General features: G+C 44.3%; 3 protein-coding genes across 6 annotated transcripts; all 3 read left to right on the top strand.

Moving 5' to 3' along the window:
- The first annotated feature begins 18954 nt into the window (after nucleotides 1–18954).
- On the top strand, nucleotides 18955–31607 carry LOC123481215 (GTPase activating protein 1-like). 3 transcript variants are annotated; one of them, XM_045226853.1, is made up of 3 exons: nucleotides 18955–19030; nucleotides 30812–31012; nucleotides 31302–31607. In XM_045226853.1, the coding sequence occupies exons 2-3, from the start codon at nucleotides 30854–30856 to the stop codon at nucleotides 31560–31562; spliced, it is 420 nt and encodes a 139-aa protein (XP_045082788.1). In that variant the 5' UTR covers nucleotides 18955–19030; nucleotides 30812–30853; the 3' UTR covers nucleotides 31563–31607. The 3 variants fall into 3 exon arrangements, with proteins under 3 accessions (XP_045082788.1, XP_045082789.1, XP_045082790.1); XM_045226854.1 differs by having other exon boundaries at nucleotides 18987–19332; XM_045226855.1 differs by lacking the exon at nucleotides 18955–19030 and adding an exon at nucleotides 30514–30575.
- A 5037-nt stretch (nucleotides 31608–36644) lies between these two features.
- Nucleotides 36645–43288, top strand: LOC121530731 (cytosolic phospholipase A2-like). 2 transcript variants are annotated; one of them, XM_041835930.1, is made up of 3 exons: nucleotides 36645–36682; nucleotides 42592–42793; nucleotides 42989–43288. In XM_041835930.1, the coding sequence occupies exons 2-3, from the start codon at nucleotides 42635–42637 to the stop codon at nucleotides 43247–43249; spliced, it is 420 nt and encodes a 139-aa protein (XP_041691864.1). In that variant the 5' UTR covers nucleotides 36645–36682; nucleotides 42592–42634; the 3' UTR covers nucleotides 43250–43288. The 2 variants fall into 2 exon arrangements, with proteins under 2 accessions (XP_041691864.1, XP_041691865.1); XM_041835931.1 differs by lacking the exon at nucleotides 36645–36682 and adding an exon at nucleotides 41671–42149.
- Nucleotides 43289–64269: 20981 nt separating this feature from the next.
- On the top strand, nucleotides 64270–68020 carry LOC121587286 (cytosolic phospholipase A2). The gene is made up of 4 exons (XM_041904199.1): nucleotides 64270–64356; nucleotides 66816–66978; nucleotides 67452–67571; nucleotides 67772–68020. Exons 2-4 carry the CDS (start codon nucleotides 66826–66828, stop codon nucleotides 67925–67927), a joined length of 429 nt encoding a protein of 142 aa, XP_041760133.1. The 5' UTR covers nucleotides 64270–64356; nucleotides 66816–66825; the 3' UTR covers nucleotides 67928–68020.
- The last annotated feature ends 3874 nt before the right edge of the window (nucleotides 68021–71894 follow it).

Genomic DNA, 71894 nt, shown 5'->3' with positions numbered 1-71894 from the left:
TTTCCATCCAGTATCTCCTCCCATGTCCATGAATCCTTTATAGGCGTCCATGAATCCTGTGTATGTGGGTCCTGTTGCCGCTTGACACGCCGCTTGGTCCTAGATTGGTGGGTTTTTCTGTCACGATCGTCCAATGAGGGAGACCAAAGCGCAGCGCGTTGAGCGAACATGACTTTAATAGTAAAGCACAAAATACAAAACAAAACACGATCGAGAAGTCCAACAGTAACACTGACTGAACACGGAACAAAAACCCACAAACACAAGGTGAAAACACACAGTTTAAATATGGCTCCCAATCAGAGATAACGAGCCGACAGCTGACACTCGTTACCTCCGATTGGGAGTCATATGACTAACAAGAACAACCAAAACCAAACACACCCAAATACCCAACATAACCAAACCAAACCCAACAAAACGAATACACCCTGGCTCAAATACAAAGTCCCGGAGCCAGAGTGTGACAAGGACGTCATGGTAAACAGTGTCGAATGCAGCACTTAAATCCTCTAAGATCATTTGGCTCTAAGATCATTTACCTAAGGCTGTCTCTGAGCTGTGGTGGGCACGAAAACCAGATTGGAATTTTTAAATAATTTGGTTGGCACTTAAAACATCATTTAGCTGTTTGAAACCCAATTTATCCAGAATTTTGCTTAAGAATGGAAGGTTGGAGATTGGCCGAACATTGCTAAGAGCTGAAGAATCTAGATGACTTTTCTTCAGAAGTGGTTTCACCATAGCAGTTTTTAGTGCAGTGGGGAAAGTTCCTGTGAACAGGGAGTGATTAACAATAGCTTGCACTTCTTCAGATATGCAATTAAAAACTGTTTTGAAGAAGGTGGTGGGGATAGGATCGAGAAGGCAGGTAGAAGGCTTAAGTTGTGATATCACTTTCCTGAGCATGTCTGTGTCAACCAGGGGGAATACATCCCACTGTGCCTTTGCGTGGTAGGCTAGGGCACATATCATCTAACTTCTCATCGGGTCTTGTTTGACTGATACACAGCCGTATCTCTGAAATATGCCACAAACTCATCACATTTAGATGTGGAGGAAAGTTCACATAGGTTTGAGGGGGTAGGATTTATCAGGCCATCAAATTGCCATCGATAGAATGCAATATTGTTCATTGTCCGTAGCTTATGCCTGCCCATACCATACCCCACCGCCACCATGGGGCACTCTGTTCACAACGTTGACATTAGCAAACCGCTCACCCACACAACGCCACACACTCTGTCTGACATCTGCCCGGTACAGTTGAAACCGGGATTAATTTGTGAAGAGCACACTTCTCCAGCCATCAAAGGTGCATCTGCCCACTGAAGTCGGTTACGACACCAAACTGCAGTCAGGTCAAGACCCTGGTGGGAATGACGAGCACGCAGATGAGCTTCCCTGAGATGGTTTCTGACAGTTTGTGCAGAAATTTTTCGCTTGTGCAAACCCACAGTTTCATGGTCTTAGATGATCCCGCAGGTGAAGAAGTCGGATGTGGAGGTCGTGGGCTGGTGTGGTTACACGTGGTCTGCGAGGCCGGTTGGATATACTGTCAAATTCTCTAAAATGACGTTGGAAGAGGCTTATGGTAGAGAAGTTAACAATTACATTATCTGGCAACAGCTCTGGTGGACATTCCTGCAGTCAGCATGCCAATTGCACTCTCCCTCATCATTTTTGACATCGGTGGCATTGTGTTGTGTGACAAAACTCAACATTTTAGAGTGGCCTTTTATTGTCCCCAGCACACGGTGCACCTGTGTAATGATAATGCTGTTTAATCAGCTTCTTGATATGGCACACCTGTCAGGTGGATGGATTATCTTGGCAAAGGAGAAATGCTCACTAACAGGGATGTAAACAAATTTGTGCACCAAATTTGAGAGAAATAAGCTTTTTAATATTTTTATTTTTTATTTTTTATCAATTAGTATATTTGAGTTTAACCATAATATTTGTTCAGTCTTTTCTGGTGGATTAAACTGAAATTGCAACCAGCTTTCTATTGCTTGTTTTAAAAATAGGGATATTTTGGAGAAAGTGAAAAGTGAAAGATTGAAATGTGAATTAAGGGAAAAAGGCCATTCTTGAACATGGGGTGAGCCATTCTTACTAATCTGCTAGATAACCCGTTTGGATTTAAGTATAGCTTTTGTATGACTAAAGCCTTTAGTGAGAGGTCCAATGCTTTAATATTTAATTATTTCTGCCCTCCAAATTCATATTAATTATATAAATAGGCCTGTTTAATTTAGTCTGGCTTGCTGTTCCAAATAAAGTGGAATAGTTTTTGCTCATATAATTTAAAGAACAAGTCGTTAGGCCATAAGTAAATAGGTAAACTGGGATTTGACTAAATAATTAATCAGGGTGATTTTTCCACAAATAGACAGGTGATGTCTTAGTAAAGTAAAGTACAGATACCCCAGAAAACTACTTAAGTAGTACTTTAATGTATTTTTCCTTAAGTACTTTATACCACTGCTAACTTTCTATTAAAATGTACTGAAGTGAGATAATTTCTTTATTTCGGGATTTGAATACTGAGTATGTCCACTTCCCCGTCCGATCATTTTATTGGTAAACTACACGGTAATGTAAAAGTTGTATTTTTTAAAACTGTTTTACAGCTGGGGTCACTATAAATAACATTAACCCATTGTATAAGAGATTCTCCAAAATTAAAATAGTCCAGGCATTTATATATTCATTCCTATTGTACTTTATCAAAGGCCTTTTCAAAGTCAGCTATGAATCCCAGGCTTGGTTTTCCAGATTTTTCATAGTGTTCTATTGTTTCCAGTACTTATATTATCTCCAATGTATCGTCCATGTAAGAAACATGTCTGATTAGGATTAATAATATCCAACAATACCTTTTTAATTCTGTGCGCTATGTGTTTTTCTAGGATATTGGCATCACGACACTGACGTGTAAGGGGTCTCCAGTTTTTTAAGTGGACTGGATCTTTATATTTACCACCTGTTGGTCCTGTTTCATGTCACGCCCTGGCTCTGGGGACACTTACGTTGAGCCAGGGTGTGTAGTTCTATGTTTGTATTTCTATGTTGGCCTGAGTGACTCCCAATCAGAGGCAACGAGTGTCAGCTGGTGCTGGTAGTCTCTGATTGGGAGCCATATTTAAACTGTGTCTTTCCCTTTTGTGGTTGTGGGTTTTTGTTCGTATTTGGTTTGTGTAAAACCGTAGACATCACGTTATCGTCTGTTGTTTTGATCGTGTGATCATTCGTTTAATAAATATGTTCACCCTCAACGCTGCGCTTTGGTCTCCTCCTTAGACGCCCGTGACATTTAATTAATAGTGAAATCAGACCTTCTTGCTGAGTATCTGATAGTCTATAATTTTTATAGGAGTGGTTAAAACATGCTAATAACGAAACCTTTGAGTACATGTGGCGTGTTGTGCCAGTAACCGAAAGGTCGCTGGTTCTAATCCCCGAGCTGACTAGGTGAAAAATCGGTCAATGTGCCCTTGAGCAAGGCACTTAACCCTAAATGCTCTGGATAAGAGCGTCTGCTAAATGACTAAAATGTAAATATAAAAAACAATTATATACCTCAACTGGTATGCCATCCAGCCCTGGAGTTTTCCCGGACTTGAAGGCTTTAATTTTATCTAGAAGTTCCTCCTGTGTAATTAGGCCTTCACATGAGTCTGCTAATTCTAAACTATTAATAGAACAAAAAAAATCCTTACAATTAACTTCAGTTAGTGGAGATGGAGGAGGCTGAAATGAAAACATGTGCTTAAAGTACTTTGCTTCCTCTTTCAAAATATAGTTTGGTGAATCATGGATGACTCTGTCGTTTGTAACAAGTTTCTGTAAATACAATTTTTGGTAGCATTTCTATGTTGAATTTGATTTATAATAATTTGGTGCATTTTCCCCTCATATTCCATCCAGTTCACTTTATTTTTTATAATATATTACACTTGATATTTCTTGAATAAGTTCCTCCATTTCGTTTTTCCTCTAACTTATTCTGTGCCTCTGTTACAGTTTTTATTGCTATCTATCTGTACTGTTAGTTCCTCTATTTCCTTTTTTAAGATGAACTATTTTGACCTAAATAGTTTTGGTTTTAAAGATGAGTATTGAATTGCATGCCCTCTAAAGGCACATTTAAAAGTGTCCCATACAATAAGGGGATCTGCTCTACCTATGTTATGTAGGAAAAAGTCAGTTATGAATTATTCTGTCTTGGTTAAAAACAAGTTGTCATCTAGTAGGCTTTGATTCAATTTTCAATATCCTCGCCCTCGTGGAAATTATGTAAGGGTTATGTGTAAACCAATTATTTGATGTTCCCACCGCATTCTAACCTTTATCAACAATCTTTTAACATATGGTGCCAGCGAAAATGACATAAGAAAGTAGTCAAAACGACTGTCTTGATTGAGCCTCCACCATGTATATCTCACTAGATCAGGATATTTAAGCCTCCATATATCCACTAGTTCCAATATATCCATAATATTCTGCCCTAGAATTGCGTTCCCATGCAAAACTACACAGATAGCTAACAACTGAGTCTTCAATAAAACTTCCAAGGCGTGACTTTTCTTGAACGAATGTATTGAAAACGTTTATGCTAGCTATCTGTCTAGTTTTGCATGGGAACGCAATTCCAGGGCAGAATAGTGAAAAAACTAATATTTTCCGAGACTGAAGCGTGACAAGAAATAGCTGCACAGAAAGAACTGTACTGTAGCGTTGTTTTAGCTGCTTGTCTGCGTGCAAAATGACCACTCTACTCGACTTCCGGTTTTTGTGCAGTCTTTCTAAGTACCAGAAAGCCCCACTAGGGGGCGATAAACACCATGGAACACAATGAAAATAAATCTTAACCACTATAATAAAATAATCGGTTACCTTCTAACAGGATAACAGCACCTGGTATAATGAAATTGTGCCACTATGAAAAAATAAACATATTTTGTTTCTAAGATGCTTCAGAAAGGGGCTGCAGGTAACTTAGTGGTTAAGAGCGATGTGCCACTAACCGAAAGGTTGCTGGTTCTGATCCCTGAGCTGACTAAGTGAAAAATCTGTCGATATGCCCTTGGGCAAGGCCCTTAACCCTAATTGCTCCTGTAAGTCACTCTGGATAAGAGTGTCTGCTAAATAACCAAAAAAAAAGAAAGAAGATCAACAATCTCTGAGATTGGTCTCAGAAACACCTTAGCAGTCCCTTGTTGACAACTTTTAGTTCTACTTTCCTGACCTTTTCATCAGTACTGGGAAAGGTTTTGACCTGGTCGTTTGTGTCAGTAACATTGAGGGTGTGAGAATGGCTGGCATGTCAGGATCGGCTGGCTTCTCAGGATCAGCTGACACTGACACTAGGGATCTCGCATTGATTATTGGCATGACTTCAGACATAAGATTTGATTTGATTTGATTTGAAGAGTGCTCGAGACGAGTGGAGCCCGTCTGAAACAGCACAGCATCGAGTACATCCCTTGCGACGAGTTATGACATTTTATGGTCCAAACACATCAAGTCCAACGCTGGTGAATGGTGGCTCAGATGTGGGTCTGTCTGCAGGTAAGTCAGCCATCTTTTGGTCAAATGACCCTCTAACCTTGCGGCAGGTGACACACTTGTGGATGATACCAGAGATCAGATTGTCACAAGCCGGGCTAGAAACTCCGGTCTCAGATGTGGAGAGCTGGGGGTACTACCCCTTAGCCACAGAGGAGGTGTTGTAGGACCCAAATGAAACACCCAAGGCAATACTCCAGGCAAGTAGATTTAATGTTCCAAAACAGGAGGCAAAACAAAACAACTCCACGAGGGGAGAAAAACAAACTAAAGATAACTTTGAACAACTTACTAGGACTGACACGGTGGGACAAAGCAGGAGACACATAGTCAGGACGCAATAACCAAGTGAGAAACAAGGGGAAAACACACAGCTAAAATACACAAGGGGAAACAAGGCACAGGTGACCTGGATCAAGCTAATTAGGACACATGAGGAAGAACTAAGGCAGAGGGGGAACACAGATGACCTCTAGAGGCCCGGAGACAAACAGGAGGCAGGAAGCTGACACACACGAGGAAGAACTAAGGCAGAGGGGAACACAGATGACCTCTAGAGGCCTGGAGACAAACAGGAGGCAGGAAGCTGACAGGACCCCCTCCTCTAGGAACGACTCCTGACGTTCCTTCCAGAACACCCTGGCCCCAGGGTGCGAAAATCTCGGATCAAACCTGGGTCCAGGATGTCCCTGGCTGGAACCCAGGAGCGCTCCTCCGGCCCGTAGCCCTCCCAGTCCACCAGATACTGCAGAGAGTTCTGGACCCTCCGGGAGTCCAGTATCCGGCGGACTGTGTAGGCTGGCTGGCCGTCAATGATCCTGGGAGGTGGCGGGGGTCTGCGTGGGGGGGCAAAGGGAGAAGACAAGACAGGTTTAAGGAGTGAAACATGGAAAGTGGGGTTAACTCTAAGGGAGCGAGGGAGAACCAAACGATACGACACAGGGTTAACCTTTCTAGCAATGCGGAAAGGCCCGATGTATCTCTGGGAAAGCTTCCTGGATTCGACCCGGAGGGGCAGGTTCTTAGTGGCCAACCAAACTCTCTGACCAGCTCGGAAACTAGGGGCCGTCCGGCGGTGGCGATTAGCCTGACTTTGGTATCTCTGGGAGGTCCGAAGGAGAGGCACGCCTGGCCTTCTTCCAGGTCCGCCTACAGCGTTGGACAAAGCGCTGGGCCGAGGGAACACCAACTTGCGCCTCCTCCTCTGGAAACAATGGAGGGTTGTAACCGAACTGGCATTCGAAGGGGGACAATCCGGTGGCTGAGGACTGGAGGGTGTTGTGGGCATATTCAGCCCAAATGATATAGGTGGCCCAAGACGTGGGATTACTGGCCGCCATACACCGCTGGGTGGTCTCCAGATCCTGATTGATCCGTTCCGTTTGGCCATTAGACTCTGGATGGAACCCCGACGATAGGCTGGCTGTGGCCCCAACAAGCCTGCAGAAGGCCCCCCAAAACCGGGACGAGAATTGGGGACCTCGGTCAGAGACCACGCCCAGGGGAATACCAAATATCCGGAAGACATGGTTCATGAGGAGCTCAGCAGTCTCCTTAGCCGAGGGCAGCTTGGGCAGGGGAATAAACCGGGCAGCCTTAGAGAACCGGTCTACCACCACTAGGATGACGGTGTTGCCCTGGGATAGAGGAAGTCCCGTAACAAAGTCCAGAGAAAGGTGTGACCATGGCCTTCGAGGAACAGGTAAGGGATGGAGCAGTCCCTAGGGTCGCTGGCGTGTCGACTTTCCCCTGGTTGCACACAGGGCAGGCCTCAACATAGACCTGCACGTCCTTCTTGATGGACGGCCACCAAAACCGCCGTCGGAGGAACTCCAGTGTGCGAGCACTGCCTGGATGGCATGTCAAGGGCGACTCATGACCCCACTGCAAGACGCGGCCCCGAACAGAGAGAGGAACGTACAGGCGACCGGCAGGACCACCGCCTGGATCGGGCTCCTGGACAAGAGCTTCTCGTACCCCTCTTTCTAGTTCCCACTGAAGAGGTGCGACGATCCTAGACCTCGGAATAATCGATGCCAAGGGCTTCTCTTGTAACTCGGGAGAATAGACTCGAGACAGAGCATCCGGCTTGACGTTCTTGGTGCCAGGTCGGTAAGTCAGGAGGAACTGGAATCGATTAAAGAAAAGGGACCATCGTGCTTGCCGAGGGTTCATCCGCTTAGCCTGTTGGAGATATTCCAGGTTCTTGTGGTCTGTGAGAACCTGGAAAGGGTGCTGAGTCCCCTCAAGCCAATGGCGCCACTCTTCCAATGCCAGTTTTACCGCAAGCAACTCTAGATCCCCCACGTGGTAGTTGCGCTCGGCCTCAGACAGGCGGCGAGACATGAAGGCACAAGGGTGTAATCTCCCATCCGCACCCCTCTGTGACAGGACGGCTCCCACCCCCACCTCTGAGGCGTCCACCTCCACCACGAAAGGTCTCTCTGGGTCAGGGGTCACCAGAATCGGAGCAGACGTGAAGCGGCGCTTGAGATCCTCGAAGGCCCCTGCTGCTTCCGGACCCCAGTGAATCTTGGTCCCTCCTCCCTTGGTAAGCGTCGTCAAGGGGGCTACCACCGAGCTGAAATTCTTAATGAACTTCCGATAGAAGTTAGAAAAGCCAATGAACCGTTGAACCTCCTTGACCGTGGCAGGTGTGGGCCAATCGTGGACCGCCTTGACCTTCTTGGGATCCATCTCTAGGTGCCCGGGAGTGACAATAAACCCGAGAAACTGAGTCTGAGAAACATGAAATTCACACTTCTCAGGCTTAACGTAGAGGTGATTGTCAAGGAGCCTCTGGAGAACCCTGCTAACATGCCCCTCATGCTCCTTCAGTGACCTCGAGAAGATGAGGATATCGTCCAGGTACACGAAGACGAACAGATTAAGCATATCCCGGAGAACATCATTAATCAGGGCTTGGAATACTGCGGGGCATTGGTGAGCCCGAACGGCATCACCCGATATTCATAGTGCCCCGTGGGCGTGTTGAACGCCGTCTTCCATTCGTCTCCTTGCCGGATCCGCACGAGATGGTAAGCATTGCGGAGATCCAGCTTAGTAAAAATGGAAGCCCCTTGAAGCAGCTCAAAAGCAGTGGCCATGAGAGGAAGGGGGTATCGATTCCGAACCGTGATCTTGTTGAGTCCCCGGTAATCAATACAAGGCCTAAGACCCCCGTCTTTCTTTTCAACAAAAAGAAGCCCGCCCCAGCCGGGGAAGTAGAGGCATAGATGAGGCCAGCTGCCAAGGACTCCTTAATGTAGGTGTCCATAGCTGCGTGCTCGGGGAGGACAAGGAAAAGATCCGACCTCTAGGAGGGCAGCACCCAGGGAGTAGATCAATGGCACAGTCATACGTGCGATGAGGCGGTAAGGAAGTAGCCCGGGCCTTGCTGAACACTGCCTTGAACCGATGGTAAACACTGGGGACTCGGGAGACGTCAACAGACTCTTGAAACTGGGTACTAGGGGCTGAGGGACTCTGTAGCATGCAGGTGAGTTGGCAGGCGGGACCCCAGCTTAGAATGGTGCCCGTAGGCCAGTCGATCTGGGGATTATGTCTGCATAGCCAAGGGTGACCCAGGATAATAGGATACTCGGGAGAGTCAATGAGATAGAAGGTCTCCTCCTGCTGGTGTTGAGAGATGGTAAGTCGCAGGGACTGAGTCGCCTCGGTAACCTTTCCTGGTTCCAGAGGTCTGCCATCTAAGGCTGTAACTGCCTGGGGTTGAGGAAGTAGTTGGGTAGGGATCTTAAGTTCCTTAGCCAAGGTTACATCCAGGAAATCACCTGCGGCACCGGAATCGATCATAGCCTGGACCCGATGCTGGTGGCCCCCCAGGACAGAGTGGCTGGAATAGCCAGGACAGCGTTAGTAGGAGGCGCTCTAACTCTCCCCATCACAGCCCTCCTGTAGCTGGGCGGGGACAGGCGTTTCCCGAAAGCTCGGGGCAAGCGGAGCGGAAGTGGCCGGCAACCCCGCAGTAGAGGCACCGACGTTCCCTCATGCGACGTTCCCTTTCGTTGGGAGAAAGCCTGGAACGGCCTAACTGCATGCTCTCCGGGGAATCCTGGAGCAGTTCAGGAGCCGGGGAAGCTCTGAATGACGGAGTCCAAACAGGAGAAACAGAGCTGCTCAGAGGAACTTGGGAATGAGACACCTGACGGCGAGCCGTTCTCCGCTCTCTTAGACGATTGTCCAGGCGGATGGCCAAGGCTATGAGGGACTCGAGATCACCAGCTGGTTCTCGGGTGGCTAACTCATCTTGAAGGGGCTCAGATAACCCTCCCTGAAAGCAGACCCTCAGCGCTTCATCATTCCATCCGCTCCTTGCTGCTATGGTCCGGAAATCAATGGCAAAATCTGCCGTGCTTCGGGGCCCCTGACGGAGAGACAGTAGGCGCTTGGAAGCCTCCCGCCCACTGACAGGATGATCGAACACCCGCTTGAACTCTTCTACAAATGCAGCGTGGGGAGTCACAACAGGCCTCCTGGGACTGCCACACCGCAGAAGCCCAGGCGAGCGCCTTGTCTGAAAGAAGGGTAATGATGTAGGCAATCTTGGAACGGTCTGTGGGAAAACTTGAGGGTTGGAGCTCGAAGGTGAGGGAGCATTGGGTGAGGAAACCCTGGCAAGAGCTTGGATCCCCAGAAAAGGGCTTGGGAGGTGGTAGTCGGGGCTCCGCCAACCGAGACGACCTGTCGTCACTGGGGGGTGACCTGGGGGAAGGGAGAGGACCAGGGAGGCGTTCAAAGAGCTGGCGGAGGGAACTCATCATTTCGGCCAGGAGTTGAGAATGACTAGCCATCAGCTCCTCTTGTCGGCTGAGAACGGCTTCATGGCGCTGGAAAGAAGCCTCATGTCGAGTGATCACCGCCAACAGGTCCGGGGAACTGAGTGTTTCTGGGTCCATGATTGACTTGGTTATTCTGTCACAAGCCGGGCTAGAAACTCCGGTCTCAGATGTGGAGAGCTGGGGGTACTACCCCTTAGCCACAGAGGAGGTGTTGTAGGACCCAAATGAAACACCCAAGGCAATACTCCAGGCAAGTAGATTTAATGTTCCAAAACAGGAGGCAAAACAAAACAACTCCACGAGGGGAGAAAAACAAACTAAAGATAACTTTGAACAACTTACTAGGACTGACACGGTGGGACAAAGCAGGAGACACATAGTCAGGACGCAATAACCAAGTGAGAAACAAGGGGAAAACACACAGCTAAAATACACAAGGGGAAACAAGGCACAGGTGACCTGGATCAAGCTAATTAGGACACATGAGGAAGAACTAAGGCAGAGGGGAACACAGATGACCTCTAGAGGCCCGGAGACAAACAGGAGGCAGGAAGCTGACACACACGAGGAAGAACTAAGGCAGAGGGGAACACAGATGACCTCTAGAGGCCTGGAGACAAACAGGAGGCAGGAAGCTGACACAGATGTTTGCTCCCAATAATCCAGAAGCCTGCTGCTCGAATAGCTCCATCTGAAAAATGATAATGTCTTCGCAGCAGAGTTGCGACCTGATGCGTCCGTGGGATGATGAGAGGATGTTTTTCGTCTTGTGACAGGTCGGCAGAGGATAATCTGCCTCCCACCCTCAGCAACCCATCCTCATCAATCACTGGGTTCAGCTTTTTGACTGTACTTTGTTTTGGGAACTCTTTTCCTTTCTCAAGACATTTGAATTCCTCTTTGAAGGCTTCATGTTGCACACAGTGAATTATTTATGTTTTGGCTTGTGACAACTCACTTGTACTGCATTGTTTATTACACTGATGCCAGCCTCTGCAGTTGGTGTTGTCCTCACCTTCATGGAAGGATCTGGCAACATGAATGAGTCGGGCTGTGGCTCGATTGAGAGCATTCCAGTTCGAGAACCTCTCAAAGTGATGAGAGCCGAGTTGAGCTCCAGAAACATTGGTGGCGAAGGCAGTGACGTCTGGCCGAATCTCTGCGTCTGCGTCAGGCTCTACAAGGTCAAAATGGATGGTCTCAGACTCTACTTGAGTTTGCCTGGGCCGGGAAAGGTGGACCTGAGAACCAACTGGTGTGCTTTAAGAGTGCGGCTAGTATGGGCCTGGTTGCATGGTCTGCTGGATTGCTGTCAGTGTTTACGTAACACCACTGGTCTGGATGGGTAGACCTCCAGATACGAGTTCCCCTATTGGCAACATACACATAAAATATTTTGGTGACATTGTGGATGTAACCGAGAACTATTTTACTGTCTGTGTAGAACTTGGCCGCATTTACATCAATGTCCATTTTGTCTCTGATCAGTTCATACATCTCAACAGCTAGCAAAGCCGCACACAGTTCTAGGCGTGGGATAGTGTGGGCCGGTCGAGGGGCCAATTTAGATTTCCCCATGACAAATCCAACATGGCATTGACCTTTCCGAGTCAATAACTCTCAGATAGGCTACCGCTCCTATGGCTACTGTAGAGGCATCCGAGAAGATGTGCAGCTCTCTTCTTTGAGTGGTAGACAAGGAGACTGGAATGTAGGGTCGCTGAATATACAGATGTTCCAACTACTATCAAAGATTCCTTCCACATTTTCCATTCCTCTTCTTTTTCTGCGGGAAGGGTGGCATCCCACTCACTCTGATCAGAAGAGCGTTCTCTGATTAAGGCTTTACCTTGCATTGTTATTGGAGCCACGAACCCAAGGGGGTCATAAAGACTATTCACTGTGGACAGGATGCCTCTCTGCGTAAAAGGCTTCTCATTGTGGGACACCTGGAATGTGAAGCTGTCTGTTTGCAGGTTCCAGGAAAGTCCCAGTCTCCGCTAACATTGCATGTGTTTTTCTCAGAATGTTAATAGCTTCTTCTGGAGTAGCTACTGATATCAGCCCATCATAGACATAAAAGCTCCTCACTACAAACTGCTTGGGTTCTGACCCGTATTCCTTCTCACCCTGTAAAGCTGCTCGTCTCATGCAGTAGATGGCTACGGCTGGTGAGGGGCTGTTCCCAAATACATGGACTTTCATCCTGTACTCAGTTATGTTTCTATCTGGGTTGTTGTCTTCATACCAGATAAACCTTAAGTAATCTCTGTGATCCTCACGTACACCAAAACAGTAAAACATTTATTGCACATCTGTTGTTAGTGCAATGCAATCCTTGCGGAAGCGCATTAGGACACCCAAGAGTGTGTTGTTTAACTCTGGACCCCTGAGCAGGACACGCCTTGACACTCAGCGCTGGAGTCAAACACCACTCTTATTTTTTCAGGCTTTTGTGGGATGGTAAACACAAAATATTGGCAGATACCAGCGTTCTTTCTCTCCCTCTAGTGGCGGAGAAGGTTCAGCTCGGTCGTTATCCAGCATCTTTTGCATGAAGTCAATAAAATGTTTCACGTCAGGCTTTCTGTCTAAAGTCCTACGAAGTGATGTGAGACACTTCATGGCCTGCTCCCTGTTATTAGCAAGGCAACGTCTAGTGGGCCGAATGGGTAGTGGAGCCACCCGGTTGTTTCCATCATCCTGGGAAACCTGTTTGTCCATAATGAACAAGAAGGCTTTGTCCTCCACAGATGGTGCTGGTTTATCGTCGTCTTGTGTTTTGTAGAACACGGAACATCCCAGGCTGTCTGGGTCCACAGTTGTGCGTCTGGGTCCACAATTGTGCGTCTGGGTCCACAGCTGGAATTCTGTCCGCCACTGGTTGCAGATGGGGATGATGATGATGATGATGCGCAATGTCTGGGGAGGGAATCTCCATCCTATTGTCTGGCATCATGTCACACTCTATCAGAGTAGAGAGAGTGAGCTGCATGTGTCCGTCTATAGACTCCACCATGAAGTTGACGGCTCTCCTGCCCGAAGTCTCTGCTACCCCAGAACAGGTCTTCATGGTGTATGGAGCAGAGTTGTCATTGATGTTGAAGAGATTGAAAAACTCTGTCTTGGCCAGAGATTTGTTGCTCTGTTCATCAAGAACTACATACCTTTTGACAGCTTTCTCTCTTTTCCCAGCTGGATAAGCTTTGACTAGGCATATTTTTAAACACGATTTTGGATTGGCTGCCTCACCACAGATCTCGGTACACTTTGAGGTGACTGATAGAAAGGCATCTACGCCATGCTCTTTCTCTGCTGTAGCGGTGTCTGTAGTTGAAGGGGCTGGACCTGGATGCAGAGCAGCAAGATGTCTGTCGCTGTCACACTAAGATCACTTGATTGACACCTTACAGTCTTTAGCTCTGTGCTGAGTTGACCCACAACATCGGAAACAAATGCCATTCTCTTTGAGATATGATTTGCGCTCATCTAGAGTTTTGTATCTAAACCCACAACACTTTTTAAGAGGATGAGGCTTGTTATGTATTGGACAGTGATGGTCAGGGCTTTCAACCTTTGTCTTACTGGGTTTGGTTTGGTGGTCTGAGGGCTCAGATGACACATCTGTTTTGTGTACAGTCACAGGTGTCTTGCTGCTGTACCTGACAGGTTTCTCATTTTTCGCAGACACCTGGGTAGTTGAGGTGTAGAGGGTGAAACTGGGGTCGTTTCTAATTTTCGCCTGGTTCCTGATGAATCTCGAGAAAAACGAGAATGGTGGGAATGCTACCCGATAGTCCTCCTTGTATTTGGATCCCTGTGCTATCCATTTCTCTTGTAAACTGAATGAAGTTTCTCTACTATAGGGTTTACCCCCCTGAGATGTGTCCAGATAAGCGAGGCCTGGAAGGTACCCTTCTACTTTAGCACACTCCAGTTCGAGAAGAATGTCACCCAGTTCTCTTAGTTTGTGATTGCCTTAGTTAGACAGTTTTGGAAAATCATCAATTTTCTTCAACAGTACATTCTCGATCACTTCGGGTGTACCATAGCACTCTTCTAGTCGTTGCCAGACCATGTTAAGCCCTGCTGTTGCATTGAGAATATAGACAGATCTAATTCTCTTTGCTTGCTCAGACGACTCTGCCCCTAGCCACTTGGTAATTAGATCTAACTCTTCCCTGGCTGTTAGATTCAAGTCTCTGGTCGCATTGAGAAAATATACTTTCCATGCCCAATAATTGTCAGGGCGATCATCAAACTTCAGGAGTCCGGAACTCACCATCTCACAGCACAGGAGGTACATGGTGAGTTCTGGTGCCACAGGGAAGCTTTGTGTCGGTGACTTGAAGTGGGCTTGTTTTCCATTTCCACCATGCTGCTGTTCATTTCTTTTGAACGGAGAGTCTCTGCTCATGCTCCGTTGTTTGCTACTTTCTGGATTGTGGCGTGTAGCGTGGGTCAACATTAAGCTCTTGTGTCTCTACTTCAAATGGCAGTTCAGCAAAGTAGGGCCTAGCATGTTGTTGCACATACTCACAAGTACGTTGGACTGGACTTAAGGGCTGTGTCCCTGTGTCGAGTTCTTTGCGGAGCTCTCCGCGTTCTGACTCTACAGCTTCTTCAAAGGCTGCAGCTTCAGCCAATGCAGCAGCTCTCTGACCTTGGAGGACATATAAACTTGCATCGAGGTCAGCTTTTTGCTTCAACAAGCTGGCCTCCAGTTCCGCCTTTTGTTTCATCACAGAAGCTTCCTTTTCGGCATAGGAGACTTGAGCACACGCTGCGTCCACCTTGGCACGTGCTTTGATGGCTGCAGAACTTGCCGTTGAGGATCTGCAAGACTGTTTTGATGACATTTTTTACATTTTAGTCATTTAGCAGACGCTCTTATCCAGAGCGACTTACAGGAGCAATTAGGGTTAAGTGCCTTGCTTAAGGGCACATCGACAGATTTTTCACCTAGTCGGCTCGGGGATTAGAACCAGCGACCTTTCGGTTACTGGCACAACGCTCTTACCCACTAAGCTACCTTGATCTTGTGGACTGAGACTTGGTCTCAATGTGCTGAAGAGGCTCCTCCATTTCACTTTACTCGCTCCTCTTCCTGTCGAACACTTGCCTCTGGTTGCTGCATCGTAGACTGCTGGTCATCCCTAGGATCAGAGGCTTTGTTGGCTAATGAATGAAGAATCATAACCACCACGTGCAATTATTATTCTGCTTGAACCCGCCGTGATGATGTTTTTTCACTATTCTGCCCTGGAATTGCGTTCCCATGCAAAACTAGACAGATAGCTAACATAAACGTTTTCAACACATTCGTTCAAGAAAAGTCACGCCTTGGAAGTTTTATTGAAGACTCAGTTGTTAGCTATCTGTCTAGTTTTGCATGGGAACGCAATTCTAGGGCAGAATAGATCATATTAGTAATTTTCTTAAGTGCATGAGGGTGATAGTTTGTAGTGTGATTTCCTTTACGGTCCATTGAGGTACTTAAAACCGTATTATAATCTCCCACCATAATAATTGAGTCATGTATTACCTGTAAGCGCGATAAATTATTATACATATCTTCAAAGAAGCGTGGATCATCATTATTTGGACCATATAGATTAATGAGCCAAATTTGTTTATGGTCCAATAGCATATTTAAAAGGATCCACCTTCCTTGCGGATCTGTTTGAACAGTTTGCACATTCAGATCAAAATGATTGTTAATTAATATCATCACCCCTTTTGAGTTTCTTTTGAGTTTTGTGGTGTCCGAATGATGCTGCAATGCTGTGTTGACAAGAAATCCGCTGACACTGTACTCTGATTATAATGGTTTATTATATCAAATATTTCACCATCAATTTACAGACTTCTACAGAATCTGGAGTGCAACAAACCCAATCTCAAATATGATCACTCTCCTCGTCCCTTTGTTAAAACATGGTATATATCCTATGTAACATAAGATGGCATGTTTTGAATAGACCAATCCCTGGCCTCCACATATCCCAATCCCCACTGTCTTATGGGGCCCCTATAGTAATACTTTCCAGATGTTTCAGCAAAGCAGATCAAAGTCCATTTAACCAACAATATGAAAATCTCAGCCAAAGCTATAAATGTTCAGATACTACAGTTTCCATGGGAGAAATATGTTTCGCCCACCCAGTCCTTCATCCATACAACTTAGTCTAAAAGGGTAAAATGAGTTTCCTGTAAACAATAGATATTATATTCCTTCTCTTTTAGCAGGTAAATACTGATCTTTTTTTCTTAGTGTCTTCTAAGCCATTACAATTATAACTGGCTCTACTTATTTCACCATTTACCATAATGAGATACAAGTTTTGATTATATTTACCATAATATATGTTTGTAATCTTACCATTAAGAAGTACCATTATAATTGAGTGTCCATATAGCTGTACCATGATATTTGCACTGTTAAGCATACTTTATCTGCGACTAAGTAAAGCTCTAATTGTCCTGCAATATTTCAACCGCTAAAACCGCCCCCCCATCCCAAGTTGGGTTGTCATCCCAGTGACTGGCTGGCCATCCCTGTACACATGGATCCTAGGGCCTTTAAGAGATAGGGGCCCATCCTTTAAAAAGAGCACATGGATCCTAGGGCCTTTAAGAGATAGGGGCCCATCCTTTAAAAAGAGCACATGGATCCTAGGGCCTTTAAGAGATAGGGGCCCATCCTTTAAAAAGAGCACATGGATCCTAGGGCCTTTAAGAGATAGGGGCCCATCCTTTAAAAATACCACATGGATCCTAGGGCCTTTAAGAGATAGGGGCCCATCCTTTAAAAAGAGCACATGGATCCTAGGGCCTTTAAGAGATAGGGGCCCATCCTTTAAAAATACCATATGGTGCCAACTACAGTACAGAACCAGATCTGCAGCCAACATCATTTTCGAAAGACTTCGCCTTTGTTCTACTGCATCTAGTTATTTAAGAATACATATACAGTATATATTTAAACATTTTGCATATCTTAATGTAGTCCCATAATTGACGAATAATATGAGTAATAATATAAGCACTTCTACGAAAGATTGTTACCATAACAACGGCTGGTAGTAGGAATTCTGCATCTTTGTCAACAGATGTGGGATGCATACACTCACTCACCTCACCTCACCCCTCCCAAACAAACACCTCTGTCCCCCTTCCACCCATAGATCTTTATATTTTTAATTTTTTATTACAATCCCTAACATTAATAGTGTTGGATGTTCCATTTTATTTAGAATAGCCATGGAGTGGTCTTGGTGTCTCGGGAAACAGTTGGTTATCAATGTATCAATGTATAGCTTGTCGACTACGAGAGCTACACGTCTCCCTTTTAGTTCATTGTCTTTGAAAAGTGGATAGAGTACTTTGCATCGTTCTGCGATTTCCTTTGGGAACTGATCGTTCATACCTATTTTAATGTCAGCTAATCTTTTGCCCAGGCTTATAACTATTATTTTTTTCTTTAAATGATGCAAATTTGGCAACGATGTATGCATTCAAGTTTAATTTGGTCGACAGTGTCGCCTGGGATCTGTAGCGCTTTAACCATGAATTCTTTCACCATACTCTCTGGATCTTCACCTTCATCCTCTTTCATTCTGGTAAGGACCAGATTTTCCCGCGTTGATCTAGTAGGGATATCAAGTAGGGATTCTCTTAACAACGTTCTCTCTTTTAAATTCATTAACGTCAGCTTCGATAACATTGACTGTACCCTTCAGCTTTTTAGTTTATTTTCCCGGTGTCGCAGCTTTCTCACCACCCATTTCAAGGCTTCCCTTCATCTCTTGTCCATCTTTACAGACTAACTCAAGCCTAATTGATCATTTGTAGATTTTAGCAGTTCGGTTTCCACGCTTACCTTACAGGATGGTGAAAATAGGTCATCCGTGTCAGTCGAAGAGTCTCTTAGTTTTCTTTTAGAGTTTGGTTCTCCATTCTTTCCCTGTTTACTCTCCGCCATGTTTTTGTTTTGACTGCGATTTTGTTTTGAATTTGGATGTTGTTGCCCACGGGTGAGCAGATCAGCGTATAAGTACTATTATTTAGTCAGTTTTTGGGACATTAATTTATTTGCTTTTCACAAGCCATTCTGTACCGCCATCTTCAGTCTGCCCTTAATCTCCTAGGCTTAGTTTCCTCACTGTCACTGTGTTCTCTCCCACAATTTCCACATATTTTGGTCCTCAACTGTTCCTGTGCTAGTACAATGTCTATGGCTTTTTCCAAAGTCAAATCTGATGAGCCATGACTCAATAGCTTTTCACGCACTTTAGGTGAGTTCATAGCAAAAACAATTTGATCTCTAACCATCTCATCACTATTTGGATAGTTACAGTCTTTAACAAGCAACTTTAACTCGGTAACAAAATGCTTGAAGGACTCGCTAACACCTTGTAGCTTTTCTTGAAATTTGTATCTAGCAAAAATCGGGTTTGCCTTGGGCATGACATATTCCTCATACATTTTCATACCTTTGCCTCTGCATTTGTAAGTGTCCACGTATTAAATACATCTCGTCCTTTTTCCCGATCCACAACAGGAGATAGCTGCACTTCCGTTCTCATTCTTAGCACGTAGCAGTCCAGAGAACATTAGCTCGACATGCTGTTGGAACATTCTCCAAGCGTCAGGTAAGTTTGATGAACGCCCGATGACTCTATTTTATTATTTTGATTCTTTCTACCTGATACCATGTTAAATTTCCACTTAACTGTCACTCGTAGTGTCTAATTAAAGGAAAGGGATAGACAACCAATATTGAATTGACTTGTTTATTTTCGCCATCTCGATCCAAAAGTAACGTACGTGCGCTTGACGTAAACTTACGTGACCTTTATGCCAATGATGTAGCATGTGATAGGCTAGACGTAATCACACTGAACATAATATATCCTAGCAGGATATTACATCTCCCTTCTTTCGAATATAACAGGTATGTATGCATTGAATTCAACCGTATTCTTATGACTGTACTTCTATATTATGTTCAGTGTGATTACGTCTAGCCTATCACATGCTACATCATTGGCATAAAGGTCATGTAAGTTTACATCAAGCGCACGACGTTACTTTTATACTTTTATGCCAATGATGCAGCATGTGATAGGCTAGATGTAATCACAATGAACATAATATATCCTAGCAGGATATTACAGGGCTCTGAAGTATTTTGTCTCCAAGTTGCCGGGAAGTCACGTGTCCGTCCTACTTATATCAGTACCCTGGTAACAACCTAAGCATTACGGAACTTATATTCGAACAAATAAGCCACACGTAGCAAATAAGCCATTAAACTATTTGTTAACAAAATTCGACACTCTCTTATTGACCTCCATACAAAAAACTCCTTGCTTGGTGAGCGATAAAAACAAAACAATGCACCTGCTGGAGAAGACAGATTTTGGGCCCAGTTATCTCTCTCGCTTCGCATCTTCCACTCTGGCTCCAGCCAATAGAGCCACGCAGTGGAGGTGTCATAATACCCATGACACCTAACGGTCAAACAGGGAAATGGATCCAATTGTTTTTCCATCATTCATTTTTCCCATAGGGGATTTTGGAAACACTTAAAATAGACTCATACTGTGGTACTCTATACTTGCGCTCTCCATCACTATGACGCACTGGCTAGTACTGCAAACCATGCTCTATGAGCTCGATGAGCTGAGCAAACTGGCTCCAACTAGCAGCCTAGACAAAGCTTATTTGAATGGCCATTACGGTAGCTCTATATATGGGGATGAGGTAGTTGGGTGGGCTAATTACAGATGGGCTGTGTACAGGTGCAGTGATCGGTAAGCTGCTCTGACAACTGATGCTTAAAGATAGTGAGGGAGATAAGTGTCTCCAGCTTCAGAGATTTTTGCAGTTCGTTCCAATCATTTGCGGCAGAGAACTGGAAGGAATGGCGACCAAAGGAAGTGTTGGCTTTGGGGATGACCAGTGAGATATACCTGCTGGAACGCATACTACGGGTGGGTGTTGCTATGGTGACCAATGAGCTAAGATAAGGCAGGGATTTGCCTAGAAGGGATTTATAGATGACCTGGAGCCAGTGGGTTTGGCGACGAATATGTAGTGAGGGCCAGCCAACGAGAGTGTACAGGTCACAATGGTGGGTAGTATATGGGGCTTTGGTGACAAAATGGATGGCACTGTGATAGACTACATCCAATTTGCTGAGTAGAGTGTTGGAAGCTATTTTGTATATGACATCGCCGAAGTCAAGGATCGGTAGGATAGTCAGTTTTACGAGGGCATGTTTAGCAGCATGAGTGAAGGAGGCTTTGTTGCGAAATAGGAAGCCGATTCTAGATTTAACTTTGGATTGGAGATTCTTAATGTGAGTTTGGAAGGAGAGTTTACAGTCTAACCAGACACCTAGGTATTTGTAGTTGTCCACATATTCTAAGTCAGAGCCGCCGAGAGTAGTGATTCTAGTCGGGCAGGCGGGTGCAAGCGGCATTCGATTGAAGAGCATGCATTTAGTTTTAATAGTGTTTAAGAGCAGTTGGAGGCCACGGAAGGAGTGTTGTATGGCATTGAAGCTCGTTTGGAGGTTTGTTAACACAGTGTCCAATGAAGGGCCAGATGTATACAAAATGGTGTCGTCTGCGTAGAGGTGGATCTGAGAGTCACCAGCAGCAAGAGCGACATCATTGATATACACAGAGAATAGAGTCGGGCCGAGAATTGAACCCTGTGGCACCCCCATAGAGACTGCCAGAGGTCCAGACAACAGGCCCTCCGATTTGACACATTGAACTCTTTCTGAGAAGTAGTTGGTGAACCAGGCGAGGCAGTCATTTGAGAAACCATGGGCAAGTTGCAGCGGAGGGTGCAGAGCTGGTGGCCGGGGTAGGTGTAGCCAGGTGGAAAGCATGGCCAGCCGTAGCAAAATGCTTGTTGAAATATTCGATTATCGTAGATTTATCGGTAGTGACAGTGTTTCCTAGCCTCAGTGCAGTGGGCAGCTGGGAGGAGGTGCTCTTATTCTCCATGGACTTTACAGTGTCCCAAAACGTTTTGGAGTTAGTGCTACAGGATGCAAATTTCAGTTTGAAAAAGTTAGCCCTTGCTTTCCTAACTGATTGTGTATATTGGTTCCTGACTTCCATGAAAAGTTGCATATCGCGGGGGCTATTCGATGCTAATGCCGTACCCCACAGGATGTTTTTGTGCTGATCAAGGGCAGTCAAGTCTGGGGTGAACCAGAGGTTATATCTGTCCTTAGTTCGGATTTTTTCGAATGGGGCATGCTTATTTAAGATGGAGAGGAAAGCACTTTTAAAGAACAACCAGGCATCCTCTACTGACGGAATGAGGTCAATATCCATCCAGGATACCCGGGCCAGGTCAATTAGAAAGGCCTGCTCGCTGAAGTGTTTTCGGGAGCGTTTGACAGTGATGAGGGGTGGTCGTTTGACGGCGGACCCATTACGGACGCCGGCAATGAGGCAGTGATCGCTGAGATCCTGGTTGAAGACAGCGGAGGTGTATTTAGAGGGTAAATTAGGGTTCCCATGTTAACGGATTTAGGGTTGTACCTGGTAGGTTCCTTGATAATTTGTGTGACATTGAGGGCATCTAGTTTAGATTGTAGGACAGCCGGGGTGTTAAGCATATCCCAGTTTAGGTCACCAAGCAATTTGAACTCTGAGGATAGATGGGAGGCAATCAATTCACATATGGTGTCCAGGGCACAGCTGGGGGCTGAGCGGGGTCTGTAGCAAGCGGCAACAGTGAGAGACTTATTTCTGGAAAGGTGGATTTTTAGAAGTAGAAGCTCAAACTGTTTGGGCACAGACCTGGAAGTATGATAGAGCTCTGCAGGCTATCTTTACAGTAGATTGCAACTCTGCCCCCTTTGGCAGTTCTATCTGGAAATGGAAAATGTTGTAGTTGGGAATGGACATTTCAGAATATTTGGTGGCTTTCCTAAGCCAGGATTCAGACACTGCTAGAACATCAGGGTTGGCTGAGTGTGCTAACGCAGTGAATAACTCAAACTTAGGGAGGAGGCTTCTGATGTTAACATGCAAGAAACCAAGGCTTTTGCGATTACCGAAGTCAACAAATGAGGGAGCAGGAGTGATACTGGGGGCTACAGGGCCTGGGTTAACCTCTACATCACCAGAGGAACAGAGGAGTAGTAGAATAAGGATACGGCTAAAGGCTTTAAGAACTGGTCTTCTAGTGCGTTGGGTACAGAGAAAAAAAGGGGCAGATTTCCAGGCGTTGCAGAATAGATTCAGGGCATTATGTACAGACAAGGATATGGAAGGATATGAGTACAGTGGAGGTAAACCTAAGCGTTGGGTAAAGATGAAAGAGATAGCATCACTGGAGGCACCGATAGAGCTGGTCTCTGTGTGTGTGGGGGGTGTGACAAAGGATCTATCTGAGACAGGTTGAGCAGGACTGGGGGCTCTACATTGAAAAAGTACAGTTAGAACTAACCAAAAGAGCAATAGGCAAGGCATATTGACATGGGAGATAGGTATAAAGCAGTCACAGGTGTTATTCGAGAGCGCTAAGACAACAGCTGGTAATGGCGACGAAAGCTTGAGCTGAGGCTAAACAGATAAACAGGAAGGGGTACTGTATAAAGGAACAGTCCAGCAGGCATCAGCTGTGTAGCTGAGTGATCATAAGGTCCAGTGAACAGCAATAAGTATGTCCGGGAGCAGTTCAGTGGCTGCTACGCTACAGGCGAGATGGAGGCACGGCTGTTGATTGCGTGTGCTAGCGGGCCGGGGCTAGCAGATGCATCTGAGCAGGTCATCGTAACGGGAAGCCTGTTGAAACCACATCAGACGATTACGTCGGCAGACCAGTCGTGATGGATCGGCAGGGCTCCGTGTCAACACTAGGAGGTCCCGTCCGGTTGACAGAGTAGTAGATAGCCGGGAGATGGGCCTTGTTCGAGGCTAGCTCAAGGCTAACTGGGGTTAGCTTCAGGACAGTGGTGATTAGCCAACAATGACAACAGCCATTCGGTTGCAGCTAGCTAGTTGCGATGATCCGGTGTTAAGGTCCAGTGATTCAGTGATTCCGGCAGAAAATCTATTGACAATTTGTGGCCAAAGACAGGCCTCCACACTAAACATGGTAATAGAGTATGATTGAAAAGCTGTAAGCCTCATTGTCAAATTGTAGGCTAGCTGTAATTTCTAAAACATGAGTATGGTCATTTAGTATTTCAATGAAGAACTAGAGAGAGCCAGACTGAGACCATTGTGCAGGGAAACAAGATTTGTATTTATTGATGTCATACTAAAGTGAGGACCAGAGCAGTCCAGACACAGTGACAGCAGGCCAGACACAGTGAGTGACAGAGGTTAACTCATTCACTACTGCAGTTCATAAGGTAAACAGACACAGTACCTACCCTGTAACTACAGTGGGACAACCAGATCTGGGTCATATAACTGAGTCAACAATCAAATACACAAGGCGGCATACTGAGAGATAGACGTCAGTGTAGACACTGTGTACGATAAACTAACTTTAGGGGTGAGGTGGAGTTTTGTACTGCTCAATGTTCTAGAATCTAGTCTGTTATGATGAGCCTGAGGTTGAGGTGAGGGGGAGGAGGGTTTTTCAGCTCTGTCTGGGGAGAATGAGAAAGCCATGTCAGAGGAGAGGGGTTAGATGGGGGCCGGATGTTGTTGTTGTTGAGTAGGTATCTACTCTAGTTGAGGGTGTAGGAATCAATGATGTGTACAAAACCCTAGATGATGTCCATGGGGCGCAGTTTTGAAGCCACTGCAGAGGCTCTAGGGTGTAGGAGTAGTACAGGGTCACTATAGAGGCTCTAGGGTGTAGGAGTAGTACAGGGTCTACTGTAGAGGCTCTAGGGTGTAGGAGTAGTACAGGGTCTACTGTAGGGGCTCTAGGGTGTAGGAGTAGTACAGGGTCTACTGTAGGGGCTCTAGGGTGTAGGAGTAGTACAGGGTCTACTGTAGAGGCTCTAGGGTGTAGGAGTAGTACAGGGTCTACTGTAGAGGCTCTAGGGTGTAGGAGTAGTACAGGGTCTACTGTAGAGGCTCTAGGGGTGTAGGAGTAGTACAGGGTCTACTGTAGAGGCTCTAGGGTGTAGGAGTAGTACAGGGTCTACTGTAGAGGCATTGGGGTGTAGGAGTAGTACAGGGTCTACTGTAGGGGCTCTAGGGTGTAGGAGTAGTACAGGGTCTACTGTAGAGGCTCTAGGGTGTAGGAGTAGTACAGGGTCTACTGTAGAGGCTCTAGGGTGTAGGAGTAGGACAGGGTCTAGTGTAGAGGCTCTAGGGTGTAGGAGTAGTACAGGGTCTACTGTAGGGGCTCTAGGGTGTAGGAGTAGTACAGGGTCTACTGTAGGGGCTCTAGGGTGTAGGAGTAGTACAGGGTCTACTGTAGAGGCATTGGGGTGTAGGAGTAGTACAGGGTCTACTGTAGAGGCTCTAGGGTGTAGGAGTAGTACGGGGTCTACTTTAGAGGCTCTAGGGTGTAGGAGTAGTACAGGGTCTACTGTAGGGGCTCTAGGGTGTAGGAGTAGTACAGGGTCTACTGTAGGGGCTCTAGGGTGTAGGAGTAGTGCAGGGTCTACTGTAGAGGCTCTAGGGTGTAGGAGTAGTACAGGGTCTACTGTAGAGGCTCTAGGGTGTAGGAGTAGTACAGGGTCTACTGTAGGGGCTCTAAGGTGTAGGAGTAGTACAGGGTCTACTGTTGGGGCTCTAGGGTGTAGGAGTAGTACAGGGTCTACTTTAGAGGCTCTAGGGTGTAGGAGTAGTACAGGGTCTACTGTAGGGGCTCTAGGGTGTAGGAGTAGTACAGGGTCTACTGTAGAGGCTCTAGGGTGTAGGAGTAGTACAGGGTCTACTGTAGAGGCTCTAGGGTGTAGGAGTAGTACAGGGTCTACTGTAGAGGCATTGGGTGTGTAGGAGTAGTACAGGGTCTACTGTAGAGGCTCTAGGGTGTAGGAGTAGTACAGGGTCTACTGTAGGGGCTCTAGGGTGTAGGAGTAGTACAGGGTCTACTGTAGGGGCTCTAGGGTGTAGGAGTAGTACAGGGTCTACTGTAGAGGCTCTAGGGTGTAGGAGTAGTACAGGGTCTACTGTAGGGGCTCTAGGGTGTAGGAGTAGTACAGGGTCTACTGTAGAGGATCTAGGGTGTAGGAGTAGTGCAGGGTCCCACCCTTCTTGAGGAAACATTGATGCTGGAAGGTTCCCATCTTGATGGAGTGCTCGCAGGTCCCCAGCAGGTCGTCCAAGAGCACGTTGCTGTTGTACACCTCCATCCTCAAGGTGTTGTTCTCACGGGCGTTGAGGAAGCTGAACTCCTCTTCCCACCTGGGGTCAGTGTTGTCTTTCTTCACCTCTGTCCTCCCAAGAAAGCCGAATGCCCTGAACACCTGGATAATAATGAGAATGATTATGATCATAGAGTTAGTTAGAGGAAACATCATGGATATAACCCGTTTACCAATGAGGGTACACCAGTGTATGCTATCTATTGGAAATCAGTGGGTATTCCTATGAGTTGGGAGCAATCAACCAAGGAGAGCATTGTCTTTTTCTTCAAACTGGGTTAACTATTCATTGCAAATGTTTTTAAGCTTCATCACCTCCATCTGGTGGCCACAGTAAATGACTGACACAAGATTTGGTTGAGGACTTCAGCCCTGCAGGTGGCAGTAAATCACCAATATAAGCTTTGTGAAAATGGACTACTGAAAAATGGAGATGGCCTTAATGGTGCTGCCCGTTCTCAGATACAAAGATGAGTCCTCTAACTAACTGTATGAATTATGATAATAATGATGATAATTAGTCTAATAATCCTAATATATGTTTAGATTTATATGAAGGGGGTGTGTTCTAGCCTCCATTCATCCACCACCCACGTCTACAAGTAGCACCCAGTTAGCTTACTGCACATAAGCTATGATGGTTGATAGGTGACTTAGGTGAGGAGATATTTACCTCGACGTAGGCATCAGCGGTCCCCAGCAGGCTGCTGTCCAGGTTGCTGGCACGGAGGTTGAAGACCTTGAGAACCTTACGTTGCTCTGCTGCATAGATCTGGACCACAGTCAGAACACACACCACCATCAGGCAGCACAGAAGAGAGGAGGAGGACATGGCTCTCAGTCAGATAGGGCTTGATCCGTGGAGGGAAGACAACTAGGAGAGAGAGAGGGGGAAAGTCTTCACATTGATTTTTTTTTTTTTTTATTATGTGGAAACAACTTTGATTCAACCAGTTTTAGCCCAGTGGGTACTTTACATAATGTCAATTTTAAAATATAATACATTATAAAGTAAACTCTCGTTACATGACACGTAAAAGGTCATAATACCTGTGTTCTGTATAGTCTGGAGACGAGCGTCTGTCTGTCTATCTGTCTCAGGGGAACCAACCACTGCTGGTTTTTCCTATGCCCTCTCACTGTTTATAAAGACCTCACCTGTGCATCCACAAAACACTCTCAACATACTCCCACAACACAGAGGCTGTGTCCCTAATTACACCCTATAACCCTACATAGTGCACTACTTTTGACCAGAGCCCTATATGCCCTGATGAAAAGTATTGCACTACCTAGTCCAGGGTGCCATTTGGGACACAGGTAAAGAGGCAATGGAGACAGGTGCTCTGTTCTCAGTGATGCTTCAACCAATGAGAAAACAGTCTGGGTGGCCGAACAACAGCAACACCTACAAATATTATTAACCTCAAATGCTGATGAAATGAAGGCCAGGCTTTTGAATAAATACTTTGAGGGCTAGTTTCCTGGACACAAGTTAAACTTGGTCCTGGACTAAAAAGAAAAACACTTTCAACAGGGATTCTCCATTAAGTGTGCTTTTTGTTCGGGACTAGGCTTAATCTGGGTCTGGGAAATCGGCCTTCAAAGTTCAATAAGGGAAATCCATTAAAATTCTAATTCATCATCACTGACAAATATTAAGACAAAAACTAAACACTACGTGATAAAATAAATATCCAGTCTGAGACCATAGTGCTGAGATGCAGGTTTCTTTATTAAAGCCATACCTAAGTGAGGATCGTCATATCAGATGAGTGCCAATATTCAGTTTGGACACGATCACAAGGAGCATTTGGCATATGCTCAGTTATAGGGGTTAGTTCATTAATTAATGCACTTAATTCTGATAGTCAGACACTGTGATAGGGGTGGGTACTTAATATGTGCGTCTCTTATGTTTAGAGGGTGTTTGGAATGAGAGTGGGGTCAGAGGTCAAAGGTCAGAATAGTGTAAAGTTTGAGGTCCTGCTGGTCAAGGGCATCACCAGAGTTTCATAACATTCGGTCCTAAGCCCTGAAGACCAGGGGCTGACTGGAGGGTTAAAAACAAATCACATTTAATAAAGCATTGCGTGCATATCATCGTATTTGCGGGTCCAAGTAAAAATTGCTTTTTCTAATATGATTTCATGAAATGCTACGTCATTTTATATGACTGGAGACATTACAATAATATTTTTTAATACAACACAAATTACCAAAATGGCTACTCTTACGTTGACATACTGAGATCAATAAAACGAACGACCCTGTCTTAAATGCAACCAATAGCACAGGCGAATGAAAAGTATGGATACACAGATTGTGTGAGGAGGAAATTATAGGCCATCAACTTTCCAGTTAAACTCACTCATCCAGACAGTTTTCTTTCCCACAACTGTATTTTTTAATATTGTGAAAGTCCTTTTAGCTGCTGCCTGCTGTTCATTGACAGCCACATTGACAGCCACATTGACAGCCACATTGACAGCTACATTGACAGCTACATTGACAGCTACATTGACAGCCACATTGACAGCTATATTGACAGCCACATTGACAGCTACATTGACAGCCACATTGACAGCTACATTGACAGCTACATTGACAGCCACATTGACAGCCACATTGACAGCCACATTGACAGCTACATTGACAGCCACATTGACAGCTACATTGACAGCCACATTGACAGCCACATTGACAGCTACATTGACAGCCACATTGACAGCCACATTGACAGCCACATTGACAGCCACAACTCAACAATCGTCTGTTTGATATTTGCCCCGTGTGCTGCCCAATTGCGGGATTCCCGACTGTAGGCCTGTATGTGCTTGTGATGTGACGAAACACAATAACCATTTTCCCCCTGTGGCTAAATTACGCTCTCTGGTGTAGAATTTTCAACGATTTCATTTATTTCTCTAGAGACAGGAGTAATGAGGCCTATATAATTTGACAAATGTATTTGAATTTATCTGCAGCACTTACAGTAGCCTACCCCTTATTGTGGCTATGTTTTCTTCCATGCGGCGTGATCTCCCCAAGGCCAAATCATCAACACTTCTTGTTATTAAATCAATGGATTGTGGTCAGTACCCCATATTAGGTTAATTGCGTAGGAAGGCCTACTGTTACAATAATAGTCTATTTAAACTAATCTATCAGCAAGTAGCCTACAATTACAAGAGAGTAAAGTCAGTAAGTCAATGAACAAGTATTTGACATTAAACCACATGTGGTCCATTCCCAGTGGTATGCAGCACCAATACGAACACAGGCTGTATCCCAAATAGCACCCTATTCCCTATTTAGTGCACTACTATGGGCCCTGGTCAAAAGTAATGTACTATAAAGAGAATAGGATGCCATTTGGGATTCCTGCCAAGAGAAAACAAAACAAGCTAAAAGCCAATCTGATGTTTAAACCTACATAAACAGAAAATACACTCATAAACAGTCAACATCAGGCAATCAAGTAAGAAATGGCTGACCAGAAGACAAAATCATCTTACCCCACGACACAAGATAAAGAAACCAGAAACGAAAAGAAAGGGCTGTCTTCCAACAGCTGCTTAACTGGCCAGTCTTACCTCAACCAATCAATGATCAACTCAGTAATATCAGTGTCGTGTACATCAGATATGTGTATCCCAGGGCTACATTATTTTTCTCCACATAACATCACAGGCAAGCTGGTCAGAGTTCCGCACAACTCCTCCCTAACTAACAATGACTACAGAGCCATATGGTATATAGACATACAGATAAAGTATCTCTATACTGTACATGACTTTGGGACTAATGATCGGTTCATAAACATGATTAAGCTTAGAACATATTGTCGTTTGATAATTAAGTGATAATGCCAGAGAAGCCGGTGTTTGGAGGATATATTGGCACGGGTGTTGTTTGGCCCGAGACTTTGTCTCCAAACACCGGCTTTGAGGGCATTATCACTTAATTATCTAACGACAATATGGTCTAAGCTTAATAATGATGTCAGCTGATTCATGTCCAGACTCCCGACACGTTCATTACTATGGTACAGCTGGAGATCGAATTTGAATATTGAAACAATGTTGCAAATGTTGGAGAGGCAGCAAGGTTTATACAAATCTCTGATGTTGAAAACTAAATGTTAGTCTAAAAGAAATGTGAGATAATGTCTAGATGCTTTTATAGTGGAGATCAAGTTTATAAATTGCCTGGCTGGGCTGATGAGACAGTGGATTGCGCAGTCAGATGGAACAGAGTAAATAGACATTTTAACGTCCTAGATTTAGCCGGTGGTAACTTCTGGAATAGACACCGGCTGGAATGCGCTTTTAACCAATCAGCATTCATTTATTTATTGGGCTGTGTCTGAAAACGTTACTAGCTGTCAAATCCTTGCTTCCTCCGTCCTTGTTTCCTCAGTTCTACTCAAAGCGTATTGGAGGAGAGGAGAGGATCCAAGGTCCCTCCCATGATCCTCTTCCTCCAATGAGCTTTGAGATGAATTGAGAAAACAAGGAAGCAATGATTTGACAGCTAGCAACGTTTTCCTCACTCATTTGGCTGTGAAACTAGCCCTCAAAATGTTAATTCAAAAGCCTGGCCTTCATTTCATCAGAATCAGAGGAAAATAATACCTGTAGGTGTTGCTGTTGTTTGGCAACGCAGACTGTTATCTCATTGGTTGAGGCATCACTGAGAACAAGCCACCTGTGGAGTGCCATTGCATTTCTGTGTGGGGAGGAATGGAGGCGATGCCTTTTTGTGTGGGGGGGGGGGGTCTTTATAAAAAGTGAGAGGGCATATGAAAAACCGTCAGTGGTTGGTTCCTCTGAGACAGACAGACAGACAGATAGACGCTCGTCTCCAGACTCTACAGAACACAGGTATTATGACCTTCCAGGAGTCATGTAACAAGGGTTCACTTTATAATGTTTTATATTTGAAAATGGACTTGTCTTTTTCATTTGTTTGTCTTTCTCTCCTCTGTGTTAGTGTTTTCATTCTTCCTGCTCTGTGACCTGCTCTTAGGGAAACAACTGACATATTTATATTATCTCCTTTATCTCTATCTCTCCACATCCCCTCTCTCTCTCTCTCTCTCTCTCTCTCTCTCTCCTAGTTGTCTTCCCTCCACGGATCAAGCCCTATCTAACTGAGAGCCATGTCCTCCTCCTCTCTTCTGTGCTGCCTGCTGGTGGTGTGTGTTCTGACTGTGGTCCAGATCTATGCAGCAGAGGAACGTAAGGTCCTCAAGGTGTTCAACCTCCGTGCCAGCGACCTGAACAGCGGCTTGTTCCAGACTCCTGATGCCTACGTCAAGGTAAATCTCTCCTCACCTGAGTCACCTGTCCACCATGATAGATGATGTGTGGTGATCTGTCAGGTGCCAAATGTCTGGGTGATACACATTGGTGGTGGATGAGATCCTCCTCTCCCCTTTACAATATGAATATATATATATATAATAATAATAATAATAATATGCCATTTAGCAGACTATATATATATATATATATATATATATATATATATTTATCATGACGGTGATGTTTATGATGATGATTAACATTATCATTATCATCATTATCATCATCAATATTATAATTCAGGTGTTTATGGGCTCCGGCTACGGTGGGAAGACAGAGGTAAAGAACGACAACACTGACCCCTGGTGGAAGGAGGACTTCAACTTCTTCAGCGCCCGTGAGAACGACCCCCTGAGGCTGGAGGTGTACGACTCAGACGTGATCTTCGACGACCTGCTGGGGACCTGTGAGCGCTCCATCAAGAACGGAACTTGGCAGCATAGCTGCTCCATCAAGAGGGGAGGGATCCTGTCCTACTCCTACACCCTAGAGCCTCTACAGTAGACCCTGTACTACTCCTACACCCTAGAGCCTCTAAAGTAGACCCTGTACTACTCCTACACCCTAGAGCCTCTAAAGTAGACCCTGTACTACTCCTACACCCTAGAACCTCTAAAGTAGACCCTGTACTACTCCTACACCCTAGAGCCCCTACAGTAGACCCTGTACTACTCCTACACCCTAGAGCACCTACAGTAGACCCTGTACTACTCCTACACCCTAGAGCCTCTACAGTAGACCCTGTACTACTCCTACACCCTAGAGCCCCTACAGTAGACCCTGTACTACTCCTACACCCTAGAGCCTCTACAGTAGACCCTGTACTACTCCTACACCCTAGAGCCCCTACAGTAGACCCTGTACTACTCCTACACCCTAGAGCCTCTACAGTAGACCCTGTACTACTCCTACACCCTAGAGCCTCTACAGTAGACCCTGTACTACTCCTACACCCTAGAGCCTCTACAGTAGACCCTGTACTACTCCTACACCCTAGAGCCTCTACAGTAGACCCTGTACTACTCCCTACACCCTAGAGCCCCTACAGTAGACCCTGTACTACTCCTACACCCTAGAGCCTCTAAAGTAGACCCTGTACTACTCCTACACCCTAGAGCCTCTACAGTAGACCCTGTACTACTCCTACACCCTAGAGCCTCTACAGTAGACCCTGTACTACTCCTACACCCTAGAGCCTCTACAGTAGACCCTGTACTACTCCTACACCCTAGAGCCCCTACAGTAGACCCTGTACTACTCCTACACCCTAGAGCCTCTAAAGTAGACCCTGTACTACTCCTACACCCTAGAGCCCCTACAGTAGACCCTGTACTACTCCTACACCCTAGAGCCTCTATACTAGACCCTGTACTACTCCTACACCCTAGAGCCCCTACAGTAGACCCTGTACTACTCCTACACCCCCAATGCCTCTACAGTAGACCCTGTACTACTCCTACACCCCCAATGCCTCTACAGTAGACCCTGTACTACTCCTACACCCTAGAGCCCCTAAAATAGACCCTGTACTGCTCCTACACCCCCAATGCCTCTACAGTAGACCCTGTACTACTCCTACACCCTAGAGCCCCTACAGTAGACCCTGTACTACTCCTACACCCTAGAGCCTCTATACTAGACCCTGTACTACTCCTACACCCTAGAGCCCCTACAGTAGACCCTGTACTACTCCTACACCCTAGTGCCTCTACAGTAGACCCTGTACTACTCCTACACCCTAGAGCCCCTACAGTAGATCCTGTACTATTCCTACACCCTAGAGCCTCTACAGTAGACCCTGTACTACTCCTACACCCTAGAGCCTCTACAGTAGACCCTGTACTACTCCTACACCCTAGAGCCTCTACATTAGACCCTGTACTACTCCTACACCCTAGAGCCTCTACAGTAGACCCTGTACTACTCCTACACCCTAGAGCCTCTACAGTAGAACCTGTACTACTCCTACACCCTAGAGCCTCTAAAGTAGACCCTGTACTACTCCTACACCCTAGAGCCCCTACAATAGACCCTGTACTACTCCTACACCCTAGAGCCCCTACAGTAGACCCTGTACTACTCCTACACCCTAGAGCCTCTTCAGTAGACCCTGTACTACTCCTACACCCTAGAGCCTCTACAGTAGACCCTGTACTACTCCTACACCCTAGAGTCTCTAAAGTAGACCCTGTACTACTCCTACACTCTAGAGCCCCAACAGTAGACCCTGTACTACTCCTATACCCTAGAACCCCTACAGTAGACCCTGTACTACTCCACCTGAGAGCCCCAAGCCTAGACCAAAGCCTCTCCTCTTATCCACAACAACCTGTCAAAACTCTGACCTCACTCTAATTCCAAACACCCTCTACACCAGTGTTTCCCAATCCTGGTCCTGGGGACCTGGGGGGTGCACGTAGTTATTTTGTCCCCTAGCACTAACACACCTGACTCAACTAAAGGCTTGATGATGAGTTGATTAGTTGAATCTAGTGTTTTAGTGTAGTGATAGGGCAAAAACTAAAAACGTGCTCCCCTTTGGGTCCCCAGACACAGCTATAAACTGTGTTCTGAATTACAATAGACTAATATACCTAGTCCCCCCCCCCCCCCCTCACTCTGATCTCATGGTCCTCCCTTTAGACATCAATATAACAACTGTATTTCAGCATAATGGTCTCAGTTTGGTTCTTTCTTTAAATCACCATGAAGTGTTTAGGTTTTCTCCTAATATTTGTCAGTGACCCTTACAAAAAAGTCCCACAGGACTCCTGCAGGAATTTGTGCCTCTGTGAAGGAATTGTGCAGGTGACTTGCAGGAATCCCACAGTACTAATGCAATCCCACAGTACTAATGCAATCCCACAGTAATAATGCAATCCCACAGTACTAATGCAATCCCACAGTAATAATGCAATCCCACAGTACTAATGCAATCCCACAGTAATAATGCAATCCCACAGTACTAATGCAATCCCACAGTAATAATGCAATCCCACAGTACTAATGCAATCCCACAGTACTAATGCAATCCCACAGTACTAATGCAATCCCACAGTACTAATGCAATCCCACAGTAATAATGCAATCCCACAGTACTAATGCAATCCCACAGTACTAATGCAATCCCACAGTACTAATGCAATCCCACAGTACTAATGCAATCCCACAGTAATAATGCAATCCCACAGTACTAATGCAATCCCACAGTACTAATGCAATCCCACAGTACTAATGCAATCCCACAGTACTAATGCAATCCCACAGTAATAATGCAATCCCACAGTACTAATGCAATCCCACAGTACTAATGCAATCCCACAGTACTAATGCAATCCCACAGTACTAATGCAATCCCACAGTACTAATGCAATCCCACAGTACTAATGCAATCCCACAGTACTAATGCAATCCCACAGTACTAATGCAATCCCACAGTACTAATGCAATCCCACAGTAATAATGCAATCCCACAGTAATAATGCAATCCCACAGTACTAATGCAATCCCACAGTAATAATGCAATCCCACAGTACTAATGCAATCCCACAGTACTAATGCAATCCCACAGTACTAATGCAATCCCACAGTACTAATGCAATCCCACAGTACTAATGCAATCCCACAGTAATAATGCAATCCCACAGTAATAATGCAATCCCACAGTACTAATGCAATCCCACAGTACTAATGCAATCCCACAGTACTAATGCAATCCCACAGTACTAATGCAATCCCACAGTACTAATGCAATCCTGCAGGACAAAATTATATTATGTTGTTATTGTATACAGTATACAGTATATTTTCCAAATACTCCAAATACGTTATACATACAAAACATACAATACAAAACATATGAATGGGAGTGTGATGTCTGGGACAGTGGAGGATCTGGGTCGCTGCGTAGTTCAGCTCCCTCGAGTGGCGCAGCGGTCTAAGGCACTGCATCTCAGTGCTTGAGGCGTCACTACAGACCCCCTGGTTCGATTCCAGGCTGTATCACAACCGGACGTGATTGGGAGTCCCATAGGGCGGCGCACAATTGGTCCAGCGTCGTCCGGGTTTGGCCGGTGTAGGCCGTCATTGTAAATAAGAATTTGTTCTAAGACTTTGTTCTTAACTGACTTGCCTAGTTAAAAATAAAATAAAAAATCAGAGTGAGTTTCAGTGTTAAGTGTCTGTGTTATCAAAAAATCAAAAAGTAACCAACAACAGAAAAAACTATAACAAATATACTGTAGCTGCAGGCAGCGATGACCCAGGGTCCTTTTGGCCTTTCTACTGTCTTATAACACCCTTAGTTTATAAGTCATTTATTATTTTATAAGTCATTTATTATTTTATAAGTCATTTATTATTTTATAAGTCATTTATTATTTTACAAGTCATTTATTATTTAATAAGTCATTTATTAGTTTATAAGTCATTTATTATTTTATAAGTCATTTATTATTTTATAAGTCATTTGTTATTTTGTAAGTCATCACATTTTGTTTAGGCACAACAACAACAATTCCTCACTGTCAAGGGATGCCTATCTGAAAGCAGCAGTGGCAGGATTCGAACCTGGGCCAACCCGGGCCAACCCGGGCCAACCTGGGCCAACCCGGGCCAACATGGGCCAACCCGGGCCAACCCGGGCCAACCCGGGCCAACATGGGCCAAACCGGGCCAACATGGGTCTTACTAGATGAGCGCCTCAGGCAAGTCTGAGGCTAAAACACCATGGAAGAGCACGCGTGCATGAATTGCAGACTATACTTCCTATTTTGCCATTTTATGAATAATTTTCATTTGGGCTCAGTTGTGACCTCCTGGCCTACTTTGTAATTGTTGTACAAAGTTTTGTGAAAATGTGAAAAGTGCACTCGGGCTGCCATTGGTCAGTTTGTTTTACCAGCGAAGGACACTAATATAGTGTTTGAAAACCATGGAAGAAGACACATGTATAATAATAATAATAATATGTATGTATGAACGGCAGAATATATGCCTCCTATATTTTAGGGGTGTAACGATCCATCTACGACATCGATGTATCGATTTATATTCATATATTCCAACTACATCGATCTGTGCTCGGCGAGTTGGCCTTTTGGACAACATATATCGATCTAACATCGTTTTAAAATGTAATAAATCGATTGTATCGATACTAGGAAATAACCCATTGGATTTAAGCACGTCAGACTTTATATGCAGGGGTGCACATAACTGGTACGCAGATACGCAAGCGCGACAAAAATCAGGAATGCGTAATGCCACTTGTGTTACTACGCGCCTTTGCGTACTTGACCGATCTTCTCATCTAACCTTACACATGACATGTTGCTTGTCAACTACTGTCAGGGATGTCCAAAAAGCAACAGACATTAAGCAGCTTCTTTGGCGTTTTGCCACCTACAAAGAAACGTCCGGCAACATGCTGCGGTTGGAGACTCCCTTGTGCACAGTCTGTAGAATTGCGCGAAATCAGCTGATCGCAACGTTCCTTACTGTGAGACATTTCATCGCTCTGTGGTCAAGCTGCTGCAGTTTTATTTACAAAAAGGTGGAGCAAAAAAAACTGCTGCACTGAATAAAGCTATGTGAAGAAAATGGGATCTCCTTTGTGGAACTGGGTAAGTTTCATAATACCAGATGGTCTGCATGGAGGCATGAAACACTGTTAAAAATATCAAGACTATTGCCAGCCATTAAAATGCAACTGGTTACCAGGTATTTATTTCAGTCACACTGGTTGAATTTTTGGCTAAAAGGTTACTGAATCGATTTCAAGTCACTGAATCGTTTCGGATCGTATCGTTCTAAATTAACCAATATCGTCCTTGAATCGTATCGACAACCACGAATCGTGATACAAATCGAATCGTTGTTAAAACGAATCGTTACACCCCTACTATATTTCCTTCACAGGAATGTTTGCATTTGGGCTCAGCTCCTGGCATACTATGTAATTGTTTTAGCCGGCCGCGACCGGGAGACCCATGGGGCGGCGCACAATTGGCCCAGCGTCGTCCAGGGTAGGGGAGGGAATGGCCAGCAGGGGATGTAGCTCAGTTGGTAGAGCATGGCGTTTGCAACGCCAGGGTTGTGGGTTCGATAAAATAATGTATGTGCTAACTGTAAGTCGCTCTGGATAAGAGCGTCTGCTAAATGACTAAAATGTAAATGTAAAATAAAATGTAAATGTTTGGTGACAATTCTCAACCATTTTGTATTTGAAAGACTTGAGATGTCAGGCCACACCCTCACTCAAGTTCATTGGCTCACAGCGGCAATTACATTTAATATCAACTTATTGAACATATTAAGATCCTGGTCTATAGATGCCGAACATTTCGTTTTGCGGAAATCGGTTCAGCAGGCCAAAATGCCAGATGATCCATCATAGTGAGGTCATCGATCCTAGAGGCAAATACTATGTCAATATTATACCAAGTTTTGTGAAAAGTCTCATCCATTTTGTCTTTGAAAGACTTGAATTGTCAGGCCACGCCCTCAGTAACAGAGCTGTTTACAGATAGGATGGGTGGACAGCAGTGCCCCTCGCTGTGCTGTGCTTACACCACTGCCATCTAAAACTGCCATTATCCACCCCCTTCACCTCTCCTCAGCCCCACCTAAAACCCTAACCCCCCCCAGCACTAACCTACAGTGCACACTGCAATGTCAGAAGCAACTATTAACCTGTCTTTAATGTAGGCTAACCCCAAAATTCCCAACCCTAATCTACCTCCTATCTGTTGGACCTGGAATGTCTTCCATGTAGATATAGGTTGTTGGAATGTCTTCCATGTAGATACAGGTTGTTGGAATGTCTTCCATGTAGATACAGGTTGTTGGGATGTCTTCCATGTAGATACAGGTTGTTGGGATGTCTTTCATGTAGATATAGGTTGTTGGGATGTCTTTCATGTAGATATAGGTTGTTGGAATGTCTTTCATGTAGATACAGGTTGTTGGAATGTCTTCCATGTAGATACAGGTTGTTGGAATGTCTTTCATGTAGATACAGGTTGTTGGAATGTCTTCCATGTAGATACAGTTTGTTGGGAAAGTCTCAACCATTTTGTCTTTGAAAGACTTGAATTGTCAGGCCACGCCCTCCCACCCCCCATTCCATTACAGCTGCGCCGTTGTAGGTTTGGACAATGGGTTTCTCTATGAAGTTAACCTCAGACATCTCAAAATTCATAAAGTCAAACACAGACTGCGCATCTCGCCCACTTGACACATCAGAGTAGCCCAATAAACGTTCCTGAATAAAGCCATGATCATCCACAAGTTATCCCAATGCCTCGTACCATTTTATAAAGCCCCCGTGGCCTGCAGAATAAGCTCATATTAAACCACATGTGGTCCATTCCCAGTGGTATCCAGCACCAATACGAACACAGGCTGTATCCCAAATAGCACCCTATTCACTATTTAGTGCACTACTATGGGCCCTGGTTAAAAGTTGTGATAGGCTAGAAGTAATCACGCTGAACATAATATATCCTAGCAGGATTTTACATCTCCCTTCTTTCGAAGATAACAGGTATGTATGCATTGAATTCAATCGTATTCTTATGACTGTACTTCTATATTATGTTCAGTGTGATTACGTCTAGCCTATCACATGCTGCATCATTGGCATAAAGGTCATGTAAGTTTACATCAAGCGCACGTACGTTACTTTTATACTTTTATGCCAATGATGCAGCATGTGATAGGCTAGACGTAATCACAATGAACATAATATATCCTAGCAGGATATTACAGGGCTCTGAAGTGTTTTGTCTCCAAGTTGCCGGGAAGTCACGTGTCCGTCCTACTTACATCAGTACACTGGTAACAACCTAAGCATTACGGAACTTATATTCGAACAAATAAGCCACACGTAGCAAATAAGCCATTAAACTATTTGTTAACAAAATTCGACACTCTCTTATTGACCTCCATACAAAAAACTCCTTGCTTGGTGAGCGATAAAAACAAAACAATGCACCTGCTGGAGAAGACAGATTTTGGGCCCAGTTATCTCTCTCGCTTCGCTTCTTCCACTCTGGGTGCAGCCAATAGAGCCCCGCAGTGGAGGTGTCATAATACCCATAACACCTAACGGTCAAACAGGGAAATGGATCCAATTGTTTTTCCATCATTCATTTTTCCCATAGGGGATTTTGGAAACACTTAAAATAGACTCATACTGTGGTACTCTATACTTGCGCTCTCCATAACTATGACGCACTGGCTAGTACTGCAAACCATGCTCTATGAGCTCGATGAGCTGAGCAAACTGGCTCCAACTAGCAGCCTAGAGAAAGCTTATTTGAATGGCCATTACGGTAGCTAGTTTGCCAGCTTGTTGATGAAGTTGTACAGCACCAGTGTCACGCCCTGACTCTGGGGGGACTCTTATTTGTTGAGTCAGGGTGTGATTTTCTATGTGGTGTAGATCTATATGTTTACAGTCTAGTATGTCTAGATCTATGTTTGGCCGGGTGTGGTTCCCAATCAGAGGCAGCTGTCGCTCGTTGTCTCTGATTGGGGACCATACTTAGGCAACCTATTGGCACTAGTGGGATGTGGGATCTTGTTCCGTGTTAAGGTATGTTGTGTTGCCTTGGACTTCACGTTTTGTCGGTTGTTTATTCATTTAAATAAACATGTACGTATATCACGGTGCGCCTTGGTCTGACCCGTCTGTAAACGAACGTGACAACCAGTGTTATGGGACTGTTCTCAGAAATCAGCTTGTATCTGACAGCTGGCACTGTGCCTCGCTCCCTAGCTAGCTACATTTGGCCAACGTGATAATGTCACAGCTAGAGCTGTCAGTGTGCTGCAGAACAGAAACTGCCGTATCATGAACAAAAAAAATGTTTGTTGCTATTAGCAAACATTTCACTACACACGCTAGCTAGAGGGAGTATTCAGCACTGAGTGTGTGAACTGCCTTTGTTTAGCATCCACGTAGTTTCAAATGGATTGATTTGAGACTGGTTCAGCCAGCCAGCAGACAAGCTAGCTAGGTGGCAAATTTTCGTGCACATTTCGAATGTAATAAATACTGATTCTACAACCACAAGATATCTTAAATCAGAGAGTGGAATTATGTCATGAAGACAAGAAGGTCGATATTAGCTACAGGTTTATAGTTTTTTGTAAGATTAACTCTTGACTCTTTTGAGGAGGAAAGGGCGTTCAGTGGATGACGTCGCCATGGGTAACATTTACGACTGTTAGGACAGTCTATTGTAGCAAATCTTGTTTTTAGCTATCCCATGAGAGTTTGCTATCGCACAGATCAATGAAGACTTAAATGGTTCTATTAATTATATTACTATGGCAGTGACATTGTGGTGAGTGGAAACCTTTATCATGCCGATCTGAACCGTGCTAGCGCAGATCTTTTCGTTTCACATTGTCCTTTCCAACGCGGCTCCAGAAACGTTGATGGATACGTAACCAGGTCAGCCTTGTACAGCTTGCTTTGGCTCAGTTCAACTCAGTAGTGGGAAACGGTAATAAACAAGTTTGTTTATTAATTTAACCTTTATTGGGGATGAGGTAGTTGGGTGGGCTAATTACAGATGGGCTGTGTACAGGTGCAGTGATCGGTAAAATGCTCTGACAACTGATGCTTAAAAATAGTGAGGGAGATAAGTGACTCCAGCTTCAGAGATTTTTGCAGTTCGTTCCAGTCATTTGCAGCGGAGAACTGGAAGGAATGGCGACCAAAGGAGGTGTTGGTTTTGGGGATGACCAGTGAGATATACCTGCTGGAACGCATACTACGGGTGGGTGTTGCTATGGTGACCAATGAGCTAAGATAAGGCGGGATTTGCCTAGAAGGGATTTATAGATGACCTGGAGCCAGTGGGTTTGGCGACGAATATGTAGTGAGGGCCAGCCAATGAGAGTGTACAGGTCACAATGGTGGGTAGTATATGGGGCTTTGGTGACAAAACGGATGGCACTGTGATAGACTACATCCAATTTGCTGAGTAGAGTGTTGGAAGCTATTTTGTAAATGACATTGCCGAAGTCAAGGATCGGTAGGATAGTAAGTTTTACGAGGGCATGTTTAGCAGCATGAATGAAGGAGGCTTTGTTGCGAAATAGGAAGCCGATTCTAGATTTAACTTTGGATTGGAGATTCTTAATGTGAGTCTGGAAGGAGAGTTTACAGTCTAACCAGACACCTAGGTATTTGTAGTTGTCCACATATTCTAAGTCAGAGCCGCCGAGAGTACTGATTCTAGTCGGGCAGGCGGGTGCAAGCAGCGTTCGATTGAAGAGCATGCATTTAGTTTTACTAGCGTTTAAGAACAGTTGGAGGCCACGGAAGGAGTGTTGTATGGCATTGAAGCTCGTTTGGAGGTTTGTTAACACAGTGTCCAATGAAGGGCAAGATGTATACAAAATGGTGTTGTCTGTGTAGAGGTGGATCTGAGAGTCACCAGCAGCAAGAGCAACATCATTGATATACACAGAGAATAGAGTCGGCCAGAGAATTGAACCCTGTGGCACCCCCATAGAGACTGCCAGAGGTCCAGACAACAGGCCCTCCGATTTGACACATTGAACTCTATCTGAGAAGTAGTTGGTGAACCAGGCGAGGCAGTCATTTGAGAAACCAAGGCTATTTAGTCTGCCAAGTACTGATGTTGACAACATGGTTGGCCCCTGTTGTCACCCACTTGTTGGAGGAAAGCCTTTTCTCACAGGCGTACCCTAACCTACCTTTGATTATGTAATGACCATTTCTACCTCTGTTAACCAGGACTTCGTCCCAAATTCCACCATATTCCCTACATTTTGCTCTACTTTTGACCAAGGCCTATGGTGCTATATTGGGAATAGGGTGCCTTTTGGGATGCAACTAAGGATTTCAGTTCACACCCCTGCTTGCCATGTAGTATAGGGTGTTACCGTCTCATAGGCAGCACCGTGGACGCTCATTGGCTGAGACGATGCTTGAGAACTGACCATATGTATGCTGCTATCACCTTTAGAGGGGAGGGGGCTGAGGGGAGTGTACAGAATGTTATGTTTAAAGGGGTAGAACGCCCAACATTCAAAGGCTACAAGGCTGAGGTAAAGGACCGCCAAACTCTCTTTCTATCTCTCACTGTCTCTGTAGTCTTTTCTTTGTCTGTATTTGGTTGGTTTTCCTCAGAAGTATCTTGGCTTCTCTCTCTCTCTTCCTCTCTTCCTCGCATTCTCTCCTTTTCTCTCCTAGTTGTAATTCCTAAATTGATCGAGACCTTGAAATGGATATACATTGTTATGTGCGTATCTTCACTGTTTGAAAACGGTTTATGCTCTGTGACGAGCTCTTATGTTCTCTTTAAGTTTTTTATGTATCTTTTCTCGCTCTCTCACATTCACTCTCTCTGCCTCTCTTCTCTCTCTCTCTCTGCCTCTCTTCTCTCTCTCTCTCTGCCTCTCTTCTCTCTCTCTCTCTCTGCCTCTCTTCTCTCTCTCTCTGCCTCTCTTCTCTCTTTTGCTCTGCCCCCCCCCTCCCCTCCCCTCCTAGTTGTCTTCCCCTCCACGGATCAAGCCCTATCTAACTGAGAGCCATGTCCTCCTCCTCTCTTCTGTGCTGCCTGCTGGTGGTGTGTGTTCTGACTGTGGTCCAGATCTATGCAGCGGAGGAACGTAAGGTCCTCAAGGTCTTCAACCTCCGTGCCAGCGACCTGAACAGCGGCTTGTTCCAGACCCCTGATCCCTACGTCAAGGTAAATCTCTCCTCACCTGAGTCACCTGTCCACCATGATAGATGATGTGTGGTGATCTGTCAGGTGCAAAATAGCCAGGTGCTAGTGCTCTACATTAGTGGAGATTAGATGGTGAGTCCCCCTTCCCCCCTTTACTATGAGCATCTATTAATGATGATAATGATGAGGATGTGTATTATCATTATTATAATTCAGGTGTTTATGGGCTCCGGCTACGGTGGGAAGACAGAGGTAAAGAACGACAACACTGACCCCTGGTGGAAGGAGGACTTCAACTTCTTCAATGCCCGTGAGAATGACCTCCTGAGGCTGGAGGTGTACGACTCCGACGTGGTCTTCGACGACCTGCTGGGGACCTGTGAGCGCTCCATCAAGAACGGAACTTGGCAGCATCAATGTTTCCTGAAGAAAGGAGGGTCCCTGTACTACTCCTACACCCTAGAGCCCCTACAGTAGACCCTGTACTACTCCTACACCCTAGAGCCTCTATACTAGACCCTGTACTACTCCTACACCCTAGAGCCTCTACAGTAGACCCTGTCCTACTCCTACACCCTAGAGCCTCTACAGTAGACCCTGTCCTACTCCTACACCCTAGAGCCTCTACAGTAGACCCTATACTACTCCTACACCCTAGAGCCTCTACAGTAGACCCTGTACTACTCCTACACCCTAGAGCCTCTACAGTAGACCCTGTACTACTCCTACACCCTAGAGCATCTACAGTAGACCCTGTACTACTCCTACACCCTAGAGCCTCTACAGTAGACCCTGTACTACTCCTACATCCTAGATCCTCTACAGTAGACCCTGTACTACTCCTACACCCTAGAGCCTCTACAGTAGACCCTGTACTACTCCTACACCCTAGAGCCCCTACAGTAGACCCTGTACTACTCCTACACCCTAGAGCCTCTATACTAGACCCTGTACTACTCCTACACCCTAGAGCCTCTATAGTAGACCCTGTACTACTCCTACACCCTAGAGCCCCTACAGTAGACCCTGTACTACTCCTACATACGAGAAACCCAAGCCTAGAGTAAAGCCCCTCCTCTTATCCACAACAACCTGTCAAAACTCTGACCTCACTTTGATTCCAAACACCGTCTACACCTGGGGGGTGCACTTAGCTTTTTTTTTTTGCCCTTGCACTAACACACCTGACTCAACTAAAGGCTTGATGATGAGTTGATTAGTTGAATCAAGTATTTTAGCGTAGTGATAGTGCAAAAACTAAAACGTGCTCCCCTTTGGGTCCCCAGACACAGCTCTAAACTGTGTTCTGAATCACAATAGACTAATATACCTAGTCCCCCCCCCCGCCCCCCCCCTCACTCTGATCTCATGGTCCTCCCTTTAGACATCAATAAAACAACTGTGTTTCAGCATAGTGGTCTCAGTTTGGTTCTTTCTTTAAATCGCCATGAAGTGTTTAGGTTTTCTCCTAATATTTGTCAGTGATTGTGAATGTATTCCTTTACTGCTGTGATGGGATGTCACTTTTTGAAACACTGCATTAGACTCCTGTTATGTCTGCACCCTGAAACAAGGCCATTGTGTTCTGGAACTGCTGCTTGTATAAAATACTTATGCAACCAATCTGATCGTATTATCACCCTTCTATTTGAGGGACATGTAACCATCTCACCAGAGAGTTCCTTCCCTGACTGTGACCAGATACAGATCTACCTGGTAGCTGCTTATATTGAATATTCACTATTATACTTTAAATGAGTCTCTGCCTAAATCTTTGGATCAAGTTTTCCACAACATTTGGTACTTTGACCCGGATGAGAATGACATGGCAGAGTGGTCAAAACCGGAAAAACGAGAAAACGGGGGCTAGAGCGGAAACGGGGGTATGGGGAAAACCACGCTGGTAGGCTTGACAAGACGAACTGGCAACAGACAAACAGGAAACGCAGGTATAAATACACAGGAGATAATGGGAACAAATGGGAGACACCTGGTGGGGGGTGGAGACAAGCATAAGACAGGTGAAACAGATCAGGGTGTGAAGTGTACGTAAGTGGTGTAAAAAGTATTCTAAGAAATGTTCAGAGTGGTCCCTTTGCGGATAATTTGATAAAGATAAGATTAAAGCATTGTATGACTGTCTAAAGGGTCTGGGAAATATCATCGCCACGTTAATCATTTCCTTCGTCAATAATTAAATCAAGGAAAAAGCCACAAGGGGCAGATGAACCGACTCCTCCCTCAGCTCCCCCTAACAGCCTCAACCCCCACCACCAGTGGTTTTGCTTCCTCCACTGGAACACCTAAAATGTCCCTCAGATTTTCCTCCACCTCCTCCTCCTCCAGCTTATCGAAGTGCAAACAATGTAAACGTTTATTCACGCACCACTGGAGATGTTGTACATTTAGTTTGCTGGACCCAATTGGCTAGGGACACTGATTTGGAGACCCCACCAGAGCAAATAGAAGCGCTAAAAGCACTAGCGTTACACCGCTACTCTAATCAGGTAGCTTGGACCAAAATGACATCCTGTCTTATGACTGAGGGGGAAGATGCCTACAGTTTCTCGAGCAGAGTGAAATACATATTTTTCAAGCACTCTGGAATGGTGTCTGATGTATTTTATTTTAATTTCACCTTTATTTAACCAGGTAAGCCAGTTGAGAACAAGTTCTCATTTACAACTGCGACCTGGCCAAGATAAAGCAAAGCAGTGCGGAAAAAACAACAACAACACAGAGTTACATATGGAATAAACAAAAACGTACAGCCAATAACACAAGAGAAAATAGAAAATCTATATACAGTGTGTGCAAATGTAGTAAGCTATGGAGGTAAGGCAATAAATAGGCCATATGAGCTAAGATAGGGGATTTGCCTAGAAGGGATTTATAGATGACCTGGAGCCAGTGGGTTTGGCGACGAATATGTAGTGAGGGCCAGCCAACGAGAGTGTACAGGTCACAATGGTGGGTAGTATATGGGGCTTTGGTGACAAAACGGATGGCACTGTGATAGACTACATCCAATTTGCTGAGTAGAGTGTTGGAAGCTATTTTGTAAATGACATCGCCGAAGTCAAGGATCGGTAGGATAGTCAGTTTTACGAGGGCATGTTTAGCAGCATGAGTGAAGGAGGCTTTGTTGCGAAATAGGAAGCCAATTCTAGATTTAACTTTGGATTGGAGATGCTTAATGTGAGTCTGGAAGGAGAGTTTACAGTCTAACCAGACACCTAGGTATTTGTAGTTGTCCACATATTCTAAGTCAGAGCCGCCGAGAGTACTGATTCTAGTCGGGCAGGCGGGTGCAAGCAGCGTTCGATTGAAGAGCATGCATTTAGTTTTACTAGCGCTTAATAGCAGTTGGAGGCCACGGAAGGAGTGTTGTATGGCATTGAAGCTCGTTTGGAGGTTTGTTAACACAGTGTCCAATGAAGGGCCAGATGTATACAAAATGGTGTCATCTGCGTAGATGTGGACCTGAGAGTCACCAGCAGCAAGAGCAACATCATTGATATACACAGAGAATAGAGTCGGCCCGAGAATTGAACCCTGTGGCACCCCCATAGAGACTGCCATAGGTCCAGACAACAGGCCCTCCGATTTGACACATTGAACTCTATCTGAGAAGTAGTTGGTGAACCAGGCGAGGCAGTCATTTGAGAAACCAAGGCTATTTAGTCTGCCAATAAGAATGCGGTGATTGACAGAGTCAAAAGCCTTGGCCAGGTCAATGAAGACGGCTGCACAGTACTGTCTTTTATCGATCGCGGTTATTATATCGTTTTGGACCTTGAGCGTGGCTGAGGTACACCCATCACCAGCTCGGAAACCAAATTGCATAGCGGAGAAGGTACGGTGAGATTCTAAATGGTGGGTGATCTGTTTGTTAACTTGGCTTTCAAATACTTTTGAAAGGCAGGGCAGGATGGATATAGGTCTGTAACCGTTTGGGGGGCATGGGCAAGTTGCGTTGGAGGGTGCAGAGCTGGTGGCCGGGGTAGGGGTAGCCAGGTGGAAAGCATGGTCAGCCCTAGCAAAATGCTTGTTGAAATTTTAGATTATCGTAGATTTATCGGTAGTGACAGTGTTTCCTAGCCTCAGTGCACTGGGCAGCTGGGAGGAGGTGCTCTTATTCTCCATGGACTTTACAGTGTCCCAAAACTTTTTGGAGTTAGTGCTACAGGATGCAAATTTCTGTTTGAAAAAGTTAGCCTGTGCTTTCCTAACTGATTGTGTATATTGGTTCCTGACTTCCCTGAAAAGTTGCATATCGCGGGGGCTGTTCGATGCTAATGCCGTACGCCACAGGATGTTTTTGTGCTTATCAAGGGTAGTCAAGTCTGGGGTGAACCAGGGGCTATATCTGTTCTTAGTTCGGAATTTTTTGAATGGGGCATGCTTATTTAAGATGGAGAGGAAAGCACTTTTGAAGAACAACTAGGCATCCTCTACTTATGGAATGAGGTCAATATCCATCCAGGATACCCGGGCCAGGTCAATTAATAATAATATGCCATTTAGCAGACGCTTTTATCCAAAGAGACTTACAGTCGTGCGTGCATACATTTTTTTTGTGTATGGGTGGTCCTGGGGATCGAACCCACTACCTTGGCGTTACAAGCGCCGTGCTCTACCAGCTGAGCTACAGAGGACCACCAATTAGAAAGGCCTGCTTGCTGAAGTGTTTTAGGGAGCGTTTGACAGTGATGAGGGGTGGTCGTTTGACCGCGGACCCATTACAGACGCAGGCAATGAGGCAGTGATCGCTGAGACAGCAGAGGTGTATTTAGAGGGTAAATTAGTCAGGATGATATCTATGAGGGTGCCCATGTTAACGGATTTAGGGTTGTACCTGGTAGGTTCCTTGATAATTTTTGTGAGATTGAGGGCATCTAAATTAGATTGTAGGATGGCCGGGGTGTTAAGCATATCCCAGTTTAGGTCACAAAGCAGTAGAATCTCAAACTGTTTGGGCACAGACCTGGATAGTATGATAGAGCTCTGCAGGCTATCTCTACAGTAGATTGCAACTCCGCCCCCTTTGGCAGTTCTATCTAGACGGAAAATGTTGTAGTTGGGAATGGAAATTTCAGAATCTTTGGTGGCCTTCCTAAGCCAGGAGTCAGACACTGCTAGAACATCAGGGTTGGCTGAGTGTGCTAACGCAGTGTATTACTCAAACTTAGGGAGGAGGCTTCTGATGTTAACATGCAAGAAACCAAGGCTTTTGCGATTACAGAAGTCAACAAATGATAGCGCCTGGGGAGCAGGAGTGATACTGGGGGCTGCAGGGCCTGGGTTAACCTCTACATCACCAGAGGAACAGAGGAGGAGTAGAGCAATGATACGACTGAAGGCTTTAAGAACTGGTCTTCTAGTGCATTGGGTACAGAGAAAAAAAGGGGCCGATTTCCGGGAGTTGTAGAATAGATTCAGGGCATTATGTACAGACAAGGATATGGAAGGATATGAGTACAGTGGAGGTAAACCTTAGCGTTGGGTAAAGATGAAAGAGATAGCATCACTGGAGGCACCGATTGAGCCGGTCTCCGCGTGTGTGTGGGGTGGGACAAAGGATCTATCTGAGACAGGTTGAGCAGGACTGGGGGCTCTACATTGAAAAAGTACAGTTAGAACTAACCGAAACAGCAATAGGCAAGGCACATTGACATGGGAGATAGGCATAAAGCAGTCACAGGTGTTATTCGAGAGAGCTAAGACAACAGCTGGTAATGGCGACGAAAGTTTGAGCTGAGGCTAAACAGATCAACAGGATGGAGTACCGTATAAAGGAACAGTCCAGCAGGCATCAGCTGTGTAGCTGAGTGCTCATAACGTCCAGTGAATAGCAATAAGTAAGTCCGGGAGCAGTTCAGTGGCTGCTACGCTACAGGCACGGCTGTTGATTGCGTGTGCTAGCGGGCCGGGGCTAGCAGATGGATCTTCGTGGTCGTCGCAACGGGAAGCCTGTTGAAACCACATCAGACGATTAAGTCGGCAGACCAGTCGTGATGGATCGGCGGGGCTCCGTGTCAACACTAGGAGGTCCCGTCCGGTTGACAGAGAGGTAGATAGCCGGGAGATGGGCCTGGCTCGAGGCTAGCTCAAGGCTAAATGGGGTTGGCTTCAGGACAGTGGTGATTAGTGGTGATTAGCCAACAATGACAACAGCCATTCGGTTGCAGCTAGCTAGTTGCGATGATCCGGTGTTAAGATCCAGTGATTCAGTGATTCCGGCAGAAAATCCTAAATGCTCTGGCTCGATAGCGCGATGTGCAGACTGTGCAGACTGGCCGATAATTGTCCAGGCTAGAGCTGGCTAGTAGGTAGATCTCTGAGCTACTCAAGCAAATTACTCAAGGTTGGCAGGCTAAAATCCCACCGGAAGTTGCTATCCTAGCTCAGCATTGCATGGGAAAGATAAATCCACCAAAACTGATTGTTGCTTACAGGCACCTTAGCTACAGTTTTACAAGGCAGGAGCTTTTCAACCTGGGGGCCGCGTTCCTGACAGGGACCATGGTCGCAGTCGCGGGCATGGCAGGGGTGGTGACAGCGGAGCAGCCAGGGGGGATGAGATAGAGATAGGAATGGAGATGGAAGCTGCTTCTACTGTCATGACCCCGGGCCACTGGAGAAATTAGTGTCCAAAGAGTTTAGAACCGCAGAGGAGAGGAGATAGCTCAGAATAGGGACGCCCCTCACGGAAAACAATATCTTTAATACAGCAATGCTCACGAGTAAAGGTAGACCAATCTGGCCCAAACATTATGGTAAAAATACAAGGGAAAGAAATTCCTATGTTGGTAGATACAGGAGCCACTTCTACATCTACTTTTGGTGAAGGAGCTGGACTTGACCTACCCCTAAACAATAAAACTCTAAACGCTTATGGGATTTCCTCCACCCCGGTAGTACATTTTGACACAAAACCAATGCCTTGTTCTATAGGAACAGTAAACGTTGAAGATGATTATATATATATAAATATACTGAACAAAAGTATAAACGCAACATGTGAAGTGTTGGTCCCATGTTTCATGAGCTGATATAAAAGATCCCAGAAATGTTCCATACACACAAAAAGCTTATTTCTATCAAGTTTAGTGCACAAATTCGTTTACATCCCTGTTAGTGAGTATTTCTCCCTTGCCAAGATAATCCATCCACCTGACAGGTGTGGCATATCAATAATCGGATTAAATGACATGATCATTACACATGTGCACCTTGTGCTGGGGACAATAAAAAGCCACTCTAAAATGTTCAGTTTTGTCACACAACACAATGCCACCAATGTCTAAAGTTTTGAGGGAGAAATTGGCATGCTGACTGCAGGAATGTCCACCAGAGCTGTTACCAGAAAATGTAATGTTAATTTCTCTACCATAACCAATGTCGTTTTAGAGAATTTGGCAGTACGTCCAACCGGCCTCACAACTGCAGACCACGTGTAATCACGCCAGCCCAGGACCTCCACATCCGGATTCTTCACCTGCTGGATCGTCTGAGACCAGCCACCTGGACAACTGATGAATCTGAGGAGTATTTCTGTCTGTAATAAAGCCCTTTTGTGCAGAAAAAAAAACATTCTGATTGACTGGGCCTGGCTCCCCAGTGGGTGGGCCCCTGCTCAGTCATGTGAAATCCATAGATTAGGGCCTAATTTATTTATTTCAATTGAATGATTTACTGTAACTCAGTAAATTGATTATCTTGGCAAGGGAGAAATATTCACTAACTGTGATGTAAACTAATTGTTGCCTGTTGCGTTTATATTTTTGTTCAGTATATATAAACAAAGTGTTTCCATTCCCCTTTAACCCACTCCAGTGTGTCACCAGTGTTTATGTTAATGTAGGCTATAGGGCTCTATTTTAAAAACCTAACGCTACAGTAAATCGCTATAGGTTCGGGGGTATATCAGAAATATTTTTGCTATTTTCACAACCGGAATTATGGGTACAGTAGCTGGCGGTGGGCTGGGTTTTGATGAATAAACAAGTTGTGGGTGTGTTGAGGCTTGACCCCTCACTGGCTAATCAGAACGTGCTCCATTGCTAAGCTTCAAATTGTGTATCTACTGTATTTTATGTATTGCGTTGTCATCAACTCCTATTCGAACGTTAGTCCGTTATAACCTAGTTTGTTAAATAGCCTACAGAAACTAAATAACAACATGTACAGTATATAGGCCTATAAAATATTTGCTAAATATGTTCAACATGTTTGTAGTCCACATTGTAAGAAGCATTCACACTGATATAGAGGCTAGGCATTATGTCTGCCATGTCTGAGCCATGGACATGCCAAACGTTGTCAATAAGCAAGATTAAATTCACTATCGACAATGCTTAGAAAGAGAGTGAATAATACAATTCGAATCAAAACGAAAACAACAACTTGTTTTAGATTAAGGCTATGTTTAAATACAGTTACAGGCACCATACTTGCTCCCAGTGGGCGTATAATATTAAGGTAGACTACATCAAGGCTTTTATGCACGTCCAAATTAATAACGGGAGCTGGCAAAAATAAGGGGTTAAATATGTGTCCAAAAAACCCCGAAACGTTTAATGAGCTTTCTTGTATCTCCTATATGTAGGACAGACACTGTCTTTTTTTCCCATTTAGAAATGCGTTATTCAATGCGTTTCTATGGGCTATAGTACTAAAGGTCATATTCAATATTTTATCAAATATTCTTTACCTAAAGGGGGTCCTAAAATTTAAAATCAAATACCTAAATAATCCATGGTATGACCATTTTAAAATAATTACATATGTTAGCTTAGTACCCCCCCTCCCAATGTTGTGGAGGCCAATGACAACATGAAGCTGGAGGTGTGGGACAAGGATGTGTCAGCTGACGACCACCTGGGGACCTGTTCCACCACAGTTACAGATGGAGCCCATAGTATGGAACGTTTCCTGGGGCAGAGAACCCTCAACTGTAGCTTCAGCGAGACAGCAGCTCTGTCCCAAGAGGATTAACCTTGACCTTCAACCTTTGACCCTACTCTCATGTGAGTGGCTCATCCCTTGGCAGATGTGGCTAGGATCCTGTAGCACAGACAGACAGACGGCTGCTGCTGAAAGAGAAGACTTCCAGCAGCAGCCTGTGTTTGTGTGTGGCGCCACAGAGAGAGGAGAGAGGGGTATGTTCTGTAGCCAGTGTATATTGTCACTGTGGGAGTGCCGCATATTATTACACCTTTAATTAGCTCTGTAGTCTTCTGTACTTCTTTAATACAAAACGTTTATTAATTAGATCTTGTAATATTAACCACAAGTGGATTCACTGCATTCAAAGTGATTGAGGATAAAACCGAAAGGTTTTACAACTCATCCGGTTGATAGGGCCCTGGGATGAAGCTTCTATTGAAGCCAGAGACGCTGTTTGTATGAGGTGTCACAGAGAGAGTGGTATAACTGTAGTGTGTAGAGGCTTGGTCCCACATGACTCCCTATTCACTTTACAGTGCACTACTTTTGAACATTAGTGCACTATATAGGGAATAGGGTGACATTTGGGACGTAAACATTGTCACTGTAGGAGTGGTCCTTATAATACCACTCCTACTGAAACAGTGGGCTGTGTGGCGCCTGTTGTCTTCATATAGATAGTGATCAATGGTATTACTGATGAATTATTCTAAACTCTATGCTGTACTATTTACCATCTCCACCCTTAGCAATGCCATTTGAGTAAGACCTTTAAGCAGGTCAACATTCACAAGGCTGCAGGGCCAGACGGATTACCAGGACATGTACTCCGAGCATGCGCTGACCAACTGGCAAGTGTCTTCACTGACATTTTCAACCTGTCCCTGACTGAGTCTTTAATACCAACATGTTTCAAACAGACCACCATAGTCCCTGTGCCCAAGAAAACTAAGGTAACCTGCCTAAATGACTACCAACCCGTAGCACTCACGTCTGTAGCCATGAAGTGCTTTGAATGGCTGGTCATGGATCACATCAACACCATTATCCCAGAAACCCAAGACCCACTCCAATTTGCATACCGCCCCAACAGATCCACAGATTATGCAATCTCTATTGAACTCCACACTGCCCTTTCCCACCTGGACAAAACGAACACCAACGTGAGAATGCTATTCATTGACTACAGCTCAGCATTCAAGAACATAGTGCCCTCAAACCTCATCACTAAGCTAAGGACTCTGGGACTAAACACCTCCCTCTGCAACTGGATCCTGGGCTTCCTGATGGGCCGCCCCCAGGTGGTAAGGGTAGGTAACAACACATCTGCCACGCTGATCCTCAACACGGGGGCCCCTCAGGGGTGCGTGCTCAGTCCCCTCCTGTACTCCCTGTTCACCCATGACTGCATGGCCAAGCACGACTCCAACACCATCATTAAGATTGCTGAGGACACAACAGTGGTAGGCCTGTTCACTGACAACGATGAGACAGCCTATAGGGAGGAGGTCAGAGATCTGGCTGTGTGGTGCCAGGACAACAACCTCTCCCTCAACGTGATCAAGACAAAGGAGATGATTGTGGACTACAGGAAAAGGAGGACCGAGCACGCTCCCATTCTCATCGACGGGGCTGTAGAGGAGCAGGTTAAGAGCTTCCAGTTCTTTGACGTCCACATCACCAACAAACTATCATGGTCCAATCACACCAAGACAGTCGTGAAGAGGACACGACAATACCTATTCCCTCTCAGGAGATTGAAAGGATTTGGCATGGGTCCTCAGATCCTCAAAAAGCTCTACAGCTGCACCATCGAGAGCATCCTGACTGGTTGCATCACCGCCTGGTATGGCAACTGCTCGGCCTCCGACCGCAAGGCACTACAGAGGGTAGTGCGTACGACCCAGTACATCACTGGGGCCAAGCTTCCTGTCATCTAGGACCTCTATACCAGGCGGTGTCAGAGGAAGGCCCTAAAAATGGCCAAAGACTCCAGGGCCCCTAGTCATAGACTGTTCTCTCTGCGACCACACGGCAAGCGGTACCGGAGCACCAGGTCTAGGGTCCAAAAAGCTTCTTAACAGCTTCTACCCCCAAGCCATAAGACTCCTGAACAGGGAATCAAATGGCTACCCGGACTATTTGCACTGCCTCCCCCCACCCCCACCCCCCTCCCTCTTTTACACTGCTGCTAATCTCTGTTTATTATCTATACATAGTCACTTTAACTCTACCTACATGTACATATTACCTCAATTACCTCAAATAACCTGTGCCCCCTCACATTGACTCTGTACCAGTACCCACTGTATTTAGCCTCACTACTGTTATTTTACTGCTGCTCTTTAAGTATTTGATATTTTATTAATTGTCTTATTTTTTATTTTTTACTTATCTATTTTTTTTACTTCTGTTTATTTTAGTAAATACTTTCTTAACACATATTTTTCTTAAAAACGCATGGTTGGTTAAGGGCTTGTAAGTAAGCATTTCACTGTAACGTCTAAACCTGTTGTATTCGGCACATGTGACAAATACAATTTTAATTGATTGAACTGTTTATTCACTGGACTGGCCTTTTGACATGATCTGGAAAATAATTTGTTCAATCAGCATTTCAAATAGAATTTCATGTTACACCTTCTAGGCTTCCATATGTCTCCTGGTAATATAGGGTGTGTTCTCATTGGTTAAGGCATCACTAAGTAGTCCTACATACCACCTGTGGGTCATCATTGCCTGTGGGTGTGTGTATGTGCGTGCAAGTGAGTGTGTGTGTGTGTGTGTCTGAGGTCTTTATAAACAGCAAGATGGCACAGTAAGGACCATCAGCAGTTGGGTGACTAGAGAAAGACAGACGTCCATCTCAAGGATATACAGGTAAGACATTGTCTGTTGTTCTGGTTCTGTTCTTCTCTTATTCTACCACTCTCTCTCTCTGTCTCTGTCTTTGTCTCTCTCTCTCTCTCTCTCTTTCTCTCTGTCTCTTTCCCTATCTCTGAGTCGCTGTCTCTCTCCCTCTCTCTCTCTCTCTCTCTATCTCTGAGTCGCTGTCTCTCTCCCTCTCTCTATCTCTCTATCTCTCTCTGAGTCGCTGTCTCTCTCTCTCCCTCTATCTTTCTCTCTGAGTCACTGTCTCCCTCTATCTTCCACTCTCCCTTTCTCTCTCGCTCTCTCTCTCTCTCTCTCTGAGTCGCTATCTCTCTCTCTCTATCTTTCTCTATCTGTCTATTTCTCTCTCTTCCTCCACTGACTAATCTCATAATTCTGATAATGTGTCCTGATCTTTCACCTCTAATTTTACTCCTGTCTGAATACAGTTTGTACTGTTAGTTTCAAGCTCTTATGGACACCCATCTGACATGTTTATATCTTCCCCTCCCCTCCCCTCCTCTCCCCTTATTATTAAAATGATGAACATGATTATGATGAATTATTAAGATATTTGTATTTATTATTATAATTAATGTAATTATTATTAGGTGTGGGATGATAACGTCGGACCAGATGAACGCCTGGGAACCTGCACCACCACCATCTACCCAGGAACACACATCGAGACCTGCCACCTGAAGAGAGGCACCGTCTACTACACCTACAGCTACCAGAAGGAATACCAGCAACAGAATGATGATTAGATTGTAACCTATGACCTTCTATCTGATTGGTTCTCTCACCATGTCACTCATGTATTCACTTCCTTATAGCATCAATAAAAAAAAACATGCTTTACGGCAAGATGGTCTCAGTCTGGCTTAATTTTTTTTTTTTTATAACATATTTTTTATGTTATTTTATTGTTTTATGCTTTCCCAGAAGATGTCTTAGATTGGTCCATAGAATATTAAAAGGGATAAATCAATATTTCTACTAGATTTGAGATTTTATGTTAAAGCTTTTTACAATTCAACATTTACCTTTTACAGTAAACCATTATTGTGCTTAAACTTGAGCTTAATATAACTTTTTGTTATTCTAAGCTTTGGCCTTCATTCCTAATCAGCGTATCAGATAAATACAAAACTGTTGACAGTACTGTACGTCACAAAACCGTATACAGTTTGGTTTAGAGACATCACCTGAGAACGGACCAGCTGTGGGTCTCCATTGCCTCTTTGCAATGTGTACGGTGGTTGGTACAGTATGTGTAAGGGGGGTTGGTATGTTTATGACAGGGTGCCTGGGTAAGGTCCTTATAAAGGGGAACAGTTATGTTACTGTATGTTATCTTAAGGGTCCAACCTGGGACGACATGCTGGGAAGCTGCAACCCCACCATCAGCACAACCACAACGTTGTCAGGGAGCACTCCGATATACTTACCGTTTCACATATGATCGTAGATCATCTTTTATGAAGACGCTTTATGATTACGGGCCCAGATCAGGGCCAGTATCCACATCAGAGTAGGGTTGCCGATCTAGGATCAGTTTTAGTCTTCAGATCATAATGAATGATATTATATGGACAGATCCTAGATCAGCACTCCTACTCTGAGATGCTTTGGGAATATTGGCCCAACACTCTTCATCTGTCCCTGAGGTGGGTTTTGAATATGGGGTGAGAGAACGCTTTCCAACAACAGGTGGTTTCTGTTGACGAGATGCTTTGGGAATATTGGCCCAACACTCTTCATCTGTCCCTGAGGTGGGTTTTGAATATGGGGTGAGAGAACGCTTTCCAACAACAGGTGGTTTCTGTTGACGAGGTGCTTTGGGAATATTGGCCCAACACTCTTCATCTGTCCCTGAGGTGGGTTTTGAATATGGGGTGAGAGAATGCTTTCCAACAACAGGTGGTTTCTGTTGACTGTCTAATGCAGGGGTGTCAAACGTCCGGCCCGCGGGCCGGATCAGGCCCGCAAACGGGTTTAATCCGGCCCGCGAGATGATTTTGAAAAAAATAAAATAATAATTGTAAAGTATAAAAATGCGCTGCAATTTTTCAATAAAATAAACTGCTGTTCCAATTGTGTCCACTGGATGGCGCAATAGCAATTGTGTTAAGCAAGCAAATTGTTTATACCGGGGCAGAGCAAGTAGGTCAAGCACGTGCAGCCAATGAGCTACTTTGTTTTGCCCGCGATATTTATTACGGCTTCTACTTTTAACATTATGTGCTTTTGGCACCCTCATTGCCCCAATATATCTCTGTCAAAAAGAGAAAAAGTGGACAGAGTGCAGAGTGTTCCAAGAAAAATGATCATCCTATTTATTCACGGAATTGAATGGGAAAGCTGTATGTTTGGTGTGTTCAGAGCATGTTGCAGTGCTGAAAGAATATAACCTTCTACGCCACTATGTGAGTCTTCGTGCCGACAAATATGACAACTTTCAAGGACAGCGGAGATGAGAGAAGGTGAATGAACTGTTGGCGGGTCTGAAGAAACAGCAGTCTGTGTTTACTCACAGCCGAGACATCAGTGACGCTGCAGTGAAAGCTAGCTACCTCATTGCTAATGAAATCGCAGTGGCTTCAAAACCATTTAGTGAGGGTGAATTTGTAAAAACATGCATGATGAAGGCAAGCGGAGATTGTGTGCCCTGAAAAGCGGCAGGCTTTTGCAAATATCAGCCTGAGCAAGAAACACAGTTGCAGACAGGATTTCCGTTCTTTCAGTGGATTTGGACAGCCAGTTGAAGCAAAAAGTAAAGTCATTTATTGCGTTTTCGGTTGCAATTGATGAAAGCACGGACATTACAGATGTTGCACAACTGGCCATTTTCATCCGCGGAGTTGATGACACATTGACCGTCACCGAGGAGTTCGTGGAGTTGGTGCCGATGACAGATACAACGACAGCATCTGATATTTTTACCGCGACTCGTCGGGCGCCGCTGGACAGTGTCGGAGTGGACTGGTCCCGCGCTGTCAGCCTGGCTACAGATGGTGCGCCCTCAATGATCGGGAAAAAAGCAGGCGGTTGTGACAAAGTTCAGAGAGAAAGTGCAATCTGCAAATGGAGGACGTGATTTTTTGACTTTTCACTGTATTTTGCACCAGGAGGCTTTGTGTTGCAAGTCATTAAAGATGGATAACGTCATGAAGGTGGTCATCCAAACTGTTAATTTCATCCGATCCAGAAGCCTGAATCACCGTCAGTTTGACAGCCTTCTCAGAGAGAAAGACCACATCTATGGCCTGCCATACCACACTGAGGTAAGATGGTTAAGCCGAGGTGCTGTACTGAGGCGTTTCTTTGATTTACGAGAAGAAATTGAACAGTTCATGGAAGAAAAGGGAAAACTAGTGTTAGAATTTCATTCCGCAGAATGGATGCAGGACCTTGCATTTATGGTGGATGTTACAGAGCACCTGAATAACTTGAACAAACAGGCTGCAAGGGGCGCAACAAAGTTGTCACGCAGTATTATGACAGCATACGTTCTTTCAAGTTGAAGCTGTCATTGTAGGAGACGCAACTTGCGGTGGTGATGCAGCTCACTTCCCCTGTCTGAAAAATGTGTGCGCGACCCAACATGTGGCAGACATGAGCGGTTCAAAGATAAAATAACGGGACTGTTACGGGAGTTTGAGCAACGCTTTCAGATTTATGTTTATATGTTTTTATGTTGATGTGCTATTGTTTTTAATTGATTTTATTTTATTTGTATATTTAACCTATTCTTGACTCTGTGGTTCTTGCACTTGTTTGGGGAACAGGATTTCATATTTTTTTCTACATTTCTGCCTGAGAAATGACACTCTGATATAGTTCTGTGATCTGTGAAACAGTTCTGTTAATCACTGAGGCATTGTGTTCTTTTTCTTTAGAATTTTCAAATAAACTTGATGTGTTTTATGATTAATAGTGATGTTGTGCTTGTACTATTTTGGACACACTGTACTCAGGCTCCAGCTTTATGTTGTATGTTGATCGTATTAAAACAAAGAAAACAATCTGAAGTTGTTGTTTTTAAGTTATACAGTGGGGAAAAAAAGTTTTTAGTCAGCCACCAATTGTGCAAGTTCTCCCACTTAAAAATATGTGAGAGGACTGTAATTTTCATCATAGGTACACGTCAACTATGCCAGACAAATTGAGGAAAAAAAATCCAGAAAGTCACATTGTAGGATTTTTAATGAATTTATTTGCAAATTATGGTGGAAAATAAGTATTTGGTCACCTACAAACAAGCAAGATTTCTGGCTCTCACAGACCTGTAACTTCTTCTTTAAGAGGCTCCTCTTTCCTCCACTCGTTACCTGTATTAATGGCACCTGTTTGAACTTGTTATCAGTATAAAAGACACCTGTCCACAGCCTCAAACAGTCACACTCCAAACTCCACCATGGGCAAGACCAAGAGCTGTCAAAGGTCATCAGAAACAAAATTCTAGACCTGCACCAGGCTGGGAGACTGAGTCTGCAATGGTAAGCAGCTTGGTTTGAAGAAATCAACTGTGGGAGCAATTATTAGGAAATGGAAGACATACAAGACCACATAATCTCCCTCGATCTGAGGGCTCCACACAAGATCTCACCCGTGGTCAAAATGATCACAAGAACAGTGAGCAAAAATCCCAGAACCACACGGGGACCTAGTGAATGACCTCTGAGAGCTGGGACCAAAGTACAAAGCCTACCATCAGTAACACACTACGCCGCCAGGGACTCAAACCTGCAGTGCCAGACGTGTCCCCTTGCTTAAGCCAGTACATGTCCAGGCCCGTCTGAAGTTTGCTATGTGTGCATTTGGATGATCCAGAAGAGGATTGGGAGAATGTCATATGGTCGATAGAAACCAAAATAGAACTTTTTTGTAAAAACTCAACTCGTCGTGTTTGGAGGACAAAGAATGCTGAGTTGCATCCAAAGAACACCATACCTACTGTGAAGCATGGGGGTGGAAACATCATGCTTTGGGGCTGTCTTTCTGCAAAGGGACCAGGACTGATCCGTGTAAAGGAAAGAATGAATGGGGCCATGTATCGTAGAGATTTTGAGTGAAAACCTCCTTCCATCAGCAAGGGCATTGAAGATGAAATGTGGCTGGGTCTTTCAGCATGACAATATCCCAAACACACCGCCCGGGCAACGAAGGAGTGGCTTCGTAAGAAGCATTTCAAGGTCCTGGAGGGCCTAGCCAGTCTCCAGATCTCAACCCCATAGAAAATCTTTGGAGGGAGTTGAAAGTACGTGTTGCCCAGCGACAGCCCCAAAACATCACTGCTCTAGAGGAGATCTGCATGGAGGAATGGGAAGCAAAAATACCAGCAACAGTGTGTGAAAACCTTGTGAAGACTTACAGAAAACGTTTGACCTGTATCATTGCCAACAAAGGGTATATAACAAAGTATTGAGAAACTTTTGTTATTGACCAAATACTTATTTTCCACCATAATTTGCAAATAAATTCATTAAAAATCCTACAATGTGATTTTCTGGATTTTCTTTTCTCATTTTGTCTGTCATAGTTGACGTGTACCTATGATGAAAATTACAGGCCTCTCTCATCTTTTTAAGTGGGAGAACTTGCACAATTGGTGGCTGACTAAATACTTTTTCCCCCACTGTATATACCATGATTTTTCCGGTCCGGCCCACTTGGGAATAGATTTTCCTCCATGTGGCCCCTGAGCTAAAATTAGTTTGACACCCCTGGTCTAATGGATGTTCTTGAACAGCAAAACAGCTGAGAGCAGAGCATTACATTTACATTTGAGTCATTTAGCAGACGCTCTTGTTCAGAACGACTTATAGAGGAGGACAGAGGAGTCGAGGAGAGGACAGACTTTTGCCCAAATGAGAATCTCCCAGTGAATAAAATGTATCTCAGTGACCAGGAAAACTAATGAGTGGTCGAGAGGTCGAGTAGAGTGTTAATTCGTTAGTAGGTGAAAGGAGCAGTCTGCTCTCCTCCTGGATTACCTACTTCAGCAGAGGATTCCCAAGAGTATACTTTTGGGTTCTAGAGTATCCTTTTGGGTTCTAGCTCGGAAGTGTTTTAAAATCCACCTCACCCCCTTTGAATCAGCTGTTGTTTTCTGGAAGGAGAAAAGCATGCTACTTATACTTTTATCTATAAAATGTCTTCTACAACTAATAGCTACTTTTATTTGTATCACTTTACACATTTATTTTGGGATTACAATGAGCCAATGAGGATGGTATGATGGTATGTCTCCACATGCCTGACTGAGATGTGAGGTCATTCCTCAGGATCTTCGGTGTGTGCGTGCGTGCATGTTTGCCAATGGTATGATATCCAGGTTGCGTCTCCCCTGCTTGTACAACAACACTACTGAGGCAGAATTTGACTTTATTCAAGCAAGGTAGTTATTGATGGCTGATAGAGAATTGATAACAATTGGTGGGAAATTACTACACTATCTCAAACTGAATAGGTGATGGAGCCTGGCCTTTGTGAAGAAGATTATGTTTGACGGCATTGGTATCAGTCACAACAAGACAACCCATTGGATAATCACAGTATTGTCATTAATAATGTGACAGCCCATTGGATAATCACAGTATTGTCATTAATAACGTGACAGCCCATTGGATAATCACAGTGTGGTCATCAATAACGTGACATCCTATTGGATAATCACAGTGTGGTTATTAATAACTTGACAACCCATTGGATAATCACATTGTTGTCATTAATAACGTGACAGCCAATTGGATAACCACAAAGCCCTTGGTCTTTTCTTGGTCTTCCATTCAATCTTTCATAGCTTCCACTCCTTTCCTTCCCTAGCTTCCTTTCCTCTCCTCCTTTTCTAGATCCGTTCCTCATTTCCTAGAATTCTTTCTTATTTTCCTTTACTTTCCTCCTTTCTTAGTTTACTTTCCTCATTCACTTTCCTAGGTTCCTTTCCTCCTTTCCTAGGTTCCTTTCCTTCATCTTTCCCATCTTCCATTTCTCATTCCCTAGCTTCAATTCTTCTTTCCTAATTTCCGTGTCCCTTTTTTTCCCTAACTTCCTTTCCTCTTCGCCTTTCCTACTTTCTGTTCCTTTCCTGGCTTCATTTCCTAGCATTCCTTTCCTGGCTTCATTTCCTAGCATTCCTTTCCTGGCTTCATTTCCTAGCATTCCTTTCCTGGCTTCATTTCCTAGCATTCCATTCATGGCTTCATTTCCTAGCATTCATTTCCTGGCTTCATTTCCTAGCATTCCTTTCCTGGCTTCATTTCCTAGCATTCATTTCCTGGCTTCATTTCCTAGCATTCCTTTCCTGGCTCTATTTCCTTTCTTTTCTCCCCTCCTTTGCTTTCCTAGTTCCCATTCCTACTATCCTTTCCTAGCTACCTTTCCTTTCCTACTTTCCTAGCTTCCTTTCCTTGGTCTTTGCACACTCTTGGCATTCTCTCAGCCAGCTTCATGAGGTAGTCACCTGGAATCCATTTCAATTAGCAGGTGTGCCTTCTTAAAGTTAATTTGTGGAATTTATTTCCTTCTTAATGCGTTTGAGCCAATCAGTTGTGTTGTGACAAGGTAGGGGTGGTAAAAGACCAAGTCCATATTATGGGAAGAACAGCTCAAATAAGCAAAGAGAAACGACAGTCCATCATTACTTTACGACATGAAGGTCAATCAACACGGAAAATGTCAAGAACTTTGAAAGTTTCTTCAAGTGCAGTCGCAAATACCATTAAGCGCTATGATGAAACTGGCTCTCATGAGGATCGCCACAGTAAAGGAAGAACCAGAGTTACCTCTGCTGCAGAGGATAAGTTCATTAGAGTTACCAGCCTCAGAAATTTCAGCCCAAATAAATGCTTCACAGAGTTCAAGTAACAGACACATCTCAACATCAACTGTTCAGAGGAGACTGTGTGAATCAGGCCTTCATGGTCGAATTGCTGCAAAGAAACCACAACTAAAGGACACCAATAATAAGAAGAGACTTGCTTGGGCCAAGAAACACAAGCCTTTGGTCTGGAGACCATATTGGAGATTTTTGACTGTTGGAAAATCATTCCAGGTGAAGCTGGTTGAGAGAATGCCAAGAGTGTGCAAAGCTGTTATCAAGGCAAAGGGTGGCTATTTGAAGAATCTCAAATATAACATATATTTTGATATGTTTAACACTTTTTTGGTTACTACATGATTCCATATGTGTTATTTCATAGTTTTGATGTCTTCACAATTTTTCTACAATGTAGAAAATAGTAAAAATAAAGAAATCCCCTTGAATGAGTAGGTGTTCTAAATCCTTTGACCGGTAGTGTATATTTATACTACGGACTCCGACATTGCTCATCCTAATATTTCTTCATTTCCCATAGGGCGGCGCACAATTGGCCCGGCGTTGTCCGGGTTTAGCCGGTGTAGGCCGTCATTGTAAATAAAAATTTGTTCTTAACTGACTTGCCTAGTTAAATACAGGTTAAATAAAAAATAAAAAAAGTATATTATTTTACTTTTCGATTTGTTTATTGTTAGATACTACTGCACTGCTGGAGCTAGGAACACAAGCATTTTGCTACAACCGCAATAACATCTGCTAAATATGTGTATGTGACCAATAAAATTTGAATTGATTATTTTATTTTATTTATGTGAATGTGTCTAAAGCATGTTAGAATACGCTCCAAAACAACTCATATTACATCACAATCCCATTCTGAATGTTTCTGCACAAAACAAAATGTTTTATCGTCTGTCACATAAATCCATATTTGCATATTGTCCTCAGATCCTCAAAAACTTTTACAGCTGCACCATCGAGAGCATCCTGACTGGTTGCATCACCGCATGGTATGGCAACTGCTCGGCCTCCGACCGCAAGGCACTACAGAGGGTAGTGCGTACGGCCCAGTACATCACTGGGGCCAAGCTTCCTGCCATCCAGGACCTCTATACCAGGCGGTGTCAGAGGAAGGCCCTAAAAATGGCCAAAGACTCCAGGCACCCTAGTCATAGACTGTTCTCTCTGCTACCTCATGGCAAGCAGTACCGGAGCACCAAGTCTAGCTCCAAGAGGCTTCTTAACAGCTTCTACCCCAAGCTATAAGACTCCTGAACAGCGAATCAAATGGCTATTTGCAAATCGATATTTGCATTGCCCCCCCCCCCATCTGTGCATAGTCAATTTAACTCTACCTACATGTACATATTACCTCAATTACCTCGACTAACCTGTGCCCCCACACTTTGACTCTGTACCGGTACCCACTGTATTTAGCCTCATTACTGTTATTTTACTGCTGCTCTTTAATTATTTGTTATTTTGTTTTTTACTTCTGTTTATTTTAGTAAATACTTTCTTAACACTTATTTTTCTTAATACTACATGGTTGGTTAAGGGCTTGTAAGTAAACATTTCACTGTAAGGTCTAAACCTGTTGTATTCGGCACATGTGACAAATACAATTTTATTTGATTGAACTGTTTATTCACTGGACTGGCCTTTTGACATTATCTGGAAAATAATTTGTTCAATCAACATTTCAAATAGTATCAGAATTTCATGTTACACATTCTAGGCTTCCATATGTCTCTTGAAAATATAGGGTGTGTTCTCATTGGTTAATGCGTAACTAAGTAGTCCTACATACCACCTGTGGGTCATCATACCACCTGGGGGGGGGCTGAGATCTTTATAAACAGCTAGATGGCACAGTAAGGACCATCAGCAGTTGGGTGACTAGAGAAAGACAGACGTCCATCTCAGGGATATACAGGTAAGACGTTGTCTGTTGTTCTGGTTCTGTTCTTCTCGTCTACTACCACTCTCTCTCTCTGTCTCTCTCTCTCTCTATCTCTCTCTCTTTCATTTCAATTCAATTCAATGGGCTTTATTGGCATGGGAAACATATGTTAACATTGCCAAAGCAAGAGAAGTAGATAGTAAACAAAAGTGAAATAAACAATAAATATTAACAGTAAAATGTACACTCAGAAGTTCCAAAAGAATAAAGACATTTCAAATGTCATATTATGTATATATACAGTGTTGTAACAATGTGCAAATAGTTAAAGTACAAATGGGAAAATAAATAAACATAAATATGGGTTGTATTTACAATGGAATTTGTTCTTCACTGGTTGCCCTTTTCTTGTGGCAACAGATAACAAATATTGCTGCTGTGATGGCACACTGTGGTATTTCACCAAGTAGATAAGAGAGTTTATCAAAACTGGGTTTGTTTTTGAATTCTTTGTGGATCTCTGTAATCTGAGGGAAATATGTGTCTCTAATATGGTCATACATTTGGCAGGAGGTTAGGAAGTGCAGCTCAGTTTCCACCTCATTTTGTGAGCAGTGTGCACATAGCCTGTCTTCTCTTGAGAGCCAGGTCTGCCTACGGTGGCCTTTCTCAATAGCAAGGCTATGCTCACTGAGTCTGTACATAGTCAAAGCTTTCCTTCATTTTGGGTCAGTCACAGTGGTCAGGTATTCTGCCACTGTACTCTCTGTTTAGAGCCAAATAGCATTCTAGTTGGCTCAGTTTTTTTATTAATTCTTTACAATGTGTCAAGTAATTCTCTTTTTTGTTTTCTCATGATTTGGTTGGGTCTAATTGTGTTGTTGTCCTTGGGCTCTGTGGGGTCTGTTTGTGTTTGGGAACAGAGCCCCAGGACCAGCTTACTTAGGGGACTCTTCTCCAAGTTAATCTCTTTATAGGTGATGTCTTTGTTATGGAAGGTTTGGGAATCACTTCCTTTTAAGTGGTTATAGAATTTAACGGCTCTTTTCTGGATTTTGATCATTAGCGGGTATCGGCATAATTCTGCTCTGCATGCATTATTTTGTGTTTTTCGTTGTACATGGAGGATACTTTTGCAGAATTCTGCATGAGTCTCATTTGGTGTTTGTCCCATTTTATGAATTCTTGGTTGGTGAGCGGACCCCAGACCACACAACCATTACATTTTTTTACATTTTAGTCATTTAGCAGACGCTCTTATCCAGAGCGACTTACAGTTAGTGAGTGCATACTTCATACTGGTCATACATTTTCATACTGGTCCCCCATGGGAATCGAACCCACAACCCTGGCATTGCAAGCGCCATGCTCTACCAACTGAGCTACATAAAGGGCAATGGGTTCTATAACTGATTCAAGTATTTTTAGCCAAATCCTAATTGGTAAGTCAAATGTTATGTTACTTTTGATGGCATAGAAGGCCCTTCTTGCCTTGTCTCTCAGATCGTTCACAGCGTTGTGGAAGTTACCTGTGGCGCTGATGTTTAGGCCGAGGTATGTATAGTTTTTTGTGTGCTCTAGGGCAACGGTGTCTAGATGGAATTTGTATTTGTGGTCCTGGCAACTGGACCCTTTTTGGAAAACCATTATTTTTGTCTTACTGAGATTTACTGTCAGGGCGCAGGTCTGACATAATCTGTGCAGAAGATCTAGGTGCTGCTGTAGGCCCACCTTGGTTGGTTGGTGACAGAAGCACCAGACACTTTCTCTCTCTCTAAGTCGCTGTCTCTCTCTCTCTCCCTCTATCTCTCTCTCTCTCTCTCTCTCTCTCTCTCTCTCTCTCTCTCTCTCTCTCTCTCTCTCTCTCTCTCTCTCTCTCTCTCTCTCTCTGAGTTGCTGTCTCTCTCTCTATATATCTCTTTATCTCTGAGTCGCTGTCTCTCTCTCTATCTCTCTCTATCTCTGAGTCGCTGTCTCTCACTCTCTCCCTCTCTCTCTCTCTCTCTCTCTGAGTCGCTGTCTCTCTCTCTTTATCTCTCTCTATCTCTGAGTCGCTGTCTCTCTCTCTCTCCCTCTATCTCACTCTCTGAGTCGCTGTCTCTCTCTCTCTCTCTCTCTCTATCTGTCTATCTCTCTCTCTTCTTACACTGACTAATCTCATAATACTGATAATATGTCCTGATCTTTCACCTCTATTTTTACTCCTGTCAGAATACAGTTTGTAGTGTTAGCTTCAAGCTCTTATGGACACCCATATGACATGTTTATATCTTCCTCTCCTCTCCTCTCCTCTCCTCTCATCTCCTCTCCTCTCCTCTCCTCCCTCTCCTCTCCTCCTCTCCTCTCCTCCCTCCTCTCCTCTCCTCTCCCTCTCCTCTCCCTCTCCTCTCCTCTCCTCTCCTCTCCTCTCCTCTCCTCTCCTCTCCTCTCCTCTCTCTCTCCTCTCCTCTCCTCTCCTCTCCTCTCCTCTCCTCTCCTCTCCTCTCTCTCAGACAGTGTACCATGGCCTCTCTCTCTGTGTCCCTGGGTCTGCTGGTGCTATGCACCCTGGCTCTTGTACAATGTGGCCCGTATGACGACCGCGTCAGGGTGTGGGGCATTAGTGCCACCAACCTGAAAGGAGACCTCCTTTCCCAGCCAGACCCCTACGTCAAGGTGAATTATATTATTCATTTATTTAACCTTTATTTAACCAGAACAGTCAGTTAATGAAACATTGTTATTTACAATGAGGGACTGGCAGGTGGGGTGGTAAAACAGAAGAAGTACAGTAATGTTACAGCAGGACAGGCATCATAACACAAAAGGACAGAGACAGAGCAATAATCAACCACTAAACAGTAGACAGTCAGCAGTCATTTGTTTGGATATCAAGTAGGCTACAGTGACGTGTGACCATGAAAATGTCAGTGATTGGCTTGTTACTTGTTAGGTAAATGAACAAAAAAACGAACAAATGAATGAACAAACAAACAAAATAATGAATGAATGCATTTTAAAATACATATAGAGGTTCCTCATCCAAGTGAGCCAACTATACATACATAAAAAATCATTGAGTATTAAAGCACAATCATAATAAAACATGTTTAATAATAAAAGTCTACTGACAACATTAACGTCCTTAGGTGTGGTGTGGCCCAGCCTTCGGTGGCATGTCCAGCATTCTGAAGAACCAGGCCAACCCCAACTGGCCCGGCGAGTTCAACTTCCTAGACATCATCGACGACTCTGTCCTGAAGCTCGAGGTGAGTTTTGAGCAATGGAGTGCTTTGATCAATGTAAAAGCAGTTTGTATATCCAATAAATGATGATGATGAGGAAGAGGAAGAGGAGGAGGAGGAGGAGGATAATTATGAGTAATATTATTATTAATATGATAAATATGATTATGATGAATTATTATGATATTTGTATTTATTATTATAATTAATGTAATTATTATTAGGTGTGGGATGATAACGTCGGACCAGATGAACGCCTGGGAACCTGCACCACCACCATCTACCCAGGAACACACATCGAGACCTGCCACCTGAAGAAAGGCACCGTCTACTACACCTACACCTACCAGAAGGAATACCAGCAACAGAATGATGATTAGATTGTAACCTATGACCTTCTATCTGATTGGTTCTCTCACCCTGTCACTCATGTATTCACTTCCTTATAGCATCAATAAAAAAAAAACATGCTTTACGGCAAGATGGTCTCAGTCTGGCTTAATTTTTTTTTTTTATAACATATTTTTTATGTTATTTTATTGTTTTATGCTTTCCCAGAAGATGTCTTAGATTGGTCCATAGAATATTAAAAGGGATAAATCAATATTTCTGCTAGATTTGAGATTTTATGTCAAAGCTTTTTACAATTCAACATTTACCTTTTACAGTAAACCATTATTGTGCTTAAACTTGAGCTTAATATAACTTTTTGTTATTCTAAGCTTTGGCCTTCATTCCTAATCAGCGTATCAGATAAATACAAAACTGTTGACAGTACTGTACGTCACAAAACCGTATACAGTTTGGTTTAGAGACATCACCTGAGAACGGACCAGCTGTGGGTCTCCATTGCCTCTTTGCAATGTGTACGGTGGTTGGTACAGTATGTGTAAGGGGGGTTGGTATGTTTATGACAGGGTGCCTGGGTAAGGTCCTTATAAAGGGGAACAGTTATGTTACTGTATGTTATCTTAAGGATCCAACCTGGGACGACATGCTGGGAAGCTGCAACCCCACCATCAGCACAACCACAACGTTGTCAGGGAGCACTCCGATATACTTACCGTTTCACATGTGATCTAAAAAGCTAAACTGATCGTAGATCATCTTTTATCAAGACGCTTTATGATTACGAGCCCAGATCAGGGCCAGTATCCACATCAGAGTAGGGTTGCCGATCTAGGATCAGTTTTAGTCTTCAGATCATAATGAATGATATTATATGGACAGATCCTAGATCAGAACTCCTACTCTGAGATGCTTTGTGAATATTGGCCCAACACTCTTCATCTGTCCCTGAGGTGGGTTTTGAATATGGGGTGAGAGAACGCTTTCCAACAACAGGTGGTTTCTGTTGACTGTCTAATGGATGTTCTTGAACAGGAAAACAGCTGAGAGCAGAGCATTATATTTACATTTGAGTCATTTAGCAGACGCTCTTATTCAGAACGACTTACTAATAACCTTTGTTTATTCAAAGGTTTGGCCTTCTTTCATAATCAGCAGTTCAAAACGTCAAAACTTTTGACAGGACTGTACGTCACAAGACCCTATACAGTTTGGTTTAGAGACTTTACTGAGAACGGACCAGCTGTGGGTCTCCATTGCCTCTTGGCGAATGTGTCCGGGTGGTTGGTACAGTATTTGTGTAAGGGGGGTTGGTATGTTTATGACGGTGTGCCCGGGTAAGGTGCTTATAAAGGGAATAATAAAGTCCTTATGTTATCTTAAGGAAAAGATTTTTAAGGTTATATTGTTTTTGTGCATCTCTGAGTGATGTTCTATCGATTCCCTGTGTCATTTCATGTGTATCTGAGCTATTGCCATTCAAGCAGGCAGAAATTCGGCCGGTATGACGTAGCATTGCTTAATCAAGGTGACAGACAGTGACACATTCAATACTGCCTTTCACACTCTTGCCTGCATCTAGCGGATCTAGAGTGTAATCATTAGTCCAACAGTTGCAAAGGAGATTTCTATTGGACAAATTCAAATATGTTTATCCCCATTTCGTTCCGTTTGCTTCCGTTTAAGAAACTTTTTTTCAAAGAAACGTTTTTTCCAAAAGAATCGGTGGAATGGATACCGTCCTGATCACATGCAAACACAGTTCAGTTTCATAGCAGCCGCATACAAACAGCATTAACATTTTGCTCGTTTTATAATTCCTTCTCGCATCTACGCGCTCTCCTCCTCTCACCTTTTCCCTTTGCTTGTGGACTTCGGTGCACAACACATCAGCTGTCTCTGACCAGGCGAAAAAACCTTTCCAAGCCAAACCTTCATATCATAACTGCTAACCGCTACACACAGCCTACATCGTTGTCACCATATTAGCTAACGCCATAGTCAACATAGCTACTAAAACTAATGCGTTAGTAAACCCGCTACAATCACGCAGTAGAATGTACAGTCAGCAAGCAGTTTAGCATTTACACCGGTGGGCCCTGGTGGCAATAAATTAATCAAACCAAAAGCTTACCTTGACTTGAAAGAGTTCCGGTGCTGGATAGCCATAGCCAGCTAGCTAACATAGCATCCCTCTCTGTTTGAGCCGGGGTTTGTGTCGGCTAAACTTGCTAGCTGCATTCACTAGCAAAGTGAAAGTGAAAAATAATATAATGAAATACAGCTAGCTGTCTCGCTCTCTCTCTTTCTCTCTCTTGCTTCTCCTTCATTTTTAAATAAAAACATTTGTTAAAAACGGTTTAAATATTGTGTTTCTCTCACTTTGAGTCAACTACTCACCACATGTTATGCACTGCGGTGCTAGCTTATTGTAGCTTATGCTTTCAGTACCTGATTCATTCTCTGATCCTTTGATTGGGTGGACAACATGTCAGTTCATGTTGCAAGAGCTCTGATAGGTTGGAGGATGTCATAATTACTGTGTAAGTCTATGGAAGGTTTTGTATTGAAGTCAATGTACCCAGAGGAGGATCGATACTAGCTGTCCTCTGGCTACACCATGGTGCTACCCTACAGAGTTCTGTTGAGGCGACTGTTATTGCAAAATAGTGTGTTTTAATCAATTATTTGGTGACATGCGAATATATTTAGTATATTTGTATTCATGTTTCACAATTTTTGTATGTATGAAATTCACTGAGGAGGATGGTCCTCTCCTTTGAGGAGCCTCCACTGTTTTAGAAACGTATCTGTTTGGCATCTTCATTTCCGTCTTTCCTAGCTTGCTTTCCTTGATCCCTTTCCTTCCTTTCCTCCCCTCCTTTGCTTTCCTAGCTCTATTTTCTCCTACTATTTCCTAACTCTCTTTCCTTGCTCCCTTTACTTCCCTCGCTTCCTTTACTTTCCTCCTTTACTTGCTCCCTTTCCTCCCCTGGCTTCCTCTTCTCTCCTTCTTTCCTAGTTCCCTTCCAATTTCTCCTTTCCTAGCTCCCTTTCCTAGCTTCCATTTCTTGGTCTTTCCTATCTTCCATTCTTTCTTTCCTAGCTTCCGTTCCTCGATCCCTTTCCTGCCTTTCCTCCACTTTGCTTTCCTAGCTCTCTTTCCTCCTATCCTTTCCTAACTTCCTTTCTCTCCTCCTGTCCTAGATTCCTTGCCTCCTTTCCCAGCTTCCTTTCCTCCTACTACAGTAATGCCTTTGGGCCTTATACACTACTACCACTGTTACATAAATGTTCTGCCACCAGAGGTTACTCAGAAAAAAAAGCAAGTTTAGCTTTAAAAAACAGATAAAGAACATATTGTATCACAGTGCCTCTCATCTTTCTAAAGATCTAAAGTAACTTTACTGTATTTAAGAATATGAACATTTATGTATGAATAGTGTGTAAATATTATTTTTGTTGTCTCTTGGTGTCTTCCCTATATATATATATCACTTTTATTTAATTTTTTATTTTGAATTTAATGTAATATGTTGTTCTTGTCTATTAATAATGTTCTGTACTTACTGTAGTCATGTATTTGTTTTATGTGTACTCCTGAGTGGCGCAGTGGTCTAAGGCACTGCATCGCAGTGCTAACTGTGCCACTAGAGATCCTGGTTCGAATCCAGGCTCTGTCGCAGCCGGTCGCGACCGGGAGACTCATGGGCGGCGCACAATTGGCCCAGCGTCGTCCAGGGTAGGGGAGGGAATGGCCGGCAGGGATGTAGCTCAGTTGATAGAGCATGGCGTTTGCAACGCCAGGGTTGTGGGTTTGATTCCCACGGGGGGCATAGTATAAAAAATAAAAAAATATATATATGTATTCACTAACTGTAAGTCGCTCTGGATAAGAGCGTCTGCTAAATGACTAAAATGTAAATGTAAATGTGTACCCCAGGACGAGCAGCTGCTGCATGTGGTATCTGGAGGGGGGCCCTTAGCAAAAGAAATAAT

Source organism: Coregonus clupeaformis, chromosome 18, assembly GCF_020615455.1.
Source record: "Coregonus clupeaformis isolate EN_2021a chromosome 18, ASM2061545v1, whole genome shotgun sequence".
Lineage (NCBI taxonomy): Eukaryota > Metazoa > Chordata > Actinopteri > Salmoniformes > Salmonidae > Coregonus > Coregonus clupeaformis.
Note: the sequence above shows the minus strand (reverse complement) of the source record. Positions and strands in the feature narration are given on the sequence as shown.

Bases quoted from the DNA above. Each gene is read 5' to 3' on its own strand.
- LOC123481215 (XM_045226853.1), top strand. From the start codon at position 30,854: ATGTCCTCCTCCTCTCTTCTGTGCTGCCTGCTGGTGGTGTGTGTTCTG. The intron at 31,013-31,301 runs GTAAATCTCTCC...ATTATAATTCAG, and splicing joins CTCCTGATGCCTACGTCAAG to GTGTTTATGGGCTCCGGCTA.
- LOC121530731 (XM_041835930.1), top strand. From the start codon at position 42,635: ATGTCCTCCTCCTCTCTTCTGTGCTGCCTGCTGGTGGTGTGTGTTCTG. The intron at 42,794-42,988 runs GTAAATCTCTCC...ATTATAATTCAG, and splicing joins CCCCTGATCCCTACGTCAAG to GTGTTTATGGGCTCCGGCTA.
- LOC121587286 (XM_041904199.1), top strand. From the start codon at position 66,826: ATGGCCTCTCTCTCTGTGTCCCTGGGTCTGCTGGTGCTATGCACCCTG. The intron at 66,979-67,451 runs GTGAATTATATT...TAACGTCCTTAG, and splicing joins AGCCAGACCCCTACGTCAAG to GTGTGGTGTGGCCCAGCCTT. The intron at 67,572-67,771 runs GTGAGTTTTGAG...AATTATTATTAG, and splicing joins ACTCTGTCCTGAAGCTCGAG to GTGTGGGATGATAACGTCGG.